The following is a 72,089-nucleotide window of genomic DNA, read 5'->3' as shown; positions in this document are numbered from 1 at the left end:
GAGCATTCTTCTGTTAAGCGAGCGGCTACTATCTTTTTGGCACATGAGTTCAGATTTATAATGAAAGAGGCCAATAAAAAATTTGCGCATTATAGGGTGGACGCTGGTCGTCCTCCCATTGAAGCTATCCTTTTTAATCAAGAAGACTTAATGCATTTACGATCTTTAGATCATGTTGCCTACAATGAAAACCTTAGAAAAAAGGTTCCTACCGATGTTCTAGTTGATAGAATTTCTGAACTCAATGATGACTTTGCTATTCAGAACAACGGGTTAGGTTTTTCTCTTGAACAAAGGCTCATGACTTATTGCGAAAAGAATGCTTATAATGATGAATTGGTTGTGCAATATAAGGGGACAAAGGAGGAACCCATACCTCCCGAGCTTCATCTTGGGCACTTTTGTCCCATTAAATTTAGCCCTTTTGATTACTTTTGCTTGCCACAAAGAAAACTTGCTGCTGAACGCAGGGAATATGAGATGAGTTTTCGTGATTTACCCTACCATTATTATGGCAATACCTAGATCTATCCTTGCCTTTATGCCTAGCTAGGGGCGTTAAACGATAGCGCTTGTTGGGAGGCAACCCAATTTTATTTTTGTTTCTTGCTTTTTGGTTCGGTTTAGTAATAAATCTTTGATTTAGCCTCTGGTTAGATGTTTTTTTATGTTTTAATTGGTGTTTGTGCCAAGTAGAACTTTTGGGAAGACTTGGGTGAAGTCTTTTTGATCGTGCTGTAAAAAACAGAAACTTTAGCGCTCACGAGATTAGCTACAACGTTTTACTGGAGAGTGCTATTTAGTTGATTGTTTTTGCAGATGATTAATAGATAAATTACTCACGTCCAGAAATATATTTTAGAATTTTTTGAGTTCCAGAAGTATACGTTTGATACAGATTACTACAGACTGTTCTGTTTTTGACAGATTCTGTTTTTCGTGTGTTGTTTGCTTATTTTGATGAATCTATGGATAGTATCGGAGGTTATGAACCATAGAGAAGTTGTAATACAGTAGGTTTAACACCAATATAAATAAATAATGAGTTCATTACCGTACCTTGAAGTGGTGTTTTGTTTTCTTTCGCTAACGGAGCTCACGGGATTTTCTGTTAAGTTTTGTGTTGTAAAGTTTTCAAGTTTTGGGTAAAGATTTGATGGATTATGGAACAAGAGTGGCAAGAGCCTAAGCTTGGCGATGCCCAAGGCACCCCAAGGTAAAATCCAAGGACAACCAAAAAGCCTAAGCTTGGGGATGCCCTGGAAGGCATCCCCTCTTTTGTCTTCGTCCATCGGTAACTTTACTTGGAGCTATATTTTTATTCACCACATGATATGTGTTTTGCTTGGAGCGTCTTGTATGATTTGAGTCTTTGATTTTTAGTTCACCACAATCATCCTTTCTGTACACACCTTTTGGGAGAGACACACATTAATCGGAATTTATTAGAATACTCTATGTGCTTAACTTATATCTTTTGAGATAAACAATTTTGCTCCAGTGCTTCACTTATATCTTTTAGAGCACGGTGGTGGTTTTATTTTGTAGAAATTATTGATCTCTCATGCTTCACTTCTATTATTTTGAGAGTCCTTTAGAACAGCATGGTAATTTGCTTTGGCTATAAAATTAGTCCTAATATGATAGGCATCCAAGTTGGATATAATAAAAACTTTTGTAAGTGCATTGAATACTAAGAGAAGTTTGATACTTGATGATTGTTTTGAGATATGGAGATAGTGATATTAAAGTTGTGCTAGTTGAGTAGTAGTGAATTTGAGAAATACTTGTGTTGAAGTTTGCAAGTCCCGTAGCATGCACGTATGGTAAACGTTGGGTAACAAATTTGTAACATGAGGTGTTCTTTGATTGTCATCCTTATGAGTGGTGGTCGGGGACGAGCGATGGTCTTTTCCTACCAATCTATCCCCCTAGGAGCATGCGCGTAGTTCTTGGTTTTTGATGACTTGTAGATTTTTGCAATAAGTATGTGAGTTCTTTATGATTAATGTTGAGTCCATGGATTATACGCACTCTCAACCTTCCATCATTGCTAGCCTCTTCGGTACCGTGCATTACCCTTTCTCACCCTGAGAGTTGGTGCAAACTTCGCCGGTGCATCCAAACCCTGTGATACGATACGCTCTATCACACATAAACCTCCTTATATCTTCCTCAAAACAACCACCATACCTACCTATTATGGCATTTCCATAGCCATTCCGAGATATATTGCCATGCAACTTTCCACCGTTCCGTTTATTATGACATGCTTCATCTTTGTCATATTGCCTTGCATGATCATGTAGTTGACATCGTATTTGTGGCAAAGACACCATGCATATTATTTCATACATGTCACTCTTGATTCATTGCCCATCCCGGTACACCGCCGGAGGCATTCATATAGAGTCATATTTTGTTCTAGTATTGAGTTGTAATCATCGAGTTGTAAATAAATAGAAGTGTGATGCTCATCATTAATAGAGCATTGTCCCCAAAAAAGAGAAAGGCCAAATAAAAAAGGGAGAAAGCCCAAAAAAAGAAAAAAAAGGAGAAAAAAAGGGACAATGCTACTATCCTTTTTCCACACTTGTGCTTCAAAGTAGCACCATGATCTTTATGATAGAGAGTCTCTTGTTTTGTTACTTTCATATACTAGTGGGAATTTTTCATTATAGAACTTGGCTTGTGTATTCCAATGATGGGCTTCCTCAAAATGCCCTAGGTCTTCGTGAGCAAGCAAGTTGAATGCACACCCACTTAGTTTCTTTTGTTGAGCTTTCATACATTTATAGCTCTAGTGCATCCATTGCATGGCAATCCCTACTCCTTGCATTGACATCAATTGATGGGCATCTCCCTAGCCCGTTGATTAGCCGCGTCAATGTGAGACTTTCTCCTTTTTTGTCTTCTCCACACAACCCCCATCATCATACTCTATTCCACCCATAGTGCTATATCCATGGCTCACGCTCATGTATTGCGTGAAAGTTGAAAAAGTTTGAGATTACTAAAGTATGAAACAATTGCTTGGCTTGTCATCGGGGTTGTGCAAGATGAGAGCATTTTGTGTGACGAAAATGAAGAATGGCCAAACTATATGATTTTGTAGGGATGAGCTTTCTTTGGCTATGTTATTTTGATAAGACATAATTGCTTAGTTAGTATGCTTGAAGTATTATTTTTTATGTCAATATTAAACTTTTATCTTGAATCTTTCGGACCTGAACATGCATGCCACAATAAAGAAAATTACATTGAGAATTATGCTAGGTAGCATTCCACATCAAAAATTCTGTATTTATCATTTACCTACTCGAGAACGAGCAGGAATTAAGGTTGGGGATGCTTGATACGTCTCCAACGTATCTATAATTTTTTATTGTTCCATGCTATTATATATTCTGTTTTGGATGTTTAATGGGCTTTATTATACACTTTTATATTATTTTTGGGACTAACCTACTAACCCAAGGCCCAGTGCAAATTGCTGTTTTTGCCTATTTTAGTGTTTCGTAGAAAAGGAATATCAAATGGAGTCCAAATGGAATGAAACCTTCGGGAGCGTGATTTTTGGAACAAACGTGATCCAGAGGACTTGGAGTGGACGTCAAGAAACGAACAAGGAGGCCACGATGCTGGGAAGCGCGCCTGCCCCCCTAGGCGCGCCCCCACCCTCGTGGGCCCCTCGTAGCTCCACCGACCTACTTCTTCCTCCTATATATACCCATATACCCCAAAACCAACCAGGAGCACCACGAAACCCTATTTCCACCGCTGCAACCTTCTGTACCCGTGAGATCCCATCTTGGGGCCTTTTTCGGCACTCCACCGGAGGGGGAATCGATCACAGAGGGCTTCTACATCAACACCATAGCCTCTCCGATGATGTGTGAGTAGTTTACCTCAGACCTTCGGGTCCAAAGTTATTAGCTAGATGGCTTCTTCTCTCTCTTTGGATCTCAATACAAAGTTCTCCTTGATCTTCTTGGAGATCTATTCGATGTAACTCTTTTTGCGGTGTGTTTGTCAAGATCCGAATAATTGTGGGTTTATGATCAAGATTATCTACGAACAATATTTGAATCTTCTCTGAATTCTTTTATGTGTGATTGGTTATCTTTGCAAGTCTCTTCGAATTATCAGTTTGGTTTGGCCTACTAGATTGATCTTTCTTGCAATGGGAGAAGTGCTTAACTTTGGGTTCAGTCATGCGGTGCTCGATCCCAGTGACAGAAAGGGAAACGACACGTATTGTATTGTTGCCATCGAGGATAAAAAGATGGGGTTTATATCATATTGCTTGAGTTTATCCCTCTACATCATGTCATCTTGCTGAATGCATTACTCTGTTCTTATGAACTTAATACTCTAGATGCATGCTGGATAGCGGTCGATGTGTGGGTAATAGTAGTAGATGCAGGCAGGAGTCGGTCTACTTGTCGAGGCGTGATGCCTATATACATGATCATGCCTAGATATTCTCATAATTATGCACTTTTCTATCAATTGCTCGACAGTAATTTGTTCACCCACTATAATACTTATGCTATCTTCAGAGAAGCCACTAGTGAAACCTATGGCCCCCGGGTCTATTTTCCATCATATTAATCTCCCGTAAACTAGCTATTTCTATCGCCGTTTATTTTGCAATCTTTACTTTCAATCTTTATCATAAAAATACCAAAAATATTATCTTATCATCTCTATCGGATCTCACTTTTCCAAGTGGTCGTGAAGGGATTGACAACCCCTTTATCGCGTTGGTTGCAAGGTTCTTATTTGTTTGTGTAGGTACGAGGGACTTGCGTGTGGCTTCCTACTGGATTGATACCTTGGTTCTCAAAAACTGAAGGAAATACTTACGCTACTTTGCTGCATCACCCTTTCCTCTTCAAGGGAAAAACCAACGCATGGTCAAGAGGTAGCAGAACATCACTTGTTATGTGTATGTTGATTTGTGTTTGGTGATTGTATGATGAGTAAAACATGATGACATTGTTGTTTAGTTGTACTCATATTTGGCTGTGAAACTTGAATTTGATGACATAGTTTGTTGTTGGACTGCAATTTGCTCGACGTCTTCGAATGGGACCAAAGCTGACCCGACAGGGCCTCTGCTAATTTATTTATTTATTACCAAAATGGCCTCTGCTATTTATTTATTTATGAGCAAAAGGGGATACCCCCCTATTTCTGTTAATATAAATCATTAGATGTTCATAACACTACGCCCAGCCAACTACACAGGTTTCATTCATTACTAGTTTCAGCAAAGTGCTCATGTCATAGCCACTGAATACATCACAAGTACTACATACACTGCAAATAAAGAGACAATCATCCTACAGAACACATCGATTTTGCCCATTATCTTCACAAGCTCTTTCATCTCCTCATTTTTGTCAAGGTCGTTCAGCAGTTGTTGCTTGGCCATAATCAGAGGAACTGCATCTTTAACCTTCTGCTCTGCATCTTCCTCTTCTGCCGTTCCTTCAGTTACTTGTCCAACACCCCAACCTGCTGGTATTGGGATTCCTCGGCTAACCAAATAATCAGCGTAGTTGCATTCCCCCACATCAGCAACTTCCCAGAAATACAAATGACACGAATCAAATTGGAAGATCATCAACCAAACTATTAAAAGAATCAGCAACCGAAAGCAGCAGAACAACACTTAAACATATTATTACCCCATGATTCGGGCATTTGTAGAAGACTCAGCCAGGGTTGAGGGTTGTGGTTGAGACGCGACGGGTGACTCTGCGTGATTTGCAGCAGTGGCACCACACCAACGGCAACGGGTTGCGATGAGCAACCGGCAGCGGTGCGTGTGCCGGCGGGGGTGTGATGAGACCCACAGGCGATGGTACGGGTGGCGACTTGGCGCATATCTGGTTGTTGCCTGCTGAAGAGCAGGTGGACGAGCAGCCAACGGACATGATTGTTGTGGCCAGAGCTTCTGATGCTAGGTGGAGTAAGTAGAGAAGAGGAGAAGCGAACGTTGGATATGTCAGTTTCATTACTTGCAGAGTAGCATAGCACCATATATAGTCATAGTCTAGGTTTAGATTCGAACCAGCTACAGGAGCACGTCTCTCTTTTTTCTAAAACTCAGCAACGTCTCTTTACTGGTACACTAGCTTGTTCTGTACGCCTTCTCAAGTCTTTGATTTTCTTTATTATTTTTTTGCGAGGAAGGAAGGAGGACAAAACTGAGAGTTCCTGGGACTCAAACCCAAGGCCTCTTGGTTGAAAACCAAGGGTGCTAGTCACTTATGTGGTGAATGTTCCCTAGGAGGAGGACGGCAGACAAACACATTTTCCTTGCAGTTTTAGTTGCGACGCAAGATCGAACGGTCGCAGTTTCGGGAATGTTACCAGGCGAACGAGCCTGCTCCCGCCTCCCACGGCTGGTTGTGCTGCCATGCACGCATCATGGCCACATCGCACCCTAAAACTCTGCGCATCTTCCCAGGCTCCTGTTCATTCCCGTCTGAGGCCTCACCATCGTCCTCCGCCTTGGTTCGCTCGCCGCGGCGCCGCCCTCCGGTGTTGTCAACATGGTCAACAACCGAGAGGAATAAGGAGATGATTGTGCATGGTGAGGATGACAGTAGGGACCCAGCAGCGCGCGCAGTAATTTTGTTTTTTCGGGACGGAGAACGGGAGAAGGGTATCAACTGGGTTGTGCGGGAGCCGTGGCCTGTCTAGCCCAGGCTTTTATTTCATATCTTTAGCACATGACCAGCCCAGTTTGTTTTTTTTCCTTTCTGAAAATGGCTAGCCCAGCTATTTTGTTTTTTGCAGAATAACCAACGTAGGCCTACTTGCTTTTCTACGCCCTGCTGGGCCGGAAATCTTTCAAGACGAGGAGGGATGCATTTTGCCCAGAAATTGGGCTATAAGTAATAAGAAATGGGCTATAAGTAATAATAAATGGGCTGTAAAATGAAAAAAATACAGCAAACAGGCAATTAGTTCCAAAATACTTTTTTCTTTCGGATTTTGATATTTCAAATTTCATTGTTTTTGTGTGGGTAGAACTTCATTGGATTTAGATTAAGGTATGTTTAGTTTTTAAATTAATTTGAATCTGACTAGAAATTTCGGGTTGTATGCTGTTTGGGACAGATTTGGAGGCTGACTTGTGGGTCTACTAGATTGACGTGTACGAAAGGCTTTGTCAACTTAGTCCACAAACGATTCTAGCAGCAGTGACCGTTGGATGTTAATCCAACGGCCGTGCTGCTTCTTCAATATCTGATCTTCTTGCTCCAACCGCCCAAACCAACGCCGGTGGTACTGCCTACTCCCGCCTCTCGTGGTCGGCTGTGCTGTCGCACAGGCCACACCGCCCCACCCTACTCCATTGCTGGCCAGGCCATTCCTCAACTCATCCACACCTCCTATTATTTTCCGGCGACGGCAGCCGGACCAGTAAACCCTCATGCTCCCAACCGCGTGGGCAACCACTCCCGAGTCTTCCCCAGCTCCGTGTCGTTCCCTTCCTAGGCCTCGCCGTCGTCCACCGCCCTGGTGCTCTCGGCGCGGCGTGGTCAACGTGGTCAACGAACGACATCCATCGGACATGGACTGTACGTGGAGAGGCTGACAGCTGGTTCCACGGCCGCACATAAGGAAATGCCTCCTTATTACGCGCAAAATAATGAATCCTCCACCTGACATCTGGGACCCACCGGAAGGGCCTCTGTATTTCGTGAAAAAAATGTTCCCCCACTGACAGGTCGGACCCACCAGCTATATCTTCGCACGTAAAGTGCCTCCTTATTACGCACAAAAAAAATGAATACTCCCCCTGCTAGCTGGGACCCACCATAGTGTGAGGCTGACTTGTGGGCCTACTAAGATGATGGGGACGGAGGCTTTGTCAACTTAGTCAATATGAACGATTCTAGCTCCAGTGATCCTACGATGTCCATCCAACGGCCGTAGTGCTTCTTCAACCTCTGGTCTTCTTGCTCCAGCCGCCCAAACAAGCGTCGGCCGTGCCGCCGGCTCCTGCCTCCCGTGTCCGGCTGTGCTGCCACCACTGGCCATGCCATCCCTCTATACTCACCCACACCTACTATTATTCTCCGGCGACGGCAGCCTCACACCGCAGCCGAAGCAGCCAACCCACGTACTCCCCTCCGTGTGGGCATCCACTGCCGTGTCTTCCCCGGTTCCGTGTCATCCCCTTCCTAGGCCTCACCGTCGTCCACCGCCTTGGTGCTCTCGATACGGCGTGGTCAATGTGGTCAACAAACGACTTCCAACGGAAGAGTACTGTACGTGGAGTGGCTGACAGCTGGTTCCACGGCCACAGCAAGGAAGTGCCTCCTTATTACGCAGAAAATAATGATTCCTCCACCTGACAGCAGGGATCCACCGGACGGACCATCGTATTTTGCAAAAAAAAATGTTTCCCCCCTGACTGCTGGGACCCACTAGCTATATCTTCGCACGCAAGGAAGTGCATCCATATTACGGGCAAAAAAAATATTCGCCCCCTGACTGCTGGGACCCACCAGCTACATCTTCGCACGAAAGGAAGTGCCTGACAGTCGGGGCCCACCTGGTCGAAGCATACGTAGTGTTGTCATTCTGGTCGCGAACGTGTACGTACATACGATTGGTCTGTCTGCAGGCTGCAGCGATGAACCGTGGCCGTGTAAGGAAGGGCACGTGTCGTAGTAGAGGCGCGCACGTAGCATGTACACGTACGTATAGTGGCCATGGTGCAAGAAAGAAAATACAGCCACGTACATACATACGGGCGGGGTCTCAAACGCCTACTCGCGCATACGTACGGCCAGGGCTCGTGTACATGGCTGGGTCGGACCGGAGAAACTGCGTCCTCGTCGTGTTCATGGGGAGGCAACGGAATGCGTCATGTTCATCGGGAGGCAACGAAACGCGTGTTGTTCATCGGGAGCCAACCGGCTTGGACAGAACAGCCGATGGAAACGAGGCCTGGCGTACCGCAGAATGGAGGAAACAGCCTTGTGTTCGACTGGCCACGGTCGAAACGGGATCCTGTTCGTCGGGAGGGGTCTGGCGTATCGCAAAACGGAGGAAACGGACCTCCTACAGTCGAAACGGGGTCCTGTTGATCGGGAGGGGTGTGGCGTACCGCAAAACGGAGGAAACAGACTTGTATTGGAGCTCTACGATCGAAACAGGGGTCCTATTCATCGGAAGGGGTGTGGCGTACCGCAAAACGGGACTCCACGGGATACTGTTCATCTCCACCGTCGACTGCCTCCACGGGCTCCTGTTCATCCACCGTCGACCTCCTCCAGCCTCCACCTACGACTGTTCATCCACGGGCTCCTGTTCATCCAGCCTCCACCGCTCCTCCACCGGCTACTGTTCAGCCAGCCCTCTCCACGGGGTCCTGTTCAACCACCCCCCCCCCCCAAGGGCTACTGTTCATCCAGCCCTCCACCGACTACTGTTCAACCAGCCCTCCACTGGCTACTGTTCAACCAGCCCTCCACGGGGTCCTGTTCATCGAGCCCTCCACGGGGTCATGTTCATCCAGCCCTCCACGGGGTCCTGTTCATCCACCGGCTCGATCGATCAGGGTACTGTTCATCCAGCGGCAACGGTCTCTACTACCATGGAGTCCTGTTCATCCAACCCCCCACCGGGAACTGTTCATCCAAACCCCCTCAACAACGCTCACTGTGCATCAAGGGAAGGAGGCAGTAGTGTTCGATCGGCTTCAGTTAGCAGCAATAGCAAAGGGATCACTCGGGTTCAGTTAACAGCAAGGGATCGATCGATCGCTCGGGTTCAGTAACGCGTAGCCTGCAGTGCAATCGCTTGGGTTCAGTTAGAGCCCAACGCCTCGCTCGGGTTCAGTTAGAGCCCAATGCCTCCAACACACACGCGTACGTACGAGAGGAACGCGCATCGCTCGGCCCCCGACCACCCACCGTAACTGGGAACTCCCCGATATTTTCCTCGCCCTCGCTTCTACCACGGTTTTTTCCGTCATGGACGGCCCAAAGAATGTCATGCAGCTGCGTCTCCGGCCCGCCCAGGAAGAAAAGCCCATTTTCTGTCATGATTTTTTGTCATAGAAGTAGGACCCCACCACATCTATGATGATACCGGGTTTTGTCATAATTATCATCATAGAAGTGTCATAAGTATGACAGAAAAAAAATTGTTCGGCCCAAAATGTCACGGATGTGTCTTTTTTTTGTAGTGTATCCTCACCATGTACAGTCATCTCCTTATTCCTCTCGGTTGTTGACCATGTTGACAACACCTGTGGGCGGCACCGCAGCGAGCTAACCAAGGCGGAGGACGTTGGTGAGGCCTCGGATGGGAACGAACAGGAGACGTGGAAGATGCACATAGTTTTAGGGTGCGATGTGTCCATGATGTGTGCGCGGCAGCACAGCTAGCCGTGGGAGGTAGGAGCAGGCGGTCTCGCCGGTGCTGGTTTGGCTTTGGCGGCTGGAGGAAGAAGAGACTGAAGAAACATGACAAACGGTGAATGTCAATCCAATGGTCAAGGTTGGCACAGTCGTTTGTTGACTAAGCCGACACGAAGTAGCATACTTTTATGTATATAGGAAGAGAACAAAAACTGGGCTCGTTCGCCTGATAACATTCCCGAAACTGCGACCGTTAGATCTTGCGTCGCAACTAAAACTGCGAGGAAAATGCATTTTGCTGTCGTCCTCCTCCCAGGGAACGTTCGCCACATAAGTGACTAGCACCCTTGGTTTTCAACTGAGAGGTCTTGGGTTCGAGTCCCAGGAACTCTCAATTTTTTCCTCCTTCCTTCCTCGCAAAAAAAGGAAGAAAATCAAAGACTTGAGAAGGCGTACAGAACAAGCTAGTGTACCAGTAAAGAGATGTTGCTGAGTTTTAGAAAAAAGAGAGACGTGCTCCTGTAGCTGGTTCAAATCCAAACCTAGACTAGGACTATATATGGTGCTATGCTACTCTGCAAGTAATGAAACTGACATATCCAACGTTCGCTTCTCCTCTTCTCTACTTACTCTGCCTAGCATCAGAAGCTCTGGCCGCAGCAACGATGTCCGCTAGCTGCTCATCCACCTACTGTTCAGCAGGCAACAACCAGATATGCGCCAAGTCGCCACCCGTACCACCGCCTGTGGGTCTCATCACACCCCCGCCAGCACACGCACCGCAGCCGGTTGCTCATCGCAACCCGCTACCATTGATGTGGTGCCACAGTTGCAAATCACGCAGAGTCATCCGTCGCGTCTCAACCACAATCATCAACCCTGGCCAAGTCTTCTACAAATGCCCGAATCATGGGGTAATAATATGTTTAAGTGTTGTTCTGCTGCTTTTAGTTGCTGATTTTTTTAATAGTTTGGTTGATGATCTTCCAATTTGATTAGTGCAGAAAAGGGAAGGTTCGTGTGATTTGTATTTCTAGGAAGTTGCTGATGTGGGGGAATGCAACTATGCTGATTATTTGGTTAGCCGAGGAATCCCAATACCAGCAGGTTGGGGTATTGGACAAGTAACTAAAGGAACGGCAGAAGAGGAAGATGCAGAGCAGAAGGTTAAAGATGCAGTTCCTCTGATCATGGCCAAGCAGCAGCTGCTGAACGGCCTTGACAGCAATGAGGAGATGAAAGAGCTTGTGAATATAATGGGCAAAATTGATGTGCTCTGTAGGATGATTGTCTATTTATTTGCGGTGGATGTAGCACTCGTGATGTATTCAGTGGCTATGACATGAGCACTTTGCTGAAACTAGTAATGAATGAAACCTATTTAGCAGGCTGGGCATAGTGTTGTGAACATATAATGATTTCTATTAACGAAAATCGTGGGTATCCCCTTTTGCTCATAAATAAATAAATAGCAGAGGCCCTTTTGCTAATAAATAAATAAATTAGCAGAGGCCCTGTCAGGTCAGCTTTGTTCCCATTCGAAGATGTCGAGCAAATTGCATTCCAACACGAAACTATGTCATCAAATTCAAGTTTCACAGCCAAATATGAGTACAACTAAACAACAATGTCATCATGTTTTAGTCGTCATACAATCACCAAACACAAATCAACATACATAATAAGTGATGTTCTCACAGCAAAATACTAAACAACAAGTTCATTAGGTTTCAGTTGTCATAGCAAACACAATTTCATATAGTAGATAAAAACGTCTTCTGACAGGCAAATACGATAAAAGCAATCTAATCATCATCCGCAGCAGCAGCGCCAACATCTCCGCCATGTATCAGTCTGAATCGTAATTCCCCACGGTGTCATCTTGTTCTTCATCCTCAATGTCCTCGAACGTTGGCTTCTTCTTGATCAACTCTTGTATGTCCACAACCCGACACGCAATCTTTTCGCCAGCGTCATTGACGTGATGGTCAAGATATGTTGACCCACTACTAATGTAAAAACTCAACTTTTCAGCAAGCTATGGAAAAAATAGTGGAACCGCCACCTTCTGAAGGTGACGGGGCAACTATAACCGCAATGTCACCTCTTGCTGCAGTGGGTCAGTACCTGTCCACTAACAGAGCCAAAAGCATGTTCCTGCGTAATACTGGGTTGGTTGTTAAGGCAATCTCTTCCAAACTGCCTCATGATCAAGATATGCAAGCTCAAAACAATGTTATATCTGCGCCCAGACACAAGTCCATTCCCTAACAGAGACCCTTTGTGAAACAAGGACAACCATTTTTCAATGTCATCAAGATATGCATGGTTTTGAAACCAGACTATCAGACATTTGCTATGTTGTTCAGGAGCCTAGGAGAAATGAAGGCGAAGGTTATGGTGCTCCATCGGACAATACAACATGAAAACGTAACAGTCAGGTCAAATGAACTGAGCTTCTGAACTTCTGGTGGTGCATTTATCTGCCAAACTGTTAACTTTTATGCCAACCTTCCTTTTGTTTTATCGTTGTAATTTGTTTTGTTGCGGTACAAAATTTGTTCTTAACGTGCAGCCACCGGCTGAAGAAAACAGCAAGCCATTTTTGTATAGTGTAGGGTGTTCCCTATATTTGCACTGGTGGCAAACTTTGATGCCCAGTGGATGTAATATGTGCAATCGCCTTAATAGCCTAGCGTTAGTTTCGTTTCCCTGGTTTGCTAGTGGCCGCAACAACCAGGGGCCATATACGGACCGTGGTACTCTTGACCCTGCTACAGGCCGTAGGATCCATGGGCCTCCTACAGGCCGTCGGATAAATTGGGCCTCCAACGGGTCATAGAATCGGTGGCCACGGGCCGTCGGATAAATGGGTCCACATGGGCCATAAATGGGCGTAATTGGTATCAGGCAGCACGGTAATGGGCCGTTAACAGGCCGGAAGATAGCAAAGGCTTAATTCTGTCACAGGCATAATGGGTCAGTAATGGGCCAGAATATAGGACGGGCTGGAAACGGCGCAACGGGTTAATAGGCCACAAACGGGCCAATTCTATCCAAGGGCCGAATTTGGTCCATTAGGGGAATGGGCCAGAAGTAATCGAGGGTCGGAAAGGAGCCCAAGAACGTATGGCCCGTAGTAGGCCGAAAGCTAACACGGGCTGGAAACGGCCCATGTGAATCATGGGCCGTTAATGGGTACAAAGAAATTTACTGTACATTATGGGCTAGAGTCACCGTGGGCCACCAAAGGGCCTAAAGATACCAAAGGCCTCATATGGGCTGAAAGACGTCGTGGGCCATACATGGGCTGAAAGTGAAACGAGCTGGTGTTATATTCGACGGCCCACATGACGCTGTTGGGCCGATTTCGGAAAGGCCTAACGGGCCGTGGGTTACTGGGCCGAAAATGAGCTATTTGCAAACAGACCGTTAACAGGCTTTTCATGGTCCGGCCCGCTAACTTTTGACCAAGTCAAACGGGCCGGCCTTTGTAAGCTAAATGGGCCAGTGTTGGGCCGTCACACGTGTCGACATATCATAGGCGCCTATCTGACCCAATGACGAGCTGACACGTGTTTCCTGCGGCCAATGAGAATTTTACACGTGGAAAATCGCCATTGGTCCGGGCTGTTAACGGGTTATCGGATCCAAAACCGGACCCGATAGCTTAACGGCGACCCGTTACGGTGGATGCCACGTGTCGGTTACCCTTGACGAAAGCACTTCCATGACATGTCATTTATCGTCATGGAACTGAACACTTCCGTGATGATAATTTTGGTATTGTCATGGAACACTTCTACGACAGCACAGGAATGACTATCTTGATTCTGTCATAAAATCGTCATGGATGTACAGGCATGACAGAAAACGTGACCTACTGTGATAAAGACGTATCATCACGGAAGTGTATTGCTTTTGTAGTGTGCGGTGGTGCTAACTACCCCTACCCACCGTGTCCGCTCCCAACCATGGTTATCCCTCTGTATGTTATGTGTTTCTCCTATCAGATCAAAAAAGTTGTTTCTCCTTTGCCTAAATATACTATAGATCGTTATGTATGTAGTAGTGATTGTTTGATGTCCTTATAGGTGATAAGATAGACGAAGCGAGAGCTCGATAGCTAATATTGTGTCTGCATATGTTTTGAGCAAACAACTAAGATAAGGGTATACTATGATTGACAAACGATTCCATGGCCTGAGAGATGCCTAAGTTATGTAACTATGTAAGTGGAACTAGCTACGTGAGTTGTGCCTGAAATTTCTCTTCTCTCATGATGAGCGTCACCACCACTGTCACATATTTTGCAATTTAGAATTATTGGTTGCGTTGCTCGCATGCCTTTCCATTGAGGAAGCCAATGTTGGAAGGAGGCCAACGCACATCACATCATTTTGCCATAGTAATCAAGATTAGTGGACAAGGTCATTGTGGGTTTGTCTTCTACTTTTCCTATGTTTTGTAAATTGTTTATTCCTTCTGTCAATGAAATCAACAGCTCTCATGTTCTGGCATAAAACTAAAATGGAACCTATATCCCTTTCCAATCTCGCGGTGATGTTGAGGCATCAATGCTTCTTTCTACATTGCAGATGCCAATTATTAATGTACATGTAACCATTTTTGAACTTGTATTTTTCTTGGTCAATTGTTGATTGTGATTTCTTTGCTATTTATGGGACTATAATACAATTAACAAACAGTTTAAGCAATATTTAGTATTGGTTGGTCACACTTGCAATACTGCAGATTGCTATGCTTCAAAATACCATTATGTGATAGGTGATGGAAGAGGAAATTGCTAATAGGTTGAACCTTCGGATTGGACCAAAAGGATGAAGTCAATAGTCGCTGTAACTCCATTGCATTGATTCCTGTGGATAAATATTGATATTGGAGCATTGTCATTATTCATATTAAGATTAGGTTAGAGTGACATGCTTAATGCATCATTATTTCTAGTGTAGAATGGTGTGTATGATGGAGATGGAGCCCATGTTAAGGGAAGATTATCTGGAGACATAGATCGATTTCAATTCTGAGATAAAGTTGGTCCATGTCATCACAATTGCCAAATGCGTGGACATATTTTCTATTGGCACATCCTCTCTGTCCCCTCAATATAGGACAGTGCGAACAATGAGAAAGTTGAGTAGGGAGAACAAAATATTCTGGTAAAGTGAAGATGGAGAAAAAACTGTTTGTCTTAGAAGGGTTATATCGGTTGGAAACCTTATGTTTGTTTGTGCCTGATGAGTACTACTACTTGTGAGCTGCGTTGGGATTTACTCGAAGAGGAGAGGATGATGCAGTACAGTAGAGATAAGTATTTCCCTCAGTTAAGAACGAAGGTTATCAATCCAGTATGAGAACCGCACAAAACCTTGTTAGCAGCACCTGCACACACAAAAGCAAATACTTGCACCAAACGCAAACAAGGGGGTTGTCAATCCCCTCGGTGATTACTTGCAAGGATTAAATCTCATAGTGATAGGTAAATAAATAAATTGCAAAACAAAATAAAATAAATAAAGTGCAGGAAGGTATTTTTGTGTTTTTATATATGATAAAAGTAGACCCGGGGGCCATAGTTTTCACTAGATTCTTCTCTCTCAAGCACATAGCATATGGTGGGTGAACAAACTACTGTTGGGCAATTGATAAAAAGCGCATAGTTATTACGTTATTCAAGGCAATGATCATGTATATAGGCATCATGTCCGAGACAAGTAGACCGACTCCTGCCTGCATCTACTAGTTCTAGTATGGTTTCAAGATTTTCAGTTTCAAGCTCATCATCAGTTTCAACGACATCATGTTGTCTTACTCTAGCAATTTGTTCATCAAGAAAGTCACCTAGTGGCACATCATCATCATCATCATCAAGCAAGGTACTAGCATCATCATAAGTACCATTCATAGCAGAAGTAGCATCATCAATAACTTGCGACATATCAGGATTAATAGCATGTGGTGGTGTTGCAAGTTTACTTATAGCAGAAGGTGAATCTAAAGCAGAGCTAGATGGCAGTTCCTTACCTCCCCTCGTGTTAGAGGGATAAATCTTAGTCTTAGCATCCTTCAGATTCTTCATAGTGATAAATTGATAATAATCCCAAGTGACTCAACAAATATAGCTATGCTCCCCGCAACGGTGCCAGGAAAAGGTCTTGATAACCCACAAGTATAGGGGATCGCAACAGTTTTCGAGGGTAGAGTATTCAACCCAAATTTATAGATTTGACACAAGGGGAGCCAAAGAATATTTGCAAGTATTAGCAGTTGACTTGTCAATTCAATCACACCTGGAGATTAATTATCTGCAGCAACATGATCAGTAGCAAAGTAATATGGTAGTTTTGATAATAGTAGCGACAACAATAGTAACGGTAACAGTGATAGCATGAGTTTTGCAGCAAGTGCAATAGTAACATTAGCAGTAGTAACTTAGCAGAAACAAGATAAGATAAATTCGTAGGCATTGGATCGGCAATTTGTTGGATGATATTCATCATGTGACAGTCATAACCTAGGGCGATACGGCACTAGATCTAGTTCATAAATATAATGTAGGCATGTATTTCGTAAATAGTCATACATGCTTATGGAAAGAACTTGCATGACATATTTTGTCCTACCCTCCCGTGGCAGCAGGGTCCAATTGGAAACTAAGGGATATTAAGGCCTCCTTTTAATAGAGAACCGGAACAAAGCATTAACACACGGTGAATACATGAACTCTTCAAACTACGGTCATCACCGGGAGTGGTCCCGACTATTGTCACTCTGGGGTTGCCGGATCATAACACGTAGTAGGTGACTATAACTTGCAAGATCGGATCTAGAACATGGATATATAATGGTGATAACATAAACGGTTCAGATGTGAAATCACGGCACCCGGGCCCAAAATGACAAGCATTAAGCATGGCAAAGTCATAGCAACATCAATCTCAGAACAAGTGGATACTAGGTATCAAGCCCTAACAAAACTAACTAGATTACATGATGAATCTCATCCAACTCCTCACCGACCAGCTAGCCTACGAAGGAATTACTCACTCCTAGTGGGGAGCATCATGGAATTGGCGATGGAGAAGGGTTGGTGATGACGAAGATCGAAGATCCCCCTCTCCGGAGCCCCAAATGGACTCCAGATCTAGCCTTCGAATGAAGAACAGGAGGTGACAGCGGCTCCGTCTTGTGGAACGCGATAATTCTTTCTCCCTTATTTTTTCTGGAAATATGTGATTTTATAGTGTCAGATTGAGGGTCTGCGAGGCCACCAGGTAGGGACAACCCACCTGGGCGCGCCTGCGGGGCAGGCATGCCCTGGTGGGTTGTGCCCACCCAGGTGCCCCCCTCCGGTGGTTCTCAGCTACATAAATTATCTTTTATTGTATAAAAAAATCCTCGCAAAGTTTCATTCCATTCCGAGAACTTTTATTTCTGCACAGAAACAACACCATGGTAGTTCTGGTGAAAACAGCGTCAGTCCGGGGTTAGTTTCATCCAAATCATGCAAATTAGAGTCCAAAACAAGAGGAAAAGCATTAGGAAAAGTAGATACATTGGAGACATATCACGCAACACCACGTAAATAGCTCCTGCACACAAAGAACAATTACTTGCAACCCAACATAAGAGAGGGGTTGTCAATCCCTCACGGGTAAAAAGATAGGTAAAATTGTAGTAGATTGGATAAACAGATCTCGCGGGAATGCGAGATAAAATAAATAATAATAAATTGCAGCAAGGTACTTCTGTATATTTGGATTAATAGATCTGAAAATAAAAGCAAATAAAAATAGATCGCGAAGGCAAATATAATAAAGAAGAGACCTGGGGCCGTAGATTTTACTAGTGGCTTCTCTCGAGAAAAATAGCATACGTGGGTAAACAAATTACTGTTGGGCAATTGATAGAACTTCAAATAATCATGATGATATCTAGGCGATGATCATTATATAGGCATCACGTCCAAGATTAGTAGACTGACTCCTGCCTGCATCTACTACTATTACTCCACACATCGACTGCTATCCAGCATGCATCTACTGTATTAAGTTCATGGAGAAATGGAGTAATACAATAAGAACGATGACATGATGTAGATAAGATCTATTTATGTAGAAATATACCCCATCTTGTTATCCTTAATAGCAATGATACATACGTGTCGGTTCCCCTTCTGTCACTGAGATCAAGCACCGTAAGATCGAACCCATCACAAAGCACCTCTTCCCATGGCAAGAAAAATCGATCTAGTTGGCCTAACTAAACCAAAGATTCGAAGAAGAAAGACGAGGCTATAAGTAATCATGCATATAAGATATCAAAGAAACTCAAATAACTTTCATGGATAAAAACATAGATCTGATCATAAACTCAAAGTTCATCGGATCCCAACAAACACACCGCAAAAAGAGTTACATCAAATGGATCTCCAAGAGACCATTGTATTGAGAATCAAAAGAGAGAGAGGAAGCCATCTAGCTACTAACTACGGACCCGTAGGTCTACAATGAACTACTCACGCATCATAGGAGAGGTACCAATGAGGATGATGAACCCCTCCGTGATGGTGTCTAGATTGGATCTGGTGGTTCTCGAACTTGCGGTGGTGGGAATTGATTTTCATCGACTCCCCTAGGGTTTCTGGTATATTGGGGTATTTATAGAGCAAAGAGGCGGTGCATGAGGCCATCGAGGTGGGCACAACCCACCTGGGCGCGCCTGGCCCCCCATGCGCCCCCTGGTGGGTTGTGCTCCCCTCGGAGCTCCCCTCAGGTACATTATTGGACCATCTGGTGTCTTCTAGTCCAGAAAAAAATCTCCAAAAAGTTTTGCTGCATTTGGACTCCGTTTGGTATTGATTTTCTGCGAAGTAAAAAACAAGCAAAAAACAGCAACTGGAACTGGGCACTATGTCAATAGGTTAGTCCCAAAAAATGATATAAAGTTGCTATAAAATGATTGTAAAACATCCAAGATTGATAATATAACAACATGGAACAATCAAAAATTATAGATACATTGGAGACGTATCAGCATCCCCAAGCTTAATTCCTACTCGTCCTCGAGTAGGTAAATGATGAAAACAGAATTTTTGATGTGGAATGTTGCTTGACATGTTCATCACATATTCTTTTCTTTGTAGCATGGACATTTGGACTTTTATATGATTCAAAGCAATACTCAGGTTTTGACATGAAGATTTCAATACTCAAGCATATCAACGAGCAACCATGTCTTTCAAAATATCAACGCTAAAGCAAGTTATCCCTAGCCCATTATGCTCAACCATTGATCCATTCATGAAACACAGTCGCATATTAGCTACACCCAATGCTCAAGTACGATCATAGTGCCCCTTAGTGGGTGCTTTATAAGAGAAGATGGAGACTCAAAATAAAAATAAAAATTGCATAAAGTAAAAGAAAGGCCCTTCGCGGAGGGAAGTAGGGATATGTAGAGGTGCCAGATCTCAAGGAAAAATAGATAGAGATAAAACATTTTGAGTGGCATGCTTTTCCCATCAACGAAAATGATCGAGTAGTTCCCAATACTTTCCATGCTAGATATATCATAGGCGGTTCCCAAACAGAAAATAAAGTTTATTCCTTTTTCAACCATACTTTCACTTTCCATGGCTAGCTGTATCCACGGGTGCCTTCCATACCAACACTTTCCAAGGAATTTATTATTTTACAAAATAAAGTAAATTCATTTTTCATTTCGGGACTGGGCATCCCTAATACCTTTGCCATACTCTCGTGCAATGACAACTGAATAAACAGTCATCTTGAGAATAACACATCTAGCATGGAAATATATCAGCCACCCCCTACCATTTCATGAGCGGTACGAGCACACAAAAGAGAAGTTTATTTTGAAAATTAGAGATGGCACATACAAATTTGCTTAGAACGGCAAAAGAATACCCTATATAGGTAGGTATAGTGGACTCATATGGCAAAACTGGTTTAAAGGATTTTGGATGCACAAGTAGTGATCATACTTAGTGCAAATGAAGGCTAGCAAAAGATTGAGAATCATCCAACCAAGAAACGAAAAATCTCATAAGCGAGCATTAAGCATAACTAACAGCGAATAATGCACCACAAGTAGGATGTAATTTCATAGCATAACTATTAACTTTCGTGCTTGCATAGGGAATCATAAACCTTAACACCACTATTCTTACTAAATTATAATTACTCGTCAACATGACTCACATATTATATCGACATATGGCAAAACCATTACAAGGAATCAAGTTTATTTTGCTGAATGATCTTCATGAAAGTTTTTATTATATCCCTCTTAAATATCTATCACTTTGGGACTAATTTCATATGTTGCTTTTGATAGCTGAAAACAAATCTAAGTGAAGAACATTAGCATAAAAAACTTCTTCTCTCAAAATAACTTAAGTGAAGCAAGAGAGAATTTCTTAAAAAATACTAAAGCACACCGTGCTCAAAAAGATATAAGTGAAGCACTAGAGCAATTCCATAGCTCATAAAGATTTAAGTGAAGCATAGAGAGCAATTCTAACAAGTCATATCATAAATTTGGTTCTCTCAACTAGGTGTGTCCAGCAAGGATTCATGACACAAAATAAAAAGCAAAACAAGCAAAGACTCATATCATACAAGACGCTCCAAGAAAAACTCATGATATGTGACAAATAAAAATATAGCTCCAAGTATAATACCGATGGTCGTTAGAAGAAAGAGGGGATTGAAGGAAATATGCCCTAGAGGCAATAACAAAGTTGTTATTTATATTTCCTTATATCATGATAAATATTTATTATTCATGCTAGAATTGTATTAACCGGAAACTTAGTACATGTGTGAATACATAGACAAACAGAGTGTCCCTAGTATGCCTCTACTTGACTAGCTCGTTAATCAAAGATGGTTAAGTTTCCTGACCATAAACATGTGTTGTCATTTGATGAACGGGATCACATCATTAGAGAATGATGTGATGGACAAGACCCATTCGTTAGCTTAGCATAATGATTGTTTAGTTTTTCTGCTATTGCTTTCTTCATGACTTATACATGTTCCTCGGACTATGAGATTATGCAACTCCCGAATACCGAAGGAACACCTTGTGTGCTATCAAACGTCACAACGTAACTGGGTGATTATTAAGATGCTCTATAGGTGTCTCCGATGGTGTTTGTTGAGTTGGCATAGATCGAGAATAGGATTCGTCACTTCGTGTATCGGAGAGGTATCTCTGGGACCTCTCGGTAATGCATGTCACTATGAGCCTCGCAAGCAATGTGACTAATGAGTTAGTCACGGGATGATGCATTACGGAATGAGTAAAGAGACTTGCCGGTAATGAGATTGAACTAGGTATGATGATACCGACGATCGAATCTCGGGCAAGTAACATACCGATGACAAAGGGAACAACGTATGTTGTTATGCGGTTTGACCGATAAAGATCTTCGTAGAATCTGTAGGAACCAATATGAGCATCCAGGTTCCGCTATTGGTTATTGACCGGAGATGTGTCTCGGTCATGTCTACATAGTTCTCGAACCCGTAGGGTCCGCACGCTTAACGTTCGATGACGTTTTGTATTATGAGTTATGTGATTTGATGAACCGAAGTTTGTTCGGTGTCCCGGATGAGATCACGGACATGATGAGGAGTCTCGAAATGGTCGAGAGGTAAAGATTCATATATTGGAAGGTTACATTCGGACATCGGAATGGTTTGGGTCGTTTCGGATAAGTTTCGGAGTACCGGGGGTTACCGGAACCCCCCCCCCGGGAGGTTAATGGGGCACCATGGGTCTTAGTGGAGAAGAGAGAACGGGTGGGGGAGGCGCCCCCCCCCCTCCTTCCTTCTCTCCTCTTCCTCCTTCCCTCCTTCTCCTACTTGGAATAGGAAAGGGGGGGCGAATCCTACTTGGACCAGGAGTCCAAGTAGGACTTCCCCCTTGGCGCGCCCCCTCTAGGGACGGCCTCCTCTTCCCCCCTCCTTTATATACGTGGGAGGGGGGCACCCCAAAGGACACCAAGTCTTCTCGTAGCCGTGTGCAGTGCCCCCCTCCACAGTTACACACCTCGGTCATATCGTAGTGCTTAGGCGAAGCCCTGCGCCGGTAACTTCATCATCACCGTTGCCACGCCGTCGTGCTCGAGGGACGTCATCATGCTGAACGTGTGCTGAACACGGAGGTGTCGTACGTTCAGTACTTGGATCGGTTGGATCACGAAGACATTCGACTACATCAGCCGCGTTACTAAACTCTTCCGCTTTCGGTCTATGAGGGTACGTGGACTCACTCTCCCATCTCGTTGCTATGCATCTCCTAGATAGATCTTGCGTGATCGTAGGTAAAAAATTTGAAATACTGTGTTCCCCAACAGGGATGCCACTCGGGCATCCCCAAGCTTAGTTGCTTGCTTCTCTTTAGATAATAGCTTGGGATGCCATGGGCATCCCCAAGCTTAGGCTCTTCTTACTCCTTATTCCTTCATCCATCGTAATATCACCCGAAACTTGAAAACTTCAATCACACAAAACTCAACAAAACCTTCATGAGATCTGTTAGTATAAGAAAGTGAATCGCTACTATAAGTACTGTTGCAAACTCATTCATATTTTATTTTTGCATTATATCTACTGTATTCCAACTTTTCTATGGCAACAACTCTTCAAAGGAAACCATATAATCATCAAAATAAGCACACAATGCAAAGAAAACAGAACAGTCTCTAGCAATCTGCATATTTCGAATAGTTCTGTAACTCCAAAAATTCTGAAAAATTAGGACAAAGTGAGCAATTTGTATATCAATCTTGTTTAAACAATTCAGAATTTTTCGTCGCTTCTGTGATTTTTAAAAATTATTTTACTGGATGCAAAAGTTTCTGTTTTCCAACAAGATCAAAGCTACTATCACCCAACATGATGCCAAAGGCTTTGCTTGGCACAAACACTAATTAAAACACAAAAAACACAATCATAACAGTGGCACAATTGTGCAAACACTCAAAAACAGAAAGGAAAAGACAAAAATAAATTTTATTCATTGGGTTGCCTCCCAACAAGCGCTATCATTTTATGCCCCTAGCTAGGCATAATGCAAGGATTCAAGTGTTGTCATCTTTATTTTTATTTTCCTCAGAGGTGTCCTTGTCAGGAGGGTTTGCAAAAAAACATAGAACACCTTATCCATAGAAACTTTAGCACTATCAAGTTGCTTATCATCATATCCTTTTTTATTTCCAACAACAATCCAAGAATACTGTTGATTAACATCATTGAAAACTTGTTGGATTATATCTTAAAACAGGGACTTCCTTTTTAAGATTCTCATCAAAGATTTGATTATCCCCAAGCAAATGTCTTAGCACATACTCACTATTATAAAGAATTTCATCTATCACCGGTTCTTCATGATTCATACCATAGAAATCAAAAATTTCCCTTGCTTCACGTACTATGTAATCAAATTCATTCATAAGAACAAGGGTGGCCAATATTTTAGCCTTGGGATTCTTTACGATGGGTAACTCAAAAACAATCTTTGCAAGGTAGGATGAGTACGGATAAATTTATTTTCAAGTTTCAGAACTAGTGCTAAAATAGCTTCCGCATAAGATTTAGTTCTCTTAAGTATAGGAACATCATCAAGACTTAAATTTCCAACAAAATTGAAAAATTCTTGGATGCGTTCTTTTCCTATAACATTCCCTTGACCCAAAACAAAAGTTTTACCATCCAGATTGCCAGATCGTCCAATTTTAGGAGTTAGGCCATCATCCGTTTCCACCATACCAAAGTCACTCATGGTGAAAAATCTCGCAAACAAAAATCCAACGAGAAACGCGAACAAGAAAGAGGGCGAATAAAATGGCAATTGTTTGTGAAGCGGGGGAGAGGAAAACGAGAGGCAAATGGCAAATAATGTAAATTGCAAGGAGATGAGATTTGTGATTAGGAACCTGGTAGATGTTGATGATGTCCACCCGGCAATGGCGCCAGAAATTCCTTTTGATGCGGCTTGAACTACGTCGCTATTTCCCCAAAGAGGAAGGGATGATGCAACACAGCTACGGTAGGTATTTCCCTTAGTGATGACACCAAGGTTATCGAACTAGTAGGAGAACCATGCAACACCACGTAAACAACTCCTGCACACAAAGAACAAATACTTGCAACCCGACGTAAGAGAGGGGTTGTCAATCCCTCACGGGTAAAAAGATAGGTAAAATTATAGTAAATTGGATAAATAGATCTGGTGGTAACGCGAGATAAAATAAATAATAATAAATTGCAGCAAGGTATTTTTGGATTTTTGGATTTATAGATCTGAAAATAAAAGCAAATAAAAATAGATCGCGAAGGCAAATATAATAAAGAAGATACCCAGGGGCCGTAGATTTCACTAGTGGCTTCTCTCGAGAAAAATAGCATACGATGGGTAAACAAATTACTGTTGGGCAATTGATAGAACTTCAAATGATCATGACCATATCCAGGCAATGATCATTATATAGGCATCACGTCCAAGATTAGTAGACCGACTCCTGCCTGCATCTACTACTATTACTCCACACATCGAACACTATCCAGCATGCATCTAGTGTATTAAGTTCATGGAGAAATGGAGTAATGCAATAAGAACGATGACATGATGTAGACAAGATCTATTTATGTAGAAATAGACCCCATCTTGTTATCCTTAATAGCAACGATACATACGTGTCGGTTCCCCTTCTGTCACTGGGATCAGGTACCATAAGATCGTACCCATCACAAAGCACCTCTTCCCATGGCAAGAAAAATCGATCTAGTTGGCCTAACTAAACCAAAGATTCGAAGAAGAAATACGAGGCTATAAGTAATCATGCATATAAGAGATCAAAGAAACTCAAATAATGTTCATGGATAAAAACATAGATCTGATCGTAAACTCAAAGTTCATCGGATCCCAACAAACACACCGCAAAAAGAGTGACATCAAATAGATCTCCAAGAGACCATTGTATTGAGAATCAAAAGAGAGAGAGGAAGCCATCTAGCTACTAAGTACGGACCTGTAGGTCTAGAATGAACTACTCAGGCATCATCGGAGAGGCACCAATGAGGATGATGAACCCCTCCGTGATGGTGTCTAGATTGGATCTGGTGGTTCTGGAACTTGAGGCAACTGGAATTGATTTTCGTCGACTCCCCTAGGGTTTCTGGAATATTGGGGTATTTATAGAACAAAGAGGTGGTGCGGGAGGCCACCGAGGTGAGCATAACCCACCTGGGTGCGCCCTGGTGGGTTGTGCTCCCCTAGGGTACTTTCTTGGCCCATCTGGTGTCTTCTGGTCCAGAAAAAATCTCCAAAAAGTTTCGCTGCGTTTGGACTCCGTTTGGTATTGATTTTCTGCGAAGTAAAAACAAGCAAAAAACATCAACTGGTACCGGGCACTATGTCAATAGGTTGGTCCCAAAAAATGATATAAAGTTGCTATAAAATAAATGTAAAACATCCGAGATTGATAATATAATAGCATGGAACAATCAAAAATTATAGATACGTTGGAGACGTATCACCCCCCCCCCCCTCCGCCTCCCACATATATATAGGTGGGGGAGGAGTGAGCAGCCAGGAGGGTGATACGTCTCCAACGTATCTATAATTTTTTATTGTTCCATGCTATTATATTATCTGTTTTGGATGTTTAATGGGCTTTAATATGCTCTTTTATATTATTTTTGGGACTAACCTATTAACCGGAGGCCCAGTGCTAGTTTCTGTTTTTTGTCTATTTTAGTGTTTGGCAGAAAAGGAATATCAAACGGAGTCCAAACGGAATGAAACCTTCGCGATAATCTTTCTTGGACCGAAAGCAAACCAGAAGACTTGGATTTGAAGTCTGGAATGACACAAGGCGGCCACAAGGCGGGAGGGCGCACCCAGGGGGTAGGCGCGCCCCCCACCCTCGTGGGCCCCTCGTACCTCCATCGACGTACTTCTTTCGCCTATATATACTCTTATACCCTAGAAACATCAGGGGAGCCACAAAACCACTTTTCCACCGCCGCAACCTTCTGTACCCGTGAGATCCCATCTTGGGGCCTTTTCTGGCGATCTGTCGGAGGGGGAATCGATCACTGAGGGCTTCTACATCAACACTATAGCCTCTCCGATGAAGCGTGAGTAGTTTACCACAGACCTTTGGGTCCATAATTATTAGCTAGATGGCTTCTTCTCTCTCTTTGATTCTCAATACAAAGTTCTCCTCGATGTTCTTGGAGATCTATTCGATGTAATACTCTTTTGCGGTGTGTTTGCCGAGATCCGATGAATTGTGGATTTATGAACTTGATTATCTATGAATGTTATTTGGTTCTTCTTTGAATTCTTATATGCATGATTTGATATCTTTGCAAGTCTCTTCGAATTATAGGTTTAGTTTGCCCTACTAGATTGATCTTTCTTGCAATGGGTGAAGTGCTTAGCTTTGGGTTTAATCTTGCGGTGTCCTTTCCCAGTGACAATAGGGGCAGAAGGGCACGTATTGTATTGTTGCCATCGAGGATAAAAAAATGGGACAATTAGATTTATGCCCCTAGTTGTGTCCCACTCGTCTGTTTTACCCCTAATTCCCAAAAGTCACCGGTTCTGTCCAAGTCACTTTGCTCCTCTTATGCTTTTGCCCTTTGACCGTTTGACCGTCAGTTTGAAAACTTCATAACTAATTCATACTGAATCAGAAAAATGCAAATAAGGTACCAAAATGTTCAGAAAAACATCACCTATATGTCAGTGCCATTTGTATTCATGAAAAAAGTGTCGGAAAGTGCACATCCGAGTTTTAGCTCTTTTGATACCACCATGAATAGTGAACTCTAAAAAGATTCAAAAAAAATTAAAAAAAATATGGTGGCGAAGAACAACAAATGTTCTAAGTGCTTGCCAAGTTTCATTAGGAAACGACATTCGTGGAAGTCGTGGCAAAAAAGTAATCTATTTTGGAGTGCTGATTGTTTTTTTTGCTGCGGCACCCACGAATGTTATTCCCTGATGAAACTTGGCAGGCACTTAAAACATTTGCCATTCTTTTCCACCAAATATGTTTTTAATTTTTTTTGAACTTTTTTAGATTTTACTATTCATGGTAGTAGCATAAGAGCTAAAACTCAGATGGGCACTTTCCAACACTTTTTTCATGAATGCAAATGACACTGACATATAGGTGATGTTTTTCTGAACATTTTGGTATCTTATTTGCATTTTTCTGATTTAGTATGAATTAGTTATGAAGTTTTCAAACTAATGGTCAAACGGTCAAAGGGCAAAAGCATAATAGGAGCAAAGTGACTTGGACAGAACCAGTGACTTTTGGGAATTAGGGGTAAAACAGACGAGTGGGACACAACTGGGGGCATAAATCTAATTATCCCTAAAAAATGGGGTTTATATCATATTGCTTGAGTTTATCCCTCTACATCATGTCATCTTGCCTAATGCGTTACTCTGTCCTTATGAACTTAATACTCTAGATGCATGCTGGATAGCGGTCGATGTGTGGAGTAATAGTAGTAGATGCAGAATCGTTGCGGTCTACTTGACACGGACATGATGCCTATATTCATGATCATTGCCTTAGCTAACTTCATAACTATGCACTCTTCTATCAATTGCTCGGCAGTAATTTGTTCACCCACCGTAATACATGCTATCTTGAGAGAAGCCACTAGTGAAACCTATGGCCCCGGGGTCTCTTTCTTATTATATTGCATCTCTTTTATTTACATCGCATCTCGTTTACTATTTTGCAGTCTTTACTTTCCAATCTATACAACAAAAATACCAAAAATATTTACTTTACTATCTTCATTAGATCTCACTTTTCCGAGTGGCCGTGAAGGGATTGACAACCCCTTTATCGCATTGGTTGCAAGGTTCTTGATTGTTTGTGCAGGTACTAGGTGACTTGTGCGTTGTCTCCTACTGGATTGATACCTTGGTTCTCAAAAACTGAGGGAAATACTTACGCTACTTTGTTGCATCACCCTTTCCTCTTCAAGGGAAAACCAACTCATGCTCAAGAGGTAGCAAGAAGGATTTCTGGCACCATTGCCGGGGAGATCTACGCCAAGTCAAGACATACCAAGTACCCATCACAAACTCTTCTCCCTCGCAATACATTATTTGCCATTCGCCTCTCGTTTTCCTCTCCCCACTTCTAAACGATTTTCGAAAACCTTTGCCGTTTTATTCGCCCCTCTATTCCGTTCGCCTTTTTCTCGTTAGATCTTTTGTTTGCTTGTGTTGCTATGTGCCTTCTATATGCTTGCATCTTCGTTTGCTGAAAATCTATTGTTATGGATCCTCATCGTCTTGCTAATGTTTTTAAAATATCCAATTGTGAGGAACCTATTTCTAGGGAATTTTGTGCACCAGATTATCTTTATGAGGTTTTGCTTGAAATTCGTGAATCTGAAAATTGTGATGAAGTGTTGAAAGAAGAAACTTATGAAGTGATTCACGATAGCTCCTTGAATGAAAAGCATGATTGCAATGATATTATTATAAATTCTATTAATGTCAATTGTGTTAATGATATGCAAAACCCTAAGCTTGGGGATGCTAGTTTTGCTATGTCCACTACTTGTTGCAATGATCATGATTGGGATGATTCTTCTTACAATCTTGAAAATTTATTTAAGCCCCATGATGAATATGAGATTGATAATAATGTTTGCAATAATACTGAAAGTGGGTTTGGAAGAGTGTCAACTTTAGATCCCACATATTTGGATAATGTTCAATCTTATGAAGTTTTTGATAAAAGTGGGTTTGGAGAGGTCGTGACTTTAGTTAATGATATTCCCACTATTTTGGAAGAGTGTCAACTTTGCATGCATGTGGATCATGTAGAGGAAAATTTATGTGAGAGCTATATTGTTGAATTTTAATATGATCCCACATGTAATTATTATGAGAGAGGAAAATATGGTTGTAGAAATATTCATGTTACTAAATTACCTCTCGTTATGTTGAGATTGTTTTTGTTCCTCACTTCTTTCTTGCATATGCTAGTTTTTTCTTGTCTTGATAATTTACTTGCCTATAAGATGCCTATGCATAGGAAGTATGTTAGACTTAGATGTGTTTTTCATATGCTATATGATGCTCTCTTTGTGCTTCAATTCTTGTCTTTCATGTGAGCATCATCAATGCCTAGCTAGGGGCGTTAAACGATAGCGCTTGTTGGGAGGCAACCCAATTTTATTTTTGTTCTTTCATTTTTGCTCCTGTTTAGTAATAAATAATTCATCTAGCCTCTGTTTAGATGTGTTTTTATGTTTTAATTAGTGTTTGTGCCAAGTAGAACCTTTGGGAAGACTTGAGTGAAGTCTTTGTGATCTTGCTGTAAAAAACAGAAACTTTTGCGCTCACGAGATTAGCTGCCACTTTTTACTGGAGAGTGATTTTAGGTTGATTCTTTTTGCAGATGATTAATAGACAAATTCCTCACGTCCACCAATTTATTTCAGAATTTTTTGAGTTCCAGAAGTATTCGATTAAGTCAGATTACTACATACTGTTCTGTTTTTGACAGATTCTGCTTTTCGTGTGTTGTTTGCTTATTTTGATGAATCTATGAGTAGTATCTGGGGGTATGAACCATAGAGAAGTTGGAATACAGTAGGTTTAATACCAATATAAATAAATAATGAGTTCATTACAGTACCTTAAAGTGGTGGTTTATTTTCTTATACTAACAGAGCTCATGAGATTTTCTGCTGAAGTTTTGTGTTGTGAAGTTTTCAAGTTTTTGGGTAAAGATTTGATGGATTTTGGAATAAGGAGTGGAAAGAGCCTAAGCTTGTGGATTCCCAAGGCACTCCAAGGTAAAATTCAAGGACAACCAAAAGCCTAAGCTTGGGGATGCCCCGGAAGGCATCCCCTCTTTCGTCTTCGTCTATCGGTAACTTTACTTGAGGCTATATTTTTATTCACCACATGATATGTGTTTTGCTTGGAGCGTCTTGTATGATTTGAGTCTTTGTTTTTAGTTTACCACAATCATCCTTTCTGTACAAACTTTTTGAGAGAGACACGCATGAATCAGAATTTATTAGAATACTCTATGTGCTTCACTTATATCTTTTGAGCTAGATAATTTTGCTCTAGTGCTTCACTTATATCTTTTTAGAGCACGGTGGTGGTTTTATTTTATAAAAATTATTGATCTCTCATGCTTCACTTATATTATTTTGAGAGTATTTTAGAACAGCATGGTAATTTGCTTTGGTTATAAAATTAGTCCTAATATGATGGGCATCCAAGATGGGTATAATAAAAACTTTCATAAAGAGTGTGTTGAATGCTATGAGAAGTTTGATGCTTGATGATTGTTTTGAGACATAAGGATGGTGATATTAGAGTCATGCTAGTAGATAAATTGTGAATTTGAGAAATACTTGTGTTGAGGTTTGCAAGTCCCGTAGCATGCACGTATGGTAACCGTTGTGTAACAAAGTTGAAGCATGAGGTGTTTCTTTGATTGTCTTCCTTATGAGTGGCGGTCGGCGACGAGGGATGGTATTTTCCTACCAATCTATCCCCCTTGGTTTTTGATGACTTGTAGATTTTTGCAATAAGTATGTGAGTTCTTTATGACTAATGTTGAGTCCATGGATTATACGCACTCTCACCTTTCCACCATTGCTAGCCTCTCTAGTACCGCGCAACTTTCGCCGGTACCATAAACCCACCATTTACCTTCCTCAAAACAGCCACCATACCTACCTATTATGGCATTTCCATAGCCATTCCGAGATATATTACCATGCAACTTTCCACTGTTTCGTTTATTATGACACGTTCCATCATTGTCATATTGCCTTGCATGATCATGTAGTTGGCATTGTATTTGTGGCAAAGCCGCCTTTCATAATTTTTTCATACATGTCACTCTTGATTCATTGCACATCCCGGTACACCGCCGGAGGCACGCATATAGAGTCATATTTTTTCTAGTATCAAGTTTTAATTTTTGAGTTGTAAGTAAATAAAAGTGTGATGATCTTCATTATTAGAGCATTGTCCCATGTGAGGAAATAAATAAAAAATATAAAAAAATGAGAAAGGCCAAATAAAAAAAGAAGGCCCAAAAAATGAGAGAGAAAGAGAGAAGGGACAATGCTACTATACTTTTTTCCACACTTGTGCTTCAAAGTAGCACCATGATCTTCATGATAGAGAGTCTCTTATTTTGTCACTTTCATTTACTAGTGGGAATTTTTCATTATAGAACTTGGCTTGTATATTCCAACGATGGGCTTCCTCAAAATGCCCTAGGTCTTCGTGAGCAAGCAAGTTGGATGCACACCCACTTAGTTTCTTTTGTTGAGCTTTCATATATTTATAGCTCTAGTGCATCCGTTACATGGCAATCCCTACCCACTCACATTGTTATCTATTGATGGGCATCTCCATAGCCTATTGATACACCTAGTTGATGTGAGACCATCTTCCTCCTTTTTGTCTTCTCCACAACCACCATTCTATTCCACCTATAGTGCTATGTCCATGGCTCGCGCTCATGTATTGCGTGAAAGTTGAAAAGGTTTGAGAATACTAAAGTATGAAAGAATTGATTGGCTTTTCATCAGGGTTGTGCATGATTTGAGCATTTTGTGTGACGAAGATGGAACATAACCAAACTATATGATTTTGTAGGGATGAACTTTCTTTGGCCATGTTATTTTGAGAAGACATAATTACTTTGTTAGTATGCTGAAGTATTGTTATTTTTATGTCAATATTAAAGTTTTGTCTTGAATCTTTAGGATCTGAACATTCATGCCATGATAAAGAAAGTTACATTGATAATTATGTTAGGTAGAATTCCACATCAAAAATTATGTTTTTATCATTTACCTACTCGAGGACGAGCAGGAATTAAGCTTGGGGATGCTTGATACGTCTCCAGTGTATCTATAATTTTTTATTGTTCCATGCTATTATATTATCTGTTTTGGATGTTTAATGGGCTTTAATATGCTCTTTTATATTATTTTTGGGACTAACCTATTAACCAGAGGCCCAGTGCCAGTTTCTGTTTTTTTGCCTATTTTAGTGTTTCGCAGAAAAGGAATATCTAACGGAGTCCAAACGGAATGAAACCTTCGCGATGATCTTTCTTGGACCGAAAGTAAACCAGAAGACTTGGAGTCGAAGTCTGGAACGCCACGAGGCAGGAGGGCGCGCCCAGGGGGATAGGTGCGCCCCCTCCCCCCCCCCCCCACCCTCGAGCTCCACCGACGTACTTCTTTCGCCTATATATACTCTTATACCCTAAAAACATCAGGGGGAGCCACGAAACCACTTTTCCACCGCCGCAACCTTCTATACCCGTGAGATCCCATCTTGGGGCCTTTTCCGACGATCTGCCGGAGGGGGAATCGATCATGAAGGGTCTCTACATCAACACCATAGCCTCTCCGATGAAGCGTGAGTAGTTTACCATAGACCTTCGGGTCCATAGTTATTAGCTAGATGGCTTCTTCTCTCTATTTGATTCTCAATACAAAGTTCTCCTCGATGTTCTTGGAGATCTATTCGATGTAATATTCTTTTGCGGTGTGTTTGCCAAGATCCGATGAATTGTGGATTTATGAACTTGATTATCTATGAATATTATTTGGTTCTTCTCTGAATTCTTATATGCATGATTTGATATCTTTGCAAGTCTCTTCGAATTATCGGCTTAGTTTGGCCTACTAGATTGATCTTTCTTGCAATGGGAGAAGTGCTTAGCTTTGGGTTCAATATTGCGGTGTCCTTTCCCAGTGATAGTAGGGGCAGCAAGGCACGTATTGTATTGTTGCCATCGAGGATAAAAAGATGGGGTTTATATCATATTGCTTGAGTTTATCCTTCTACATCATGTCATCTTGCATAATGCGTTACTCTGTTCTTATGAACCTAATACTCTAGATGCATGCTGGATAGCGGTCGATGTGTGGAGTAATAGTAGTAGATGCAGAATCGTTTCGGTCTACTTGACACGGACGTGATGCCTATATTCATGATCATTGCCTTAGATAACTTCATAACTATGCACTCTTCTATCAATTGCTCAACAGTAATTTGTTCACCCACCGTAATACATGCTATCTTGAGAGAAGCCACTAGTGAAACCTATGGCCCCCGGGTCTCTTTCTTATTATATTGCATCTCTCTTATTTACATCGCATCTCGTTTACTATTTTGCAACCTTTACTTTCCAATCTATACAACAAAAATACCAAAAATATGTACTTTACTATCTTTGTTAGATCTCACTTTTGCGGGTGGCCGTGAAGGGATTGACAACCCCTTTATCGCGTTGGTTGCAAGGTTCTTGATTGTTTGTGCAGGTACTAGGTGACTTGTGCGTTGTCTCCTACTCCCTCCGTTCGGAATTACTTGTCTTGAAAATGGATGTATCTAGAACTAAAATATGTCTAGATACATCCATTTCCGCGACAAATAATTCCGAACGGAGGGAGTACTGGATTGATACCTTGGTTCTCAAAAACTAAGGAAAATACTTACGCTACTTTGCTGCATCACCCTTTCCTCTTCAAAGGAAAACCAAAGCATGCTCAAGAGGTAGCAGAGGGCGCCCCAATTAGGCCGAATCCTACTTGGGGTCTCCTCCCAAGTGGCGCCCCCTTCCTTATTTGGAGTGCGGGAGGAAGGAAGGAAGGAGGTCCCCCCTTCCTTTCTCTCGTAAGGAGGGAAAGGCAAGTGGGGCCACCCATCCCCTTTCCTTCCCCATAGGGCCGGCCAGCCAAGGGAGGGGCACGCCAGCCCCCTTGTGGGCTGGTCTGTCCCCTCCTTTGGCCCATAAGGCCCATAACTTCCCTGGGGATGCCCAGAACCCCTTTCGATGACCCGATTTCTTCCCGGTACGTCCCGAAACACTTCCCGTGTCCAAATACCATCGTCTTATATATGAATCTTTACCTCTCGACCATTTCGAGACTCCTCGTCATGTCTGTTTTCTCATCCGCGACTCTGAACAACATTCGGTCACCAAATCATATAACTCATATAACAGTATATCGTCAACGAACGTTAAGCGTGTGGACCCTACGGGTTTGACAACTATGTAGACATGACTGAGACACCTCTACGTTCAATAACCAATAGCGGAACCTGGATGCCCGTATTGGCTCCTACATATTCTACGAAGATCTTTATCGGTCGAACCGTTATGATAACATACGTAATTCCCTTTGTTCATCGGTATGTTACTTGCCCGAGGTTCGATCGTCGGTATCTTCATACCTAGTTCAATCTCGTTACTGGCAAGTCACTTTACTCGTACCATAATACATCACCTCATGACTAAGTCCTTAGTCATTTTCTTGCAAGCTTATGATGTGTATTACCGAGAGGGCCCAGAGATACCTCTCTGATACTCGGAGTGACAAATCCTAATCTCGATCTATGCCAACTCAACAAACACCTTCAGAGATACCTTTAGAGCATCTTTATGATCACCCAGTTATGTTGTGACGTTTGATAGCACACAAGGCATTCCTCCGGTATCCGGGAGTTGCATAATTTCATAGTCGAAGGAATATGTATTTGACATGAAGAAAGCAATAGCAATAAACTGAACGATCAATATGCTAAGCTAACGGATGGGTCTTGTCCATCACATCATTCTCCTAGTGATGTGATCCCGTTATCAAATGACAAGACATGTCCATGGTTAGGAAACCTTAACCATCTTTGATCAACGAGCTAGTCTAGTAGAGGCTTACTAGGGACACGGTATTTGTTTATGTATTCACACATGTATTTAAGTTTTCGATCAATACAATTCTAGCATGAATAAGGAAATATAAAATAACAACTTTATTATTGCCTCGGGCATATTTCCTTCATGTCGTAGTTGGACGACATGATCTCATCGTGTAAGAGGAAGACATGGAGGAGGCCCGAGGCGCTAGTAGGGACGATGAAGCGGGCATGGATGAGTCCTCGTGGAGGTGGTGAACCCTGATGTAGTATTGGGTCCTTGAGGAGGCGGTGAGGAGGCACGATCTCGATGTGAACTCATGTAGGCGCCATGCCAGAGGAATCCAAGGCAAGGTCGCGTGCCACTTGAGGCAGAAGGCATGGTTGTGCAGTGGCGGCATTGGATCATCTGGTCGGGCCAGTGTGTTGGGACTTCACTGGCCACGATCCCATTGAGAGGGATATGGGCGGCAGTGTTATCCTATTGTGTTATTATGTGGAGGTTCTCTGCTCCGGCCCTAGGTGATATCATAGTCCTACGCCTCTAGCTGTTTGTCGCGACGGGATGGACCTTGTGCGAGCATGGTCTTCATTTGTGTGGCATCTCACGTCAAAACTGTGCTACACATATAGTTGTTGGGATCGAGGAAAGTAGTGGCGATAACACATGATGACTTTGACTTGGTGGTACTTCTCAAGTAACTTCCTCGAGCACTGGGGTGACCCGAGGTCTAACCCAAATTGGTTATATCTCCCAACGACAGTGCTTTTTGTGTCGTCACCTTGTTAAAAGGAAATTTTCGTACTTAATCTTCAGGATGAAATCCATGAACCAGGCTTCAGTTGTGGGATCTGGCAGCGGTAACGCTTGAGAGTAGTTCCCTTTTGAAGCCATTGTTGTTGGAGAACCTTTCTCATTGTACTTGTGATGTCAGTAGATGGTTGGTGCAGATATGGTCCTTTATGTAGGTTGTTGTTGATCATAGTTTTGATCACTTCGGAGTTTCTTCTTATTTTTAATTCACCAAGGCATAGATTCGATCTTGCATGGCTATGCGATTACCAATGCAATTATTTGTGTATGTGCGTGAGTGTTGGTGTTGGTTGTGTACATCCTAGTTATGCATAGGTCGAGTGTGCCCTCATTGCGTTGGTTTCCTCTTGATGCTTCATCTTAAGTTAATAAAATCCCGGCTTTGTTGGGAAAAAAAGTCTCTTGCGGTGGTGACGAGCGAGTGCGGATCAACCCTCCTTTTCCTTGGTCGTCGTACGTTGCGGCCTGAACGAGATACCACAAAGGAGAAGAACCACCTGAGTGCGGTCAACCTGCATTGGTGCCTCGCGTGGTTCGACCACCACCCCGCGCTTGTGATTGCTGTGCGGGGAGTTGTGGCCGATGTTACCGCATGGGTTCCTGGAGCGTGCGCCGGAGTTGATGGTCTTGTGGGCGAGCTGTACCACGCAGCGTTAGGCGTGTTGGTGACGCACGCCGGGTGTGGTAGCTGCCCGGGGACGTTATTGCGTAGTCGCTGCCACGGCCAGGGTATAGGGCTCGTCGGGCAATGATATACCGAGGTTGATGAACTGTCAGGGTACCATCGGGTCCAAGGGAGGGCGACGATGTCATGCTTCACCCATTGGCGAGGAGGTACAAGCTCCACGATGGGTTGGACATCTACGAGCAAAGTGTCCAAGAAAATGCCACATGAGAGGGGGGTTATGAGAGAGGAATGTTGATGTTGACATGTGGGCCCCATGCCCAACCGGTCGAACAAGCCGAGTTGGCATTTCATGCCACGTCAGTGCCTAGATGCTGTCCCAACGTCAGAAATGTTTTAAAATTTTACCAAGTGTGCTACTAGTGGTTTTTGCGATTTTTTAGCATAATGTGGATGGTATTGGTGACGAAATGGAAATGTGATGGTTTTCCAAAACCCTATCTTCGGCTGTGGTGGTTTTACACTATACTTGTAGGTGGAACCCAGACCTACGTACCGCCTGGGATGAGGGAGGTGCACCTTTTGCTATTTGTTATTATTATTATTATTACATCAGTTTGTTATTTGCTTTTTTTTTTGCGGGTGAGTTTGTTATTGCATGGATCCGAGGTTGGGATGTCTGTCTTTTGTGGAGCAGGGTTGTGCGTCCCAATTGCTCCTGCTATGGGATTCGCACTAATTTGTCTAGTCTCATCGCATGCTGGGTAGTAAACATTTCGTGCTACATGAGAGGGGGAGGGGGAAGGCCTGAAGGGGGACATTCTTGGGAAGATTGAGATATTTTTCACAATCAGACATCAGGACATGCGTTACTTTTTTCAGTTTGTGCCCCCAAGTCCCTAGCACACATGGTTTGCTAGCTCCTCGGGTTTGCAACTTTGTTTACACACACGGTTACCGATCGAAGTTCACTTCTCCGATCCTCCAAGGTCAACGGTGCTCACATGAACCTTCTTGGGTGATTGACCGAGACTGTTTGCTTGTGTAAACTTCTTGAGATTCGAAGCATGTACCATTGTTGATTCAGGGACTATTTTATTCCTGCGACACGGACGCAGCGGGACTTACGGAAAGCATGCTCGGGAGCGCTACAAGATGGCACAAGCTCGGCGTGCGAAGCAACTGTGGTGTTGCTTGAAGCAAGTTTCTGTCCTGAATTGCCAGAATCAATGACCCAAGATCTTTCGCAGAGGTTTGCGTTGCATATAGGAGTATTACTACTGCTCAAACAAATCCAATGCAGGCAACGTCTAGTCTAATGAATGACATGATCAACTTGCTGAAGAATTTACATCTCAAGTACCGACATGGATGAAGATAAGTCAAGGGACAAGCATCCGTAGTCCTTCGCCCGCCAGTTATTAATTTTTACTCGCTCAATTTCAAATTATAAGCCATGTACTTGAATCGAAATGAATCGATTAAACACCTCTTTCTCCATCGTCCTCTTGCAAAATTGTTATAGCAAAATTGTTATAGCGATCAATTCATATAGCTTTTAACGTTCATCCCCCAACAAGCATAAACACGTTATTTGGGACGTGACTTAACGGAGTGGACATACATAAAGCTAAACATATTCGGATAGGGATATGCGCACTTTTCTGGGCTATATGAAAAACTAGAAATGATATGATCTTTAATGGGATAAACTTCACTAATTTTTTGCAGGTTATCTACGGAGCTACATCTTGGATCCGTATGTGGTCATTACTCACTCATGCGAATTTCAGAGAGCTTTTGGATATTGGGTGCAACCACTGGGAGACGGTTGCACGGGCTATCTTCAACCGATTTGGATGGCGAGCTAATAATAGGCTAGGTGTGTAGGCATCATAGTCTGTTCTTTATCGCCGGATGTGACGCATTATTGCCGGATGTGGCGCGTTACATATTTATTTTTTTCTCTTTGCTCCGTTTATGAGCATCCTTGGAACTTAAGACCTTGTTACGCTTTTTAATAATATGGTTGCATACATCGATTGATGCAGAGGCCGGAGGCCAACCTCCTTTTCTAAAATAAAAAAAGAATCACGTACTTGAAACTTGTTGGTGTTTTTTGCTTTGTTTTTTCTTCCAAAAATGATTATTTTCCCTTTTTCTTCGTTTGCCTGATGTTTGCCTGTCCTACATCTATAAGTAGCAGTACTTCTCTATTCCCAATGTATTATATGTCCCTTTCATTTGTTTGAAGAAAATACCTCAAACATCAGCAATGATCATTTTCACTTTTTTGTTTTGTTTTGTTTTAGGAGATCCTTAGGCACACGAATTACAATTCAGAATGGAGCGAGTTGTCAGTGATCATAATAGTACTATACACATATGCTAATTTATAATCGATCAAAAATTCATTTTTCTTAAAGGCGTTTTTTTTTACCATTTTGAGGTTTGCTTCGGTTTATCTTCGTCCCTATCGCCACCTCACTGCACAACTGCTTTCTTCTCGTTGCCCCTCCCTACTGTTTTGAAGATCGAGTACTCGAGAGCACGATGACAGGCGACAAAATAGTCAAAAATTAGGGCTAGGTTTGGATGGTTCACCAATGCTCTCTCAGTCCTAGCTAGAGAGATTGCTAGGGGTGGTGATGGCCAACAGTGGTGGCAATTCAAGTAGGGTGGTGCGGGTCGGCAGTGCTACCGCAGGGGGCGCGGTGAGCTGTTGAGTACAGACTAGAGAGTGTGAGTGGTTGACATGGCAAGAGAAGACGCGGTGAGCTGTTGTTGTAAATTGACTGGCAGAGATAGGGAAGAATGGTGGCAGGGTGCACAGAAAAACTATATTAGCCAGAACTCTCAACACAACAAATCATATGTATACTGTGTGATCTGTTTCATTCTTTCAACAAGAAAGTATTCGAGCTAGCTCAGGAGACACAGAAGGACATGCCAAGCAGGCAGGAGACCTGACCCTGCTCCAGAGATAGGGATCGATCAAACACTCATATACATAGCGAACAAACATCACATACTCATGCATCAATTGTGAGTGGGGAGATGGGTTTCAGGCCCAGCATAATCTAGATGAAACGCTGTGCCCACCACTTGCAAATCCCTATGAGAAAGCCGCCTCGAAACCCTACCGACAACCGCGGTCCGAGCTGAACCTGATGATGCCGCCACTCCTGACTTCACCTTGGCGTCGAAATGATCAACACAAGCATCCTTAGCGTCCGCAGTTGATAGATCATTTGGCTGGTTTGTCGGGGAACCATCAGCCTACAAGTTTAAGGACTGTGAGTTAGTACAACTTAAACAACCAATAAGATCGATAAAGACGCTATAGATGGAAGGAAATTAAGTTGCTTAAATGCATGGCTAGGTAAAGCTACCAACGTACCTTGCGCGGCGCAGGAGGTGGCTCGCTTGAACTGGCCGTGGAGCCATGAACAAGAAGGCGTCGAGCCTCGCATGAGCCAAGGAAGAGAGCAAGGAAGAAGAAGGTGACGAGCCTCATGGGGGCCAGAGGAGAGCTTAACACCGGCATTGTAATGCACCAGTAGGTGTGACGACGAGAAGAAATAAAAGAGAAGAGGCCGGAGATCTAGCTAGAGGGTCGTGTAGTACAATGGGGGAATATATACAAGTGCAACAAATGCATGGGGGTGGAGCCCCCGGTTACTATAAGGATTTTGTCTCCCAAAAGTTGTATGACACAGCTAACGATGTGCTACTCTTCGTCTTCTTTCTTTTGTACTGTCAGCAATGGTGAGAACACGCACCGCTGTGATTACACATTACTAATGCTGGGATCAGCGCCCTAGAGACTGGTTGAGCAAAAGTTCCTTCACATCTGGCTGTTTAATGAGAGCTAGAAAGTTTCCTCACTTTCCGACATGAGTACTTGAGTAGGAGCGCTAGTTGTAAGCATGTCCCATTGGAAGCTGAACTGCATGCTGAACCAGTACAACTACGCTGTTTAGTTTGTGTTGAGATCAGTGCTAGCTTACTATCTCCGCTTCATAGAATAAGCTATTTATGGTGCACAAAATACAAATCAACATATTGTAGTACAAATGTAATTTTTTTTTCTTTTCAAAAAGAGAGTTGTCTCTCCAATTCCATTAACGAAACTAGTGTCTTTGCAAGCTACAAAAGCAATACATAAAGAGAATGAAGAAAAGGCAGTGATGCAAATATGTTGCTGATATGCAATTTCAAGTTTATTGTATGTTGTGTTGTTTAGAAGAAACAAAAGAGAACTTTCTATATATGAACAAAGAAAAGGCAGTAATGCAAACTTGCTCCCCGCAAAAAAAAGTAATGCAAATTTGCTTAAGTAGATATTAACACAATCATCAAAGTTACTCTTGGACTATCAGTCAAGTTGTGTTAATATCTAAAAAAAAGTAATGCAAATTTACTTAAGTAGTTATTAACACAATCATCAAAGTTACTCTTGGACTATCAGTCAAGTTGTGTGAAGTATCCTGTTTTCCATGTGAACCCCTTGGGAGTTCTTATTCCAGGTTGAAACCATGAAATTGTTGTTGTAACACTCACATGGACCGGCAGATGAATCTCTTGCTCGCTCAGCCTGGCTCCCTGCTTCGCTCATTTAGCTTTTTATTCAATCGTTCCACTGCTAGCCTACAAAAAAACAGTTGTCATATTTTATTTGAAGAAGTTCATTTAATCAAAGAAGTTCATGTATTCTAAAAAAACTTAGATTACAAAAAGTTGCGGATTAAAAAAACAAAAGGTTTAGAAAAAAATCACAAAATTTAAAAAATCATGAATTTGAAACAATGTTCACAAATTGAAAAAAAATATCACAAATCCAAACAATTCACATGCTTAAAAAATATTTGTGAACTTTAAGTATTCGTGAATTTTAAAATTGTTCATGGTTTTTAAAAACGTTTATAACTATTAGTGAATATTCATGATTTAACATGTGAAAAATAAAATAAAATAAAATAACTAAAAAGAGAAGAAAAAAGACAAACATGAAAGGAATAAGGGCATCTCCAACGCCGACCTGTAAATTTCTCTGCTATATGTCCGTTTTTATGTCCGAACATGGTCTGCAGACATAATACAGGAAAGAGCAATCCGATGCTAATTGCAAAATATCCAGTTGTGAGGAGAACAAGTAGGTGGGGACCATGCATGTGGTGGAATATTTGTGGCTTCCGACAAGAGAAAAAAGAGGGACCATGCATGTGCGGATGGGAGGAGAGAGAGAAGAGAAGGACCATGCATGTGATTGGTTAATTTGCATGTCCGGACTCCGGCAGAGCTCCCCACGTTTGTCTTCAAAATGCCAGAATTTGGACGCCCGAACAGATACAGATCCCCATTGGATTGCAAAAGTGAACAAATGTGTCCGACCAGACATATACCGGTGTTTTACAGGTCTCCCTTCGAGATGCCCTAAAGCATAACAAAACCAAACAAAAGTCATGGAAACATACAAAATAAATGAAACCAGAAAAGGGTAATACCTTCATACAACCTGAAAAAAAGGTCGGCCCGGCGACACACACCCTATAGGTGGGTCCAGAACGTCGCCCATAACTTCCCATGCACCATGAGGCTTTAAATCTAGGGAGCTTAGTATCTTAATAGATTAACCAAACAACTTTATTTTATTTTTTTGTTGGGGGATTAGCCGGACTATTGGGCAAGTTTTCTTGATTGCACCACATGAAAACAATATGATTCTTTTCCAAGAGGGTTTGAGTTGACGTAAAATTATCTATAAAATATAATATAACTGAATACTTAAAAAACATATTATTACTAATCAAACAACCCACATATAAGAAAACTAACAGGTATTAATTCTCCAAAAATACTATAAAATTAGCTCCGCCCTATTAATATTGCACCAACTCGCTGCAGGGTGGGTCCTATTCGCCGCCCGCAAGTGGCAAATAGAGAAAGCACCGCTCCCAAGCGAGCCAGATGGGCCGCCCAATTTTGTCGCGCACGCTGTTGTTCGTTTGCTGCAGTTTTCTTCTTTTCTTTTCTATTTGTTTTTTGTTTTTATGATTTTTTATTTGATATTTATTTTTCCTTTTCTTTTTCTTTTATATACATAGTGAAAAAAAAAATAATACACAGTGCAAAATTCTTGGATATACGATAAACATGTTTTGAATACACACAAAACATGTTTATAATATATGATGAACATTTTAAGAATACAGACTAAAAATTTTGTAATATATGTTGAGCTTATTTTTCAATACACACTAACAATTATTTAACATATATTGAACTTTTCTTAATATACGGTGTACATTTTTTTCAGTATACACTGAACTTGTTTTGAAAAATGCACTGAACAATTTGTAAAAATATATATTTACTTTTACTTGGATTGTAAATATTTAGCTCTATCTTTTTGGGGAATAACCAACTGAAAATCGTAGAGGCAAAAATAGAAAATCTCTCAGGCCAGAGTCGGCCGGCCCATTTCCCTTGCTTTCAGGCGTTGCCTCACCTACCCGACGCAGGTTGCCAAAAAAACTACCAGACGCAGAGGCTGAGCCGAGTTTTGCGGCGAATTCTATTTGACGTTGCAGGCGCCGATTATTACTCTTTCTGCCCATTTTCGATTATTTTTCCTGAAAAGGGAACCTACTGAAAACCATAGTGGCAAAAACAGAAAATCTCTCAGACCAGAGTGGGCCGGCCCATTTCCCTTGCTTTCAGACATTACCTCACCTACCCGACGCAGGTTGCTCCAAAAAAACCTACCCGATGCAGAGGCTGAGCCTAGTATTGAGGCGAATCCTATTTGACGTTGTAGGCACCGGTTATTACTCTTTCTACCCATTTTTTATTCTTTTTCCTGAAAAAGGAATCTACTGAAAATTATAGAGGCAAAAACAGAAAATCTCTCGGGCCAGAGTGGGTCGGCCCATTTCCCTTGCTTTCAGGCGTTGTCTCACCTACCTGACACGGGTTGCTCCAAAATAAACTACCTGACGCAGAGGCTGAGCCGTGTTTTGCGACGAATCATATTTGACGCTGCAGGCGCCGGTTATTACTCTTTCTGTCCATTTCTATTCTTTTTCCTGTAAAAGGAACCTAAAAAAGGCGCGGGCACACGGGTTCAAATCCGCGACCCCTTCACTATGACTGATACGTTATGACCGTCAAGCCGTCGCCCCGCTCATCCAAAAATACTTCGCTACTTCCTTTTATTCAGTTCTTCAGTTCATTTGATTTTTTATCCAATTTTGTTCTTTTTTTCTTAATGCGCCTTTTTTCAAATTCCTGGACCTGTTTTTGAAATTGATGACAATTTTAAATTAGTTGTTTTTTAGAAAAATAGATGAACTTTTTTCCAAAATTGATGAACTTTTTTTAAATTTGATGAATTTTATTCAAAATTGATGAACTTTTTTGAAATTCTATGATTTTTTTTTTCAAAACTAGCAAAAGGGTCCATGCATTGCATCTGGAAAAAAATCATCTCATACTAGCTGGGCCATTTGGACAAACTGTGTGTGGCCGGTTGGCAGGTTATGAGATCGAACCCTCCCATCGGCTATTTTATTTTTTGCCAGCTCTCCGGACCTGGGCACAGTGCACCGTCAGATGGGCTTCCTCCGTTGGACCAAAACGGGTGGCAAGTAACGAAACCAAATAATATACGTGAAATTAATTGAAGCGGGATCAAATGAAGCGGGACCAAACCATGAATATCACCTCCCTTTAATAGTAGGTATAGATCGATGTACATTTTCAATTTTGATGAACTTTTTCCAGAATTTTTTATGAACTTTTTTAAAAAATTGATGAACTTTTTTTCATAATTGGTGAACATTTTTCCAAAATTGATGAACTTTATTTAAATTTGTGGACTTTTTATTAACTGTTCCCAAATGATGGAAGTTTTTTTTTAAATTCTTGAATGAAACGACCGAGCCAGGAAAATAATCGTGATGAGGGATCTGACTTCGACCTAACGATGGCTGATTTTCCGTTTAATAGGTCGGCCCAGCTTGCAGTGCCAGCGGGCGAACTGGCGCCTGCCGCCCCAATTAGGAGCTCCCTAGTTTTGCTACACCTACGGACTAATTTTTTTGAAATTAGTAGCACATTCAAGGGGGATTGATACCTACTATTAAAGGGTCCACAGTAACATTCAAGGGGGATTTGTGAGGACGTAACACGTCCGCACGACCGTGGCGTCGTGGCTATATGTGGCCATGGGCCGAGCCGGGCCGGGCTTGGGACGGGCCTGAAAAAGCCCACGGGAGAAAACTGAGGCCCAGGCCCTCCCAGGCCCTACCATCGGGCCTATTTTTCAAGCCCAAGCCCGGCCCATTTGATAAAAAACCCTGAAAAGCCCTTAGGGCTTAGGGCCGTGGGCCGGGCCTCTTCCTTAAAATGCCAATATGCCAAGCCCAAGCCCGTCCAGGCCCTGTGTGGGCTCAAAACTCAGGCCCAAGCCCGGCCCATGGGCAAACCCATCGGGCCTAGGCCCTGGATTTTAGGGCCGGGCCTGAGATGGCCCGGACTAGTCGTGGCCCTCCGTAGGTTCAGGAATTTTGATCGTAGCCGTTGCCCGCTGGAACCTAAAGGCATTGTCCGCGGGTGTCTTACACTCCATCAGAGAAATTGGGAGATTATCAGCCTGTCACTCTATCAGCAAATATTGTTCTTTGTTACACACAGTCAGACACTCCATCAGAGCAAGCCGACGATACGCTTGGCATTGGCGTCGCCAGGGAAATCTTTGCCTGGCGAAATGGCAGGCGTTGGAGCGAGATGTCGGAAAAGGCTGCGGCAGGAGAACGCGTGCCCCGACGCGCAGGTCGCGCGCGAACGGCCACCCGACCGAGCCGCACCGCTCCCCCGCCACCGTTGTCCCCACGCCGCGAACGCAAACGTGTGTATGCTCCTAGTTTGTACGCCGCGTGCCTGGGCTGTCTGTTTCCGTGCTTGCATGGAGTCCTGGACGCATCCACGTCTGCGCGTCGTGCTTATCGCAAACCAACCTATGGTCAGAGGACTGTGATATCCTCAGTCCATCAGAGTTTAAGTTCTGGTGCTCGTATTTATTCCTGAAGTGTCTGACTGTGTGTAATAAAAAATTCAGGATTTCCGGCGATGCGCATTCAGTGTAACGAGACGTTTTCGTCGATGACGAGATGACTATGATTACTTCATAAATTTGAAGATGATATGTCGGCTCAGTCTTTCGTATGTGCTCATAAGGGTAAAGTGTGCGTGTGTGCATTTATAGAAATGAATGTATGCGCGTGTATATAAGCTCTTGCGTCTGTACTTGTGTTTAAAAAAAATGTGTATCCTCTGCTCCCACCTCATAGCTCCCACGCTTCCATCTTAAAAAAATAATGAATTTAAAAGTTAGGTCTATTTGTAATGCTCACAAGACATGTATGCACGGTCTCTAAGAATTTTAAATCAAAATTCGAAATACACGAAAACAAACAATAAGGTAACGGTTGGCTTCAACCGACAGATCCACGCCTTTGCGTCCACCGCCTCAGTTGTTTGCCACGTGTCCTGATAAGCCCCACATACCACGACCCTTTTCAGAAAGTCTCACGGAATCCTATCAATTCCTCTTCTCTCTCTTTCTCACTTGTCAACATTCACGGCCAGATTTGTCATGCGTGAAGTAGCATGTGCCCCCACACCGCAACATCCCATTGTCGTCGGTCGTCCGCCGCGTTGCTGCAGAAGGGGTCGCAGGTGATGCTGCTCGACGACATGTTGCCCGCAGACCACCCATCTGCTGTTGACAGGCCAAAGATGAGGCTGCCACATGTCGCTGCCCACGGGCTGCTGGCTACTACTCAATAGCGTGCTATTGTTGGCCAATCCTGTTGCTGCAAGGTCGAAGACAAGGTTCACCACGTTTCGCTACTCCTCGCCGGGAGAGCCCTCCGCACCTGCGTCGACCGCAGTGGCGATGGTGATATCAGCACAGTCGGAGGTCGTGGCTCTGATGGGCCTTATTGGCGAAGGAGTGGTCCCTGGCATTGGGCTGGAGGAAAATATCAGGTGCTACGGGAGCAGTTTAGGTGCTCCCGGAGCTCCTCAGCCGTTGGATCTATAATCTAACGGTCATTTAGGGATGCGCTGGATCTGGTTGTAATAACGGACTTCTAGGGATGTTTTTTTGAATAAATGCGCGAGCTCTCTCCTTGGCCTTTGGATTTTAGATCCAACGGCTGAGAAGCTCCCGGAGCACCTAAGTTTAGGTGCTCCCGGAGCACCTAAGTTTAGGTGCTCCCGGAGCACCTAAGTTTAGGTGCTCCCGGAGCACCAGATATCTTCCCTTGGGCTGGATATAGGTTGGGGATGCAGGCACCCGCCACTCCCATTTCACATGGCCAAAACTGCAACGGGGAGGGGTGGAGACAAGCGCTAGAGGTGGCAATCAACAAATTGGCTGGAAGGCGGGAAGGAACGAAGCGAGGCGATCTTAGAGAGTGTGTCGCATGCCGTCGATTGCCACTTGTAGCCGCGGGAATCGGCCGGTGCAGCGGTAGGAGATGTTTTATTTTAATTTTTGCAATAAGGGCTCTGGTGCAATTGCAACAAGGCTCTTGTACCAATAGCGACGAACAAAACTATGAGTCACCAATGCTTTGTTGCTGGAAAAAAATCTACAATAAGATATATATTGTGTAAAATTCTGCAACAAGACCTCTGTTATAAAAAAACAGTTTTGCTAAAACACATGTACATGTGCCATAAGTATTGCAAATCTAAGTCTAATATCATTGATTCTACGCGGAGATTCATGTAGAAAAATATTTTCTTTTTTCCTTTTTTATGCTTGATTAAGTCACTTTTTTTTTGCGGGGTAAAAATTTTCAATCAATCAACTAGGAACAATACAGTCTTTTGCCACGAGTTCAGCTATCTCGTCAGGCCCCTGCCTCGGCTCCTAGGGCCAACGTGACCCATCTGCCCAAGAACATGGCTGACATTATTTTGGTTTCTACTCACATGCATTAACACATGCTCTCTACCTCCCTCCACTAACAAGTTTTTTTATTACACCCACTGTCATCGCCGCTGGGGATCTGTTCATATCTGAACTTTTGATCATATCAATCGCCGTGGAGCAGTCAGATTCAAGTATGAAAGGTAGCGTACACCACTCCAGAGTCAATGCAATCCCTTCACGTATAGCTTCGATCTCCGCCTCCAGTGCACTTGAACACGTCCTCAAAAATCTGCAAGAAGCACAAATGACGACGCCATGTTCGTTGCGCAAGATCATGCCCGAGCCACCTGTTCCATCCGCCTGAATATATGCACCATCAATGTTTAACTTAGTCCAGCCTGGTGGAGGCCTGTGCCATCGCTCTGAAGGTCTGGTTTAACTTAGATGTGCAATAATTAGGTCACATCTATATATGCCCTAGACAAACCCGAAAGAAATATGTATTTATATTGCAAAAAATTTGCAACAAGATCTCGGTTGAAAGAGAAAACTCCTAGATCTCTGTTAAAATGACGGAGGGGCCGCTCGGTAACTCGATACGCCGAATCTTTGACGGCTCGTTGCCCGGCTGATCTTCTTCTGTGAAAAGGTCAGCTGGCAGACGCGTAGTGCGACCTTTCTTCGTGTCGGTCTCCTCTCAAAGCATAAAAAGAAAAAAAAGGTCCGGCCGATCGGTTTCCTTGTGGTGGACGTGCCGTATCCGTGTGAGTCTCCATGTGCGAGGTGCGTCGCCCGTACGTGTCAGGAATCCATATAAGCAGCACGAGACGAAGCCCTAGGCGCCTATCGGTGTTGCGGAGCGTGCGATTTCTCGTGAGATAATTGCATCTATAGTCCTTGTACTTGTCCGCAACGTCCAACTCAGTCCTGGAACTTATGTATTGCTTCAATACGGTCCTGGTACATGAAAATATGTGGTCAATACGATCCCTGAGGTTGAAACGCCAGTCCTGGCTCTACACATTGTATACGTACTGTGTATTCCGCCATATGCCATATCAGACTGGCCCCGCTCATCAGGATGGACCCATATGTCAGTAGGATATTCAGAAACAAAAGAAAAAAAATGCACGCAGGCGAGTGGTTCGAACCCGCAACATGTGGGCCGTAGAAGCGAGCGCTAGCCAACAGACCGAGTGTATCCACAAGACCTATGAGGAGATGCAGACCCTATATATGTAGTCATTTTTATAAGAAATCTATTTATGTTTTTTTAGAAGAAATATAATTAGGTATTCACAGTATTTCTTTGGGCTGTACGGGCCTGTTTCTTTTGTTTTATAGCTAAGGCCCAGCTGTCTTCTGTGTGTTCTGTTTTTTTGTTTGTGTTCATTTTTTTTGCAGTCTCCTATTTGGCGTGAGCAACCTGGTGCGTACCCCCCCCCCCCCAGCCAATTGCATACAGAAGTTTTGAAATTGCGAATGTTTTTTAATTCATTATTTTTCCAAAGGCGGTCCACCTTTTTAAAAATTGGGCTGAACGTTTTTCGAATTCAAATTTTTTTATCGAATTGAAAAAATGTTGACCGTATTTTTGAAGTTACGAAAATTTTCTTAATGCATGAACTTTTAACAAATTCGTGAATAATTGTTGAAATGGCTTACATGTTTTTTGGAACTCGTGATCAAGTTTTTTTGCAAAGGCGAACATTTTTGTTTAATTCTTGAATAGCTTTTGAAATTAAGGAACATTCTGTCTGTGATGAACAATTTTTTAATTCATCAATATTTTTTTGAATCAGTGAACATTTTTTTTTCAAAATTTATGAAATATATTTTTCTAAATCCCAACCATTTTCTTGAATATTTTCATAAATTCAAGTATTTTTTTGTATATACAAACTTTTACTTTTGAATCGTGAACATTTTTTGTATCAATGAACATAAAAGAATCAATTCATGAATACTAAGTGTGTGTGCGCGCGCGTTATGTGACGAGATGCATATATATTTAGTCTATTGTACAAGTTGTGAACATGTTTTTGGAGTTTTCTAAGTTGCACTCCCTATATATATGTGAGGAGATGCACTCCCAAAATATTCACCATATTTTTGAAGTTGTGAAAATTTTCTAAATTCATGAGCTCTTTACAAGTTAGTGAATTTTTTTGAAACTGCGCACATGTTTTTTGGAACTCGTCAACAAGTTTTATTTCATAGGCAAAATATTTCTTGAAAACCTTTTGAAAGTCAGAATTTTTTTTTGTGACGAACATTTTTGAATCCATCAATACATTTTTGAATCAGTGAACATTTTTTAAAATCTTCGAATTATATTTTTAAAATTCCCAAGCATTGTGTTGATTATTTTTTTAAATTTACATACATTTGTTGTAGACACAACGTTTTACTTCATAATCATGAACATTTTGTGAATCGATGAACGTTTTTTAAATAAAAACTCATGAATATTTTAAAATTCACGTATAATTTTTTAAAGAAACAGTGATATGCTTATAATATATGGTGCATCCCCATGTCAAACAAGAACACGCACTTGGCCTGGTGGCCGGCTCGGGCAGTGGTTGGGCAGAGCTAGTGGGTTCGAATCCCCCCTTCCCTTTTTTTCATTTTATTCCTCGGCCCACTGACATATGGGCCGCATACAGACGTGGCATTCACTACAGAAATACGAGATACGTATGCGGCGTGTAGCGTTTCAACCTCAGGAACCGTATTAATCACGTATTTTCATATACCAGGACCGTATTAAAGCAATATGCAAGTTTCAGGACTGAGTTGGACGTGGCCAGCAAGTACGAGGACTATAGATGCAATTATCTCGATTTCTCGTAGGCACTTCTTTTTCGATCGTTTTCTCGCCGGCCAGCGCCTCCTCGATCGGCGGCAATGGTAAACCCTTGTTCCTCCCGACCATAACGAAGCGCCCCGCGTAGATAACCACTGACCGACTTCCCCGCGCAGGCCGTGAAGAAGGACAGCAAGGCGGCGGCATCCTCGTCGTCGGCGAAGCACGCCAATGCCGGCAGCGGGAAGCAGCAGCAGAAGAAGAAGGTACGTATAAGCTAGTCCAAGCGATCTCCCAGATGAATCCACTTTCCTCACCTCTGGATCACCGAACCTCTCATGAATCTTCTTCGCGATTAATTTGGTGTTTGACCCTGTGCATATGCAGAAGTGGAGCAAGGGAAAGCAGAAGGAGAAGCTCAGCAACGCCGTGCTGTTCGACCAGGCCACCTACGACAAGATGCTGTCCGAGGCGCCCAAGTACAAGCTCGTCACACCATCCGTCCTCTCGGAGCGCCTTAGGGTAAGTATACGTACGATCGATCATACGGTTCTGTTCTTAATTAACCCGCGTACAATGCACTAGTTACACAGATGATTATCTTAAAATCTCACCTCGCATTATCTTCCTGCAGATTAATGCGTCCCTGGCTAAGAGGGGCATCAAGGACCTGATGGCAAGGGGGCTCGTGAGGGAGGTGTCCCTTCATGCCAGCCAGCAGATTTTCACCAGGGCCACCAATGTACCATCGAGTTAATTATATTTGGTAGTAGTGGCGTTTTTCTAGTCCAGCACTACGCTAATAAGAAGAAGAAAATGAGTTGTAGATTAATAAGAAGTTGATACCCTTGTATTTAAGTATATTCTTCAGTCAGTACGAATAGTGTTGAATTATCTTGTTTTTACATGATCGATCTTTGTTCGTGGGATTGTAGATTTGATCACTGCCTTTATTATCTTCTCTGATCATGCTACCCTCATTTGATCAAAAGAACAATAGGGCCAGGTTTTTCAGTATTGACTTTGTCCACAAGAGAATTGACCTCTGCTGTAATTTTCCATTGGGAAATACCAATGGAACTCAACCATGAAAACCTGAAAATATTGGTTAGTCAAGCAATTGTAATGGGCAAAAGTTGGTTCTGCAAACAAAATTATCACAATCCCTTTCGCGTTGGCAATTATAGCTGCCCCGTCTTATTTTTTTTGTGTGTGGAAAGGACCATATCAGTTATAAAAGTTCATCGGAAATACAAAACATCTCAAACATAATAAAATAAGATTCCACCGAACGACCACTACTACCGCCAGAACAAGCCGTCGACACGCCGTTCCCGCTGCTTCCTTATCGGAGCTGGTTTGACCTTATCGAACTCTTGCATGGATCTACGCCGGAGTTGACGGTAGGAATCTACTCTGGAGTGAGTAGTGGTCAGTTAGGTTGTACTTCCTCGCCTAACTGCTTTGGGCCTAGCGCTCCTGTGTCTGGCGATGATGTCCCTTGATGCTGCATTTGTCTTGTCAGCTTTCTTTTTTTTTCATTTTTGGGTTTTCATTCGGTTTTCCCTGGACCAAACTCTCTTCTTCTTAATCAAATGCGGGAACCCCCTGCCCTCACACAAGGTTTATCCAAAAAAAAGGAATCTATGCCGAAACTCCGTCTACTACGTTCAAATGGACGAACTCGAGGAGGATCAAAGCCTGGAAGACAATCTCGAAGAACAAACACCGCCATCCACCCGAGCGGCACCAGGATCTCCTCCCTGGATCTTTAACACCGGGTTGCAGCCAGTTTTAGAGCGTTAGCCTCTCAATCTTTAGGGTTCACTCTAGCACATGAAAGCAACACCGAAGAGCTTGATATAACTCGCCGCCCCTCTTTTAGCCAGGATCTAGACATAGTAGGAGGGGTGAACTACGAGCCAACAACTACGGTGAGGAAGTCACAAAATCTAGTTGCACGTTTGCAGCCTGCGAGCATAGGACACTCCATCGAGAGCACGCTCACGTACGAGTGTACCCCCTCGCGTCGCTCCCGCGAGCGAGCGAGGGGGAAAACCCTAGCCGCCGGGGCTAGGCCTCCTCCTCCAGCTCCCTCCCTCGCCACCGCCGGTGAGCGCCGCCGTCCGGTCGGCGTAGGCGGCGGTGGGGATCTCTCTTCTCCTTGCTCGATCTCGCGCGGCACGAGACGACGGCTTCAGCTATAGCGTCATGCCGATCAAGGGCCCGGTGGCACAACAGCTCCCGGCAGGGGCGCTTGGCGGCATGGGTGGAGTTCGACTGGACGTGGCATGGCGATCGACTGGGCGTGAGCAGAGGATGGAGGTGGGGCTGGGCGTGGCTGGTGGCGGCGGCGGCTGACCCAGATCCGGTGTTGGCGGTGGCGACGGCGATAGCTGGCATGGATCCGGGCATGGTGGTGGCGGCATCCCCTCCGCCGGGGATGACGGGCCAGGTGGTGGGTCCTTGTGGCGGTGACGGTGGCGGCAGATCTTGGGATCCTGTTTCCGAGCTCGTCATGGGATGCGCGTGGCGGACGGAGCTTCCTCCGGAGTCGACGACGCTTGATGCAGGATCGTGGTGGCGGCTGCCGTTGTATGGGCGGCGATAGCGGCTGGCACATATTTGTGAACTTTAAAGGTTCACATGCTTAAAAAATATTTGTGAACTTTAAATATTCATGGATTTTTAAAAATATACATAGTTTTAAAAATGTTTACAACTATTAATGAATATTCATGATTTAACATGTGAAAAATAAAACTAAAATTTTAAAAGAGAAGAAAAAAACAAACATGACAAGAATAAAACATGAAAATACCAAACAAAAGGCATGAAAACACAGAAAATAAATGAAACCAAAAAACGGGCAATACCTTCTTACAACCAGAAAAAAATGGTCGACCCAACGACACACACCCTATAGGTGGGTCCAGAACATCGCCAAGAACTTCGGATGCACCAGGAAGCTTCAAATATAGGGAGCTTAATATCTTGATAGATTAGCCGGACAAAAAAAATTGCAGGGGGATTAGCTGGTCTATTGGCCAAGTTTTCTTGATTGCACCACATGAAGACAATATGATTCTTTTTCGAGAGGGTTTGAGCTGACGTAAAATTATCTATAAAATATAATATAATTGAATACCTAAAAACATACCATTGCTAATCAAACAACCCACATAAGAAAACTAATGATTATTAATTCTCGAAAAATCCTATATAATTGGCTCCACCCTATTAATACAGCACCAACTCGCCATGGGGCGGGTCCTATTCGCCGCCCGCGAGTGGCAAATAGAGAAGGCACCGCTCCCAAGCGAGCAAGATGGGCCGCCCAATTTTGTTGCGCACACTGTTGTTCGTTCGCTACAGCTTTTTCTTTTTGTTTCTATTTGCTTTTTGTTTTTCTGAATTTTTATTTGATTTTTTTCCTTTTTTTTCTTTTTTAATACACAGTGAACGATTCTTGGATATACGATGAATATGTTTTGAATACACACAAAACATGTTTATAATATATGATGAACATTTTTGGAATACACACTAAACATTTTGTAATATATGTTGAGCATTTTTTTTAGTTCACACTAACAATTATTTAATATATACTGAACTTTTCTTAATATATGGTGAACATATTTTTCAGTATACACTGTACTTGTTTTAAAAAATGTACTGAACAATTTGTAAAAGGTTATATTTATTTTTAATTGGATTGTAAATATGTAGCTCTGTCTTTTTGGAGAATAACTAACTGAAAATCAAAGAGGCAAAAACAGAAAATCTCTCGGACAGAGTGGGCCCGACCATTTCCCTTGCTTTCAGGTGTTGCCTCACCTACCCGACGCAAAGGCTGAGCCGAGTTTCAGACTAAATTTTTTGGTGGAATTATAAATGTACAGGCTGAGGTACTCCCTCCATTCCCTTATACATGGCCACTTTATTTTTCGTGTCAAATTTTAACTTATAATTTTGGTCAACAAATTATGGATTATATGTTATAAAAAATATATCACCTGAAAGTTTTTTGAAATATGCATCCAATGACATACTTTTTATGGCATATAGCACACTTTTTGTTGGTAAGATTGATGGTCAAAGTTAGATATAAAAATATGAAGTGGCCTTATATAAGAGAATGGAGGGAGTAGGGTTTGTGAGGATGTAACACGTCCGCACGACCCTGGCGTTGTGGCCCTCCGTAGGTTCAGGAGTTTTGATCGTAGCCGTTGCCCGCTGGAACCGAAAGGCCTTGTCCGCTGGTGTCTTAGGAGAGAGATTGTCCGATTGGGAGATTGTCAGCCGGTCAATCTATCAGGACAAGTACATTGGTTTAGACGGCAACAGTCTGCAATACATATCCACGTCATCTATAGATAGTGTTATAGACAGCTTCTACAATGGCTTTTTTTAGTACTCCCTCCGTCCGAAAATACTTGTCAGAGAAATGGATAAAAATGGATATATCTAAAACTAGAATGTGTCTAGATACATTCATTTCTCCGACAAGTATTTCCGGACGGAGGGAGTAGTTGTCTGCATAAACTTGCCACCGCGTGGAACATTAAAAAAATAATCCATGGGCTACCAGTAGCACCAGTACCGACGGCAGCCATACAACGGGAAAAGTGGCGTCGTTAGCCAGCGATTTTCACGTGATTCGACCGTCTGCCCGATGAGTGAAGTTTATTTTAAACCTTGAATTTGTAGAGCCCGTCGGAATCAAACCCTGAACTCGAAATCTCTGAAGTCCACACCTTATATTCAGTGATCCCGGTCAATCTCAACCTCAAACTTGTTTGATGTTGTTTGTCAGAGGGAAAAAGACGATACGCTTGGCATTGGCGTCGTCAGGAAATTCTTTGCATTGGCGACCTCTTTCTTTTCTCTTCCTCTCTCTCCTCCAATTCACCAAATATCCTAGGTGGCGCCTCCTATAGAGAGCTGAATCAACCCCATTATACATGATATTTTCTTTGTTACAGACAGTCAGACACTCCATCAGCAAGCCGACGATACGCTTGGCATCGGCGTCGTCAGGAAATTCTTTGCCTGGCGAAATGGCAGGCGTTGCAGCGAGATGTCGGAAAAGGCTGCGGCAGGAGAATGCGTGCCCCGATGCGCAGGTCGCGCGCACGGCCACCCGACCGAGCCGCACCGCTCCCCCGCCTCCGTTGTCCCCACGGCGCGTATGCAAACGTGAACCGTGTGCATGTTCCTAGTTTGCATGGAATCCTGGACGCATCCACACGTCTGCGCATCGATCAGAAGAGCGTGCATCCTCTACTCCCACCTCATAGCTCCCATGCTTCAATCTTTAAAAATTACTCCCTCCGATCCAAAATAAATGCCACACTATTGAACTAAGATTAATTCAGTCATAGTTTAAGACGGTGACACTTATTATCAATCAGAGTGGGAGTTTTTTTAATGCTCACAAGACATGTATGCATAGTCTCTAAGAATTTTAAATCCAAATTCCAAATAAGGGCCCGTTGCAATTGGATAAACAAGAATTTCGCAATAAGGGCCCTGTTGCAATTGCAACAAAACTCTGGTAGCAATAGCGACGGACACGACTACGAGTCACACATGTTCTTTTTGCAGGAAATAAATTCTACAACAAGTTCTCTATTGTGAAAAAATTCCGCAACAAGACTTTGTTACAAAAATACATATGTATTTATGTTGTGTTGCAAAATTTCCGTAATAAGATCTGTGTTACAATAAAAAATACTCGTAACAGGATCTTTGTTACAATGATGAAAGGGTCGCTCAGTGTACTAGATCTGACGGCTGGTGACCGGGCTGATCTTTTAAACAGAGCGGACATGTAGTACGCCCCTTTCTCCCCTCTTTCTCTCTCAAGAAAGAACAACGCTAACGCCCATACATGTGGTCGGAGCCAAACCCGTCCACACGCCCTATAGCACACAGACTACCTATGTCACCGCATGCATGCATGTGGAAATCTTTTTGGATTTTTTGTTTTTAAAATATTTTATCTCTTAAATGAAAATCCGATTGAAGATCCGTTTTCACCATTAAATCTCTCGCGACGAGATCTTTGAAACTAGATCTCATATCAATATATTTCGACGAATTTTTTTTGGTTAAAAGTTGACGTGTCTATTGCACATGAATTGCCATGATGTTTACATTGAAGTTGCCATGATATATTTCAGCTATTTTCTTCTACATTTAAAAGTAAATTTTGACATATTATAAAACGGGGAATTAAGAAACTAGGCTTGCCATGCTTAAATTAAAATTGCCATGATACATGCACTTAAAATTGCCATGGTTCATACAAAAAAATATTTTCATGGTCAAAGTACTGGAATTGCCATCATCGAAAAACTAAAATTGCCATGATCTACAAACTAAAATTGCCACATGGCAACTTTAGTTTAAGCACTATGACAACTACAATGTAAACATCATGGCAACTTTTGGGCCAAAAAGAATTTCGTCGAAACATATCAACATGGGGTCTAGTTTTGAAGATCTCGTCGAGGCGGATTTATTGATGAAAACGGATTTTTAATTCACTTTTTTAATTAGAAGATAAAACATTTTTAAGCCGAAAACCAAAAAAAATTCTGCTGATGTCATTCATACGTGGCAAAATGAGAGGTGATGGAGGCGTGTGGGCAATATGCAAATGCCCACACGTGTGGCCGTTAGTTTTTCCGTAAAGAAAAGGGTCAGGCCGATCGCTTGATCGGTTTCCTTGTGGTGGACGTGGTACAGCAGTCCAAACTCCAGATCGATAACCGCCCGTATCCGTCTGGGTCTCCATATGTGAAGTGCATTGCCTGTAGGTTTCACGAATCCATAAAAGCAGCACGACTGCACGAGCCGAAGCCCTAGTAGAAGCCTATCGGTGTTGCGGTGCGGGGCGTGCGATTTCTCGCAAGCACTTGTTGTTCGATCGTTTTCTCGCCTCCAAGCACCTCCTCGATCAGCGGCAATGGTAAACTCTCCTTCCTCCCGATCATAACGAAGCGCCCGCGTAGACAAACCCTGACCGATTCCCCCGCGCAGGCCGTCAAGAAGGACAACAAGGCGGCGGCGCCTTCGTCGTCGCCGCCAAAACCGGCGGCGGGAAGCAGCAGCAGAAGAGAGTATTTGACAAAAAACTACCACATTAGGGGTTACCGTCCCACATAACTACCATTTTCAAAAAAATGACTGATAACTACCAATTTTTTTTTTAATTTTGTGACTAAAAACTACCACTTTTGAAAAATGAGCAGTTTAGATGATTTAAACACGTTTATGACATGCGGGACCCACCCGTCAGGGCTGACGTGGCGGCAAAGTCAATTCCGTTTATTTTGACCGTTATTACACCGTCACCCTAAACGCTTTTATGACATATGAGACCCACCGGTCAGGACTATCTTCTTCTTCTTCCTCCACTTCTCTCTATTTGGCATTTCAACAAACACCTCCTGTGCATCGCGGACTGACATCGGCAGCAAGGTGACGGTGGCGATGGACTCGGCGTTGAGCTTGGATGATGGCAGGCTGACGATGGGGCGGCCCTTGAGCACGACCTCGACAGCGGCCTGGCACGCCTCCTACTGGCCGGACCAGAGCAGGCCGACGGAGCCGTACACGGGGTTGACCATCCAGCCGCACGCCTCGTAGAGCAGCAAGTGGAAGAGCGCCTGGCGAAGGCCGGCGTCGGGGCTGGCGGCGAGCAGGTTGAGCAGCTCGACGCGGCCGTAGAACTTGGCGAGGAAGACGGTGGCGTTGGCCTGCGCTTCGGGGCTCCGGATCCAGTCCAGGCAGGGGTGGATGGTGCAGCCCTCAAGCTCGTCGCCGACCAGATCCGCCGCCTCGCGTCCGCCGCCTCGCCGGAGTTCCCTTCGGTCTCCCCTCATCTCCGCCTACCGTGGTTGGTGCCTAGCGCCGTCGCCCGGTCCGCTCGTCTTGGTGCGCGAAGAGAGAAGGAGGAGGAGGAGGAGGAAGAAGATTGATGCTGACAGGTGGGCCCCACTTGTAATAACAGTCAACATAACGGTCAAAATAAACGGAGTTGACTTTGCCGCCACATCAGCTCTGACGGGTGGGCCCTGCATGTCATAAACGTGTTTAAATCGTCTAAACTGATCATTTTTCAAAAAGGTAGTTTTTAGTCACAAAATTAAAAAAAATAGTTATCAGACACTTTTTTGAAAGTGGTAGTTCTGTGGGACGGTAACCCCTAATGTCCAGCAGAAGAAGAAGGTACGTATAAGCTAGTCCAAGCGATTTCCCAGATGAATTCACTTTTCTCACCTCCCGCAAAAAAAAAAGGATCACAGGATATGTCATCAATCTGGGTCACGATTAATTTGGTGTTTGATCCTGTACATATGCAGAAGTGGAGCAAGGGAAAGCAGAAGGAGAAGCTCAACAACGCCGTGCTGTTCGACCAGGCCACCTACGACAAGATGCTGTCCGAGGCGCCCAAGTACAAGCTCGTCACACCATCCGTCCTCTCGGAGCGCCTTAGGGTAAGTATACGTACGATCGATCATACGGTTCTGTTCTTAATTAACCCGCGTACAATGCACTAGTTACACATAACGATTGTCCTATGATTTCACCTAACATATGTTAATTATCTTCCTGCAGATTAATGCGTCCCTGGCTAAGAGGGGCATCAAGGACCTGATGGCAGGGGGGCTCGTAAGGGAGGTGTCCCTTCATGCCAGCCAGCAGATTTTCACCAGGGCCACCAACGTACCATCGAGTTAGTTATACTATTTGCTAGTGGCGTTCTTCTAGTCCAGTAGTAGGCTAATAAGAAGTTTCTTTTTAGTTGTAATAATAGGCTAATAAGAAGTTGATACCCTTGTACTTAAAGTATATTCTTCAGTTAGTACGAGTAGTGTTGAATTATCTTGTTTTCGTTTCAAAAAAAAAAATCTTGTTTTACGTGATCCATCTTTGTTCGCGGGCTTGTATATTTGGTTGCCACCTTGATCATCGCCAGATTTAGGTTGGGGCATAAATCTTCTGTGTTCATGCTACCATCATTTGATCAAAAGAACCATAGAACCAAGTTTTTCGGCATCGAGTCTGTCCAGAAAGAGATGTTCCAATTTCATCTTGATGTGAAGAGCCTGTCCATATGGCCTGAAATCTTTACTGAAAACATTATTGGCAGGATCCAACGAGTCAGCTTGTGGTCGCTACTCGCTAAACAATATTGACTTATGCTACTCCCTCTGGTCACTTTTATAAAGGCGTTGTAGACATTTAAGATAGTGCGCAAAACAGCTCAATTTCAGTTGTCTGAAACGACTTATGAAAGTGAACGGAGGGAGTAGAATTAGCCAGGGAGAAATAACAATGGAAGCTCAACCATGAAAACCTGAAAATATTGGTTGGTCAAGCAACTGTAATAGGCAAAAAGTTGGTTCAGCAAACAAACTTAGTATCATAATCCCTTTCGCGTCGGCAGTTACTCCTACTTTTGATGCCGGATGCATCCGCAGAGAAAAAGTTGTTGTCTTTCACCATCTTTAACACTGGGTTGCAGCCAGTTTCAGAGCGGTGGCCTCTCGTTCACGCTGCGGGCACATGAGAGCAACCCCGGAGAGCTTGATATAACTCGCCGCCCCACTTTTAGCCAACATCTAGCCAGAGTAGGAGGGGTGGACTGCGAGTCTGCGAGCCAGCAGCCACAGCGAGTAAGTCACACAGTCCAGCTCCGTTGTGACTTGGGAGCACGCTATTGCAATGCTTCTCCATCCGCATCCTGGACCAAACTCTGCTAAAACAGAGGTCTCGTTGCAGTCTGTAACTTGATTCCTTTTATATTACTTGCTACTATAATCACAAAGCAACGATTGAGCCAATCCGCTAATACGTTAATACCTTTGAGCTGACCAACATCGGCCACGTCTCTTTTTCTAATCGAGCGTTCGAAAACAAATGAATAAGTACGTGTTTCAAGCTCTTCACGAAACGGACATGACATGCCCTCAACATGCTGCCGTTTGGCCAGGTTTTCCTAATCAGCAATACATCAGTATTATGTAACAACCTCCTGTAACTCCCTTAACCTCGAACATTGTTTTACGCCAGCCTTAGTTCAATTTTTCTTTGATAACGATCACACAAAATTGTGTGTTTTGGGGAGAAACCGCCACTTGACAAACACCAGAATACGAACATACTTTACTTGTCACCGAGTGGTGAAAGGATATCTCAGATTTCACAGCATCATGCGCTACAATCAATGTACACTTTCCGAAGTGGCTACAAATTTAGTACAGTGCCGGCCTTCGTTTCCTTGATCTGTCGCTGATACTGCAAAACAGAGAGTACCGCTCTTCATCATGGTCTAAATGGTCGGCACATGCTCTACATCGAGGAGCAGACAGCGCGCAATAATCCGCACCGTTATCCGAACAAATTCGGCGTAACAATCACTCCATATGCACAGCACGACACAATCACATGAGACCCGAGAGCGCCCTACTACACGCCACCTCGGTTGGAAAATCAGAGGGGAGCCCGCTCCTTCTTCCCGTCGCACCTCCCGATTTCCCGGCCCACCCGCCGCCCTAATTCAATGTACAGTCCGGCCATCTCCGGCCCCGCCTAAGGTTCCTCCAGCGACGACACGGGCAGGTCGCTCGCCAATTCGACGGGCCTCTGCGGCGCCGCCATCTTCGCGGTGATCTCGGCCACGACCAGCCTCGACAGCAGCAGCCCCGCGACGAGCGCCGACGCCATGAGCATAGTGAACACGCCGCTCCAGCTCTTGGCGGAGATGTACCCCGTCAGGAGCGGCCCGACGGCCGCGCCGATGGAGCCCGTGCCGTCGATGATCGCCGTCACGGTGGCCAGCGCGCGGGAGTTGCCGTTGAGCGAGCTGTGCGTGCCGAGGTCGGCGGACACGGCGGTGGTGATGAGCGCGTAGGGCCCGTTCACCAGCACCCCCGTCACGAACATGAGCGCCACGTTCCACGTCAGCGAGATGCTCCCGTAGATGCGGTAGAAGAAGAGCGCCGGGATCGCGGAGAAGGTGAAGGTGGCCGCCGTCAGCGCCCGCGCGTCCAGCCGGTCGGAGATGTGGCCGGCGAGGATGCCGCCGACGACGCCGCCCACGTCGAACAGGGTCGACAGGATCCCCGCCGCAGAGTCTGACAGATATTCTCCCCCGATCTCTGAAATTCAGGAACAGAACAAAACGGTGGTCAGGTCAGAAAAAGATTCATTTTTTTTATCTCCAACTGCTAATGGCACGAACCCAAGAAAAGAACTATATAGAACTACTTGACGAACCTGTGTGGCTGAGATAGAAGGGAAGCCAGTAGAGGAACGTGTAGGCGACAAGCTTGCAGAAGAAGAGGCAGAGAGCAAATGGGGCAACGCCGGGGATTCTCCATGCCTGAATGAACCCCACTGCCTCGTCTCTACCACTGGAATGTCCTTCCAGCAGAGGCACATCCGTGCCATTCTTCTCGTAGTCCTTCACATGGCGATCCTCCTCGACGCCTATCACCTCGGGGTCAACGGGCAAGAACAGAAACACGGCGAGCCCGACCAGCGCGATCATGGCACCAGGGACTGCAAACGACCAGCTCCACCCGAACTTCAGCATGGCAGCGGCGATCAGTGAGCCAGAAATGTTCCCCACGGAGGTGTGAGCGTTCCAGATCCCCATGATCAGCCCCCTCTTGCTCTTCCCGAACCAATTGCCGACGACTGCGACCACGGAAGGCCAGCCGGACGACTGGAACAGGCCGGCGATCATCTGGACGCCCAGAAAGTAGTAGAAGCTGTGGATGTTGAGCCAGTAGCCGGCTCCGAAAGCGGCGGTGAACAGCCCGGTTCCGACCATTCCGATGGTCAGGAGGATCCTGAGATCCACCCGGTCACCCAGATGGCCAGCAAAGAACATGCCAATTGCATACACCCCAAGGAATGCAAGATCGATCTCGCCGAGCAGCTGGGTGCCATCCTCGCCGTTGAACGGAGCCCAGCCACTCTCGAGAGCCGTGTTGTTCGCCGCGCCTTTCAGCTCTTGAAGATACATATGGCTGGGCCAGTGCAACAAGCCTAGGTTTGTTGTCTTGGGATCAAGAACACTCTTGACAATGCTTGTGGTTTTCCTAGTGGCATGGTAACTGGCATATGACAGGAAGGTGAGCACCAACACAAGAGCCTGCGATGATCTGAAGGAGAGAGGGCCGCCACGGACACACTCGATGAGCTGAATCCCCATAGGCTTTATGCTACCCATTCTGCTTCTGTTCTCAGTTGAGGAGCCCATGAGTGAGCCTGAATTTGGCTTCTCTACAATCTGTTAACGTAGCCGGGAAGAAGGCCGGCTGGTGTTATTGCCTAATATCTGAAAAAAAACCAAACACGGCAAACGTCAGAATTATCCAGATAAGATCATAAGTGCTGACCGACAGCTCGACACAAATGTGGAACTTGGAGTTATGAAAATTCAAGTGACGGATGCAAATGCTTATTTTGCAACAAGGAGTAATCATCCTATAACAATGCTTGGATGAATTATTGGGGCCAGGGACTAGTCGGTTCCTGAAATAAAATAAATAGCACGCAATACTGCACCTCCTAGGATATGATTATAGGTTGGATGTCACGAATTATGTAGGTGGGATGTTGTGAGCGCAACATTGTTAAATCACTGAATCTTTTGTTTGAGCGGCTCTGGCATCAGCACATATATGCCTACAAATGAGCATTTTTCATCAGAATGAACCTAGCAGGATAGCCAAGCGCCCAAGCTCAAAATTAAAAAAGCAGGGACCCTGTATGATATACACACCACCCCGGATTGAACAGAGAAAACAATCGCTATCTTCATACAGTTGAAGATAACGTGAAATTGATTGGAAGATTTGGTCGAGGGAAGGGGGAAAGATCTAATAATCACTACCAAAATCAAGAACTGCGATTGAACTTGGATTGATAACTGAAATAAATGATACCAAAGGAGAACAGAAAACATCCTTCCACCACAGCAGCATCTCATCTCACCTCCAGTTGAGCAATGGGAGGGAAGAGGAGAAGGCAAGGCACACAGATGCGTGAGTATGAGCCCAAGGGAAGGGCATGGATGAATATAAAGGGGAAGAAGCACGACAAGGCCGGTCTTGCAAGCAAGGCAAGGGAGCCCGACAACAGAAGCAACCGAACCAACGGATCTTACTCTTCAGAAAGAGAAAGCAGAGGGAGCAGAGAGGCTAAAGTTGCCCGAAGCTATGCAACTTGCAAGACAACCGTTGAGGAGAAGACGGGCGATCCGTTTTGCCGCCATGGCCGGCATCTCCTTTCTCTGACGCAGGCGGACGAAACGGAACAGAAAGCAAGATGGGGAGGCGCCGGCATGACGCGAGCCATTCATTACCTGCGGAGGGAGGACGGATCGACGTGCTGGCCGTGGAGGTCGTCCGAGAAACAGAGGATGTGTGGTCTTCTTCTTCTTCTTCTCCGGGCGGCTGTTGGCGAGTCGGGTGGGGCGCGTGGTCGTGGGGAGCGCGGACCGTGGAAGTGCTGAGGCGCCTCGGCCGTGGCCTCCGAGGAGCTAGCTGCTCGTGTTTTATACCGGTGCTGGCGACAGCGTTTGTTCGGCTGCTCCTGCTCGTGGTGCCCGTGGGCTGCCGCTGGATCGGGTGTTTCCCCGGTGTGGTCACGCACTCACGCCTACGGTCTCTTCTTTGTGGTGCCCAATCCCTTTGCTTAACGACAGGAGGCGTATTGAGTGAGTACTATTATACTTTCTCTGTTTCTAAATATTTGTGTTTCTAGAGATTTCAAATGGACTATCACATACGGATGTATATAGACATGTTTTAGAGTGTAGATTGACTCATTTTGCTTCGTATGTAGTCACTTGTTGAAATCTCTAAAAGACAAATATTTAGGAACGGAGGGAGCAGTTGACTAACTTGTGCTATAATACTACCTAATAAAATAGTATACAGTACTCCTGAGGGAAGCATGTGCCTTGACATGTGGATAGTCCAACCCAAGCGTGGAAGAATGCATCCATCATAAATAGTAGTGTAACATGTTCAAGCACGCGTCCTGGGCAGGCCTTGCGTGCGGCAGAGCAACATCTTACGCTAATCAAACGCACTGCGAAATTGCACGAGCGAGCGAGCAAGCCAACGGAGATCTCCTTCTAGCTTGTTCATACCCGCGGTGACGAGACGCACGCGCCCGCCACGGTTTCCGGGCTCTCCCTCCCAGCAAAAGAAAAGAGGCCGAAAAGGTTGGCCCGCTCAGCAGATTTGCTTGCGGCCGGCTGCGACTCCAAGAATAGATTAGTCTTTCGAAGGGAATATTGGGAGCGGATATCCTTTTCGGGGGCGGATATTCGCGGAGCTAAAATTATATGCCTCGTACCGGATCCCAACACCTGTGGGGCCCCCGCCAAGCGCGATCCTGTGCCTCACGTCATGTGTTCTCCAGTAACCCGCATGCTAACCGGCCGCGGTTTTCTAACTTTGCTTGGACGCAACGTATCACTAATGTCAATCAAACGATAAAGAATTACGTACTACTTGCTTAATGTCATTACTATTATAATTCCCGGTTTCTGAAGTCTGAATGTACCGGAAATTTGTACGGTGAAAGTTATTTGGGGACGAACCTTTTGCTTTTTTTTTGTTTCGATCGCCGTGCAGTGCCGCTGAATGTGGCCGACGTGAACCGGAGGTCGACGACTGTTGCGCGCGTGAGGGCGCAGTCGTCCGGCGCGGCGTGTCTGCGCATGAGATGAGACAGAGGGAATCGGGTCAGGAGAGGAGAGGAAAGGCAAGGGCGCGATTGATTGATTGATTGGCTCGGCGGTGACAGACAATACCTCGATTCGTCGACGGGATCGAGCCCAGCAGGATCGAGCTCCGTCGAGCGAACGGACAAACCAGGGGGAAGAGGCCGCGCGCCTATTTATGCCGGGGGGGGGGGGGAATAGTGGCCTCCCTCTGGGTTTCAGAAAAAAGGTGAAAAGGAAATTAGAAAGAAAAGGTGAACCGATGTGCTATTTACGTAGTACCACATATACAGTACGACTGCGGAACAAACCATTGTCTTTTTATGGGATGGGAGTGGCTACACGTCATCGGATGACTGGGTTTTTTTTTTGGCCAGACATTTTCTTTCTGCATCGTCCGAGCCGGCGTCATTGCACGCGTCGGCCGAGCGGGCGTCCTCGCCTGGCCGGTCGCCTGGTGTGACTGGTTCTGCGTCTGGGAGCAGTCTGCGTCGTCATCGTCATCTTCATCGATCCCGTCTCCGCCGCCACCTCCGCCGCCTACCGCTATTCTGCGTCCTCGTACGCGCAGTCAGAGTGGTATTGTTCGGCCTAAGGAGCGCACTAACGACACGGTTGCATGGATTGCGGCGTGTATGGCACAAATAGATGCTGATCCCACTGCTGAGCCTCGGCATTTTCAGGCGGCTCTTTGGACTCCTCATTGGCGCAGTGCCATGGAGCAGGAGTTTCAGGCACCACAGAGGAATGATACTTGGCGCTTGGTTCCTCCTATGACTGGTGTCAACATCATTGACTCAAGTGGGTGTTTAAGGTAAAGAAGCATGCTGATAAATCTATTGAGCGGTACAAGGCACGGTTGGTGGCTAAAGGGTTTAACCAACGGTATGGTCTTGATTATGAGGATACCTTAAGTCCAGTTGTCAAACCTACCACTATTCGTTCGCTTCTGTCCTTGGCTGTTGCCAAAGGGTGGTCTTTGTGTCAGCTTGATGTTCAGAATGCTTTTCTCCTTGGGGTCTTGGAGGAAGAGGTTTACATGCGGCAACCTCCAGGTTTTGTTGATCTTGCTCGTCCACATCATTTGTGTCGTCTTGTTAAGATGCTTTATGGACTTAAGCAAACTCCACGTGCATGGCATGCCCGACTTGGCTCGGTTCTTCGCCGTCTTGGATTTGCTCCATCCACTGCTGACACATCTCTGTTCATGTTCCATCGTCCCGAGGTTACTATGTACCTGCTGGTTTATGTTGATAACATTATTCTTAATAGCTCCTCAGTGCTTGCTGCTGATCGTCTGCTGTCTGCTCTGAGTGGTCATTTTGCTGTCAAGGATCTAGGTGCTCTTCATTACTTCCTTGGTCTGGAGGTTTCACGGTCTCCTGCTGGCATGACTTTCACTAGGCATAAGTATTCCTTGGACTTGCTACGACGTGCTGGTATGTTGCAATGCAAGCATGCTACCACCCCTATGTCCGCGACTGATCGGTTATCGGCCTTGGATGGTGCCTTGCTTCCTTCAAATGATGCTACAGAGTATCGCCGTATTGTTGGTGGGTTGCAGTACTTGACTATCACACGGCCGGACATCTCCTATGCGGTAAACTGTGTGTTCTAGTATCTTCATGCTCCTCGGACTTCACACTAGTCAGCTATGAAGTGAATATTGCGTTATCTTTCTCATACTGTCTTCTATGGTTTGCATCTTTAGTCTACCTCCTCGAGTGCTCTCTCGGCGTTCTCTGATGCTGATTGGGCTGGGAGCCTGGATGACCGGCGATCAACGGGGGGCTATGTTGTCTTCTTTTGGTCATAACTTGATCGCCTGGAGTGCGCGCAAGCAAGCCACAGTCTCTCGGAGTAGCACTGAAGTAGAGTATAAGGCGGTTGCTAATGCCACGGCTGAGATCATTTGGGTACAGTCTCTCTTGAGAGAGAGTTGAGAGTCTCTCAAGAGCAGCCACCAGTTCTTTGGTGTGATAATATTGATGCGACGTATCTTTTATCTAATCCAGTTTTCCATGCTCGTATCAAGCACATCGAAGTTTACTATCACTTTGTGAGGGACGTGTTGCACAGAAGGTTATTCATATCAAGTTCATCTCCTTCATAGATCAATTTGCTGACATCTTCGTGAAGCCACTTCCACAAAAACCTCAGTTTGAAGGTTGTAGGCGCAATCTTAACTTGCTTTGTACTTCAGCTCACAGTTAAGATTGAGGAAGGGTGTTAGATAATATCTATACGTAACTTTTGTGTATGCACTTATTGTATTTGTACACTGCGTGTATCCCTATATATGAGATAGCCACACCCGTATCGGGCAGTTTCTCAAAATACTACGTTTTACAAGATGGGCATTCTTCCACCTCTGGCTTGGCACTGTTTATGATCTTCCTCGAACCTCCGTCGACCGCCAACCGATGTTTCCCGAACGAAAACAACTTGTTAATCCGGAAAATAAAATAGATAATGCCGGTCTGCTACGGCACGGCTCTATCTCTCTCTCCCTAGCAGGGACACGCGTCGCCGATATTCTACGAGTGGTCACACGCGCACCGCCACCTTCGCACTGTCAATGATCGATCGACCGATCGGTCATCGATGTGGTCGATCGTGTCGAAGTCGACCCGATGATCATGGATAACGCATTTTAATTGGCCGCGCTGCACAGCTGCGCATTGACCCGCCCGCGCGCGACACGGACGGACGCGCGCACGTACGTACGGTACGCAGCGACCAATCATGCACCGGGCCAGTAGCGCCCGCGCCGACGTCCACGGTGGCCCGTTCCGCTGTGGCGCGCGCGGAGGCGGATCCGGCCCGGTTTCACCCCGCAGACAAGGCGAGACGAGCCGCCCATCGAAGCTCGAAGGGGCGCACCACGGCCGGGTCGGCGCGCGATCGAACACCTATCGCGAGTTCTGGACGCGGGTTGTCGTTGTCTTCGTGGACGCACGACCCGCGCATGGAGAGCGACCGGCCACAGAGGAGAGGAGGCCTCGTACAGCGACGTCGCCGGGCGTTGGGAACGAACGGTTCGGCCGTGTGGAATGGTTGGAAGGTGGTGGAACGGATCTGGAAGCGGATTTGTTGGCGGCATGACTTATGGAAGCCTTTCTCTCAAGGGACGCCCTCGCGCGCTTCCGTGCGAGGCAACGCCGACATGTCCACGGCTGGAGTAATAGCACGGCACACACGCACACATGGAGCCATGGCCGGCTAATCAAGGGGGTGCCATGTGATGTGACGTGACGTAACCCACGGACTATAAGCTCAACGGCAAAAATAAATAAATCATGGTAGGCCTGATGCTTTTTATGATCTTGCATGCTCTGGTGTGGATCTTCGTGGGTTTCCTTCAAGTTTTAGCTGCAGTAGTTGTAGTTTGTAAATAGACCAGGTGATATCTTACATTAAATCGAGTGAATAGCATAAAATTACCACAATTCATGTTAGGTTTCAAAAAACTATCAAAAAAATTCTTTTGACTAATAAGTATCAGAGTTGATGTCAGCTGTTTCAAAAAACCCAAATAGTCGAGTGGTTAACATATAATCAGGTTTATGACAGCTGGGGCCCGCATGTAAGATAACCGTTTGCTTGACTGTTAACTTGCATGTGGGCCCTACATGTCAGTGTCTCTTCCTCATACGTCCTCAATTTTTACATAATAACCCCTACAAATATTTTTTAAAGCAATCAGGTCCCTGAAAGTATTTTTAAAAGCAATCTAGTCTCTATAGTCGGACGTGGCGGTGGCAGCCGTGAGCGGCGGCCGGCCACGAGCTGTGGCTGGTCGTGAGCCTTGACGCACGCCGACCGAGCTCCCACGCGGCCTCAAGGGTTTCCCATGGCGTCGAGCGGCACGGGGAAGAAAAAGGTGGCGGCGGCGAGTGGCCACACCAGGGGCGGCGAGCAGCCGGAGGCAACAGCACGTGGTGGCGGCAAGGACGTGCACCGGCATGTGTCCTTCCCCTGTCCCTTTACTATTTTAGATCATGGTATTTTTCTATAGAGCATGGCATTTGTTAGTTGTTGTAAAGCATGGCAATTTTTGTTACTCCTCTGATCCCAATTAATTTACGCAGCCTCTATACAATGTTGTATAGAGGTTGCGTCAATTAACTTGGACCAGAGGGGGTAGTAAGAACATGGCCTTTTTTTTAGCACATATCATGGTAAATTTCTTTTTTTTGTATGGCATGTTTTTAGGTATAAACATCACAACCACCTTTTTGTCTGCATACAACATTTTTTAAAATGAAGAATATTCAGAAATTTGTGTTCAAAGCATTTAGATGTTTTTGTTACTTTTTTCAGCTATACATATGGATGGTCACATGTCATTTTTCAAAGTTTTGTTCTTTTTTTTCAATAATGCGGCAATGGGTGGCAATACCCAGTTTCTATTTTCTAAATTTAGCATGTCAAATTCTCTCAACTATTTTTCTGTATTTTTTGTGGGGAAGCACAACATCTGATCAACTTAAAATGTGAAGACATTTTTATTATGTACATCATGTCATTATTTGTGTTGTCTTGGCATTAGCATGAGGTCCATACCAGTTTTTAAGTTTGTGGTGAAAATTGGGCTTTTATTTTGGCTTAACTGGGCTTATTCTAGGGATGTGCATGAAAAGGGAGGGGGCTCCCTAACGAACGTTTCTTTTAGATGAAACACATCATTCCCTGGTTCAATGGGACCATGTCCTTTGGCACACGGTCCCCAGATATTGGCGTCCAAACCTTAAGCAAGACATGAGCTGAACAAGAACAGTGAAAAAGAGACTCATGTGAGGAGTTGAGAGTCTGGTAAGCAAAGTTGTGAGCATTCTCATTCAAGTTCCTAGATAGATGATAGATAGACGAGTCCATTTATATGTTGTGATAACTTGAATGAAATCAGAAAACTTGAAGGGCCGTGAGCCCATGGCAGCAACGAATGATTTAATAAAGCTTAGCGGGTTGTTTGGGGGAGAAAAGGACTCGGAAATATAATATTTTCATTGAGACCCTAAGGAAGACATCCCCTTCCTCTAAATCTAAATGAAAAGAAAACAACTACTGTAAAAAAAACTACTGACAACGGGTGACGACGAAAAGACGAGGAGCAGAGAGCGCCCTCATGAAATGGATATGTGAATCCGGAGAGGGCATCAGACACACTGCGGAAATTCAGAGGAGGGAGCACGCAGAGTTGTTCTTGGAGATCAAGTTGGTCATGAAGTAGGTCGCAGCTGAGATCATCCTCTTACTCGACGCTATCTCCAAGGTCATAATGAAACTCGAAGCCTGGCCGAGGTAAGACATCTCTAATAGCAACCCTATTTTTGAGCATGAATATAGGGTGGGGTAAAAAAATTAGGGCACAAAAATGCGTATTTTTGTGCACGACCAAGCGTCGTCTTCAACAACAGTCCCATAATAGAACATGAAATAGGGCCACGACTGCTCCAACAATTTCCCTAATAGGGCACCGCGCCACAAATTTTCTTTTCACAAATGCATATGTATTGAACAAAATATGACCTTTGAATAGAATTTAACATTGCAAGATCACCGCATACATAATCAACAACATATTAATTTGAACTACAAATCCAACCATCAATTTTGTTGCCCTTCTTCTCTTTTAGTATGCCTCAGAATAAAACATGGCATTCATAATTAGATTGAATCAAGGTATTTGTGACATACATAATTATATGATTTAACAAAATAGAGCCAAATTACATTTGAGTATCTAAATCAAACAACAGGAAGGAAAGTCTTATCCAGCGGATGAAGAAATTGGATTTTAGAAATCATGTGCAACTTGATCAACTTGAAAATTATTATTTTGTTGTCACGTAAACTACAAATACCAAATTCGTAAGAACAAAGAACCAACTGAACGTGCAAAAACTCTGTACATTTGCTAGCATGAATGCTCCAAAACTATGTACGCTACCCACTTTGTGCTGAAGTGAACACTAGCTAGCTTGAATGTGTATCGGTTTAGTACTTGTCGGCGTGCGTGTGCAGAACACATGCGTGACATCGTGGACGAGAGATGTCCTTTTGCTAGTTTGGGATGTTGGGAAACATAGCATAGCAACAAGTGGGGGGGGGGGGAGTGTGTCTACATACCCTTGTAGACCGAAAGCGGAAGCGTTTGTTAACGCAGTTGATGTAGTCGAACTTCTTCTTGTTCCGACCGATCAAGCACCGAACGTACGACACCTCCGAGTTCTGCACACGTTCAGCTCGATGACGTCCCTCGAACTCTTGATCCAGCAAAGTGTCGAGGGAGAGTTCCGTCAGCACGACGGCGTGGTGACGGTGATGGTGAAGTGATCCGCGTAGGGCTTCGCCTAAGCACTACGTGAATATGACCGGAGGCGTAAACTGTGGAGGGGGCGCCGCACACGGCTAACAATGTTTGTTGTGTGTTATAGCGGTGCCCCCCACATATATATAGGTTGGAGGGGAGGAGAGGCAGCCAAGGGGGCGCCCCAAGTAGGAGGAATCCTACTTGGGGTCCTCCCAATTCGGCCTCCCCCCTTTCCCATTCCTATTTGGAGTAGGAAGGGAAGAGGGGGAAGGGGGAATCCTATTCCATTTTCCTTCCCTCCTCCCCTTTCCTTCTTCAATTTGGCCAGCACATATGGGCGGGGGGGGGGGGGGGGGGGGGGGGCGCACCAGCCCCTTTGTGGCTGGTGTGTTTTCCCTCTTGGCCCATAAGGCCCATATCTTTTGCCCGGGGTGCTCGGAACCCCTTCCGGTGACCTGATAAGTACCCGGTGCATCCCGAAACACTTCCGGTGTCTGAATACCATCGTCCTATATATCAATCTTTACCTCTCGACCATTTATAGACTCCTCATCATGTCCGTGATCTCATCCGGGACTCCGAACAACATTCGGTCACCAAATCACATAACTCATATAATAC

General features: G+C 44.1%; 2 protein-coding genes, 1 long non-coding RNA gene and 1 pseudogene across 5 annotated transcripts; 2 read left to right on the top strand and 2 right to left on the bottom strand.

Moving 5' to 3' along the window:
- Positions 1 to 39,487: 39,487 nt before the first annotated feature.
- LOC120973670 (uncharacterized) lies at positions 39,488 to 41,457 on the bottom strand. Its single transcript, XR_012203895.1, has 2 exons — positions 40,032 to 41,457; positions 39,488 to 39,910 (listed from the first exon to the last, which is right to left on the bottom strand). It is a non-coding gene; the product is annotated as an uncharacterized lncRNA (long non-coding RNA).
- A 5,135-nt stretch (positions 41,458 to 46,592) lies between these two features.
- LOC109734490 (small ribosomal subunit protein eS25-like) lies at positions 46,593 to 51,145 on the top strand. Its single transcript, XM_020293697.1, has 5 exons — positions 46,593 to 46,684; positions 48,984 to 49,008; positions 50,565 to 50,654; positions 50,776 to 50,910; positions 51,023 to 51,145. Exons 1-5 carry the CDS (start codon positions 46,593 to 46,595, stop codon positions 51,143 to 51,145), a joined length of 465 nt encoding a protein of 154 aa, XP_020149286.1.
- Positions 51,146 to 52,801: 1,656 nt separating this feature from the next.
- LOC141041196 (uncharacterized) lies at positions 52,802 to 59,411 on the top strand (annotated as a pseudogene).
- A 1,158-nt stretch (positions 59,412 to 60,569) lies between these two features.
- Positions 60,570 to 65,338, bottom strand: LOC109734491 (putative glycerol-3-phosphate transporter 1). Of its 3 annotated transcripts, XM_020293700.3 has the most exons (4): positions 65,243 to 65,338; positions 65,030 to 65,143; positions 61,684 to 62,752; positions 60,570 to 61,565 (listed from the first exon to the last, which is right to left on the bottom strand). In XM_020293700.3, the coding sequence occupies exons 3-4, from the start codon at positions 62,672 to 62,674 to the stop codon at positions 60,997 to 60,999; spliced, it is 1,560 nt and encodes a 519-aa protein (XP_020149289.1). In that variant the 5' UTR covers positions 62,675 to 62,752; positions 65,030 to 65,143; positions 65,243 to 65,338; the 3' UTR covers positions 60,570 to 60,996. The 3 variants fall into 3 exon arrangements, with proteins under 3 accessions (XP_020149289.1, XP_020149287.1, XP_040255537.1); XM_020293698.4 differs by lacking the exons at positions 65,030 to 65,143; positions 65,243 to 65,338 and adding an exon at positions 63,782 to 64,112; XM_040399603.3 differs by lacking the exons at positions 65,030 to 65,143; positions 65,243 to 65,338 and adding an exon at positions 63,412 to 63,465.
- Positions 65,339 to 72,089: the final 6,751 nt, after the last annotated feature.

This window comes from Aegilops tauschii, chromosome 2, assembly GCF_002575655.3.
Source record: "Aegilops tauschii subsp. strangulata cultivar AL8/78 chromosome 2, Aet v6.0, whole genome shotgun sequence".
In the NCBI taxonomy this organism is placed as follows: domain Eukaryota; kingdom Viridiplantae; phylum Streptophyta; class Magnoliopsida; order Poales; family Poaceae; genus Aegilops; species Aegilops tauschii.
The sequence above is the reverse complement of the archived record's forward strand: the minus strand, read 5'-3'. Positions and strand labels throughout refer to the sequence as shown.

What these genes read in the sequence shown, in the direction of transcription:
- LOC109734490 (XM_020293697.1), top strand. Translation starts at nt 46,593, where the DNA reads ATGGTGATATCAGCACAGTCGGAGGTCGTGGCTCTGATGGGCCTTATT. An exon ending in TATTTGGCGTGAGCAACCTG is followed by an intron (nt 49,009 to 50,564) that starts GTGCGTACCCCC and finishes TTCCCCGCGCAG; the next exon opens with GCCGTGAAGAAGGACAGCAA. An exon ending in AGCAGCAGCAGAAGAAGAAG is followed by an intron (nt 50,655 to 50,775) that starts GTACGTATAAGC and finishes GTGCATATGCAG; the next exon opens with AAGTGGAGCAAGGGAAAGCA.
- LOC109734491 (XM_020293700.3), bottom strand. Translation starts at nt 62,674, where the DNA reads ATGGGCTCCTCAACTGAGAACAGAAGCAGAATGGGTAGCATAAAGCCT. An exon ending in CTTCTATCTCAGCCACACAG is followed by an intron (nt 61,566 to 61,683) that starts GTTCGTCAAGTA and finishes CCTGAATTTCAG; the next exon opens with AGATCGGGGGAGAATATCTG.